The sequence below is a fragment of the Apium graveolens genome, chromosome 11 (assembly GCF_009905375.1).
Source record: "Apium graveolens cultivar Ventura chromosome 11, ASM990537v1, whole genome shotgun sequence".
Classification (NCBI taxonomy): Eukaryota; Viridiplantae; Streptophyta; class Magnoliopsida; order Apiales; family Apiaceae; genus Apium; species Apium graveolens.
In genome coordinates, this window is record NC_133657.1 from 26345 (window position 1) to 98433 (window position 72089).

The following is a 72089-nucleotide window of genomic DNA, read 5'->3' on the forward strand; positions in this document are numbered from 1 at the left end:
TCATGGTGAATCCTACTAGATCTAGAAATAACCTGTATTTCTTGGACAGGATTACTTTCAACATTTTGATGTACATCCTGATATTATTCCAACTCTGGTTCAATATTATCATGCGGTTCTCGATGTTCATCAATATGTATTATCCTCCCACTTATTTTCTTAGAAAGTAGTTCTCCCTCAAGAAATACAGCGGCCCGAGCAACAAAAACTTTGTTCTCGGAAGGATTATAAAAAACTATACCCTAGTCTCACTTGGGTATCCCACAAAATAACATCTATCTAATTTAGGTCCAAGCTTATCAGAGGCTAAACGTTTTACAAACATTTCACGTCCCCAAGTTTTCATAAATGACATGCTATGACATTTATCACTCTATATCGCATACGGAGTATTTTTGAACCGCTTTAGTCAGAACTTGGTTAAATGTATATGCAGCCGTTTCTAAAGCATAACCCCAGAAACAAAATGGAAGATCCGCTTGACCCATCATCGATCGCATTATTTCCAACAAGGTACGATTTCTCCTCTCAGAATCTCTATTCCATTGAGGTGTTTCAGAAGGAGTAAGTTATGATACAATATCACACTCCTTCAAGAAACTCTTGAAATTGAGGCTTAAGTACTCTCCTCCATGATCTGATCGTAGAACATTTATACTTTCCTCTGTTTGCTTTTCTACTTCAACCTTATATTCTTTGAACATATCAAAAGAATCAAATTTGTTCTTCATAAGAAATACATTTACATACCTACTGAAATCATCAGTAAATGTTATGAAGTAGTATAAGCCCCCCCCCCTTGACATCATACGCATTCGACCACATACATCATTATGTATAAGTCATAATCGTTCGGTGGCCCTTTCACCTGATCAGGTAAAAGAAGCTAGTCATTTTGCCAATGAGACAAAGTTTGCATCTTACGTATGATTCAAAATCAAACTTATCCAATTATTCATCTATATGTAACTCAGAAATACGTTTCTCATTAATATGGTTAAACGACAATGCTAGAGGTAATGTTTGATTTGAGTCAACTTAGAACATATAAATTGTTAACTAATTGTGCAACATTATAAGTCTTATCATTGAAAAAGAATAAACAACTATTGTTTATTTAATTAAAATGAAAACCTTTCTTGTCCTGAAAAGAAATTGACTTAATGTATCCGCTAAAGGCAGGCACGTAATAATAATTTATCAAGTTCTCAATCTCGCCTTATGGGCAAAATTAGGTATCGAGTTCCTTCAACTAGAGCAACGACTTTTGCTCCAATTCTAACCCTATACCTGAAGCTTGACCATTGCTAGTCTTCTTCTTTAGAACTTCCAAATAAGCTCGACAATTTAATTTCCAGTCATCCAATTATTTCCACAGAAATGATAATCATCTCCTTTAGCAACACCACTATTAGGCTTCAAAAGCCTTTTGGGATTGGACTTTGGTTTGGCACCGAATAAGATCAAATCTTCACCTTGCCTGTCCACTTTCCTTTCCTATTTGTATTCCATGTGTACATCATCAATATGGACGTAATGCATGCCTTTACCATGTTATTTTCAGCAGTTCTAAACATGCTTAACAACTCAGTGAGTGTTCTGTCTATCTCATTCCTTTTGTTCTTAACAAACTGAGAATAGAAGTTGTTCAAAGATCGATTGATCAAATCAAGTTGAGTCTCTAGACCGTTCTTGAAACCCAAAATATCAAGGTACATATGCCTATCACCTGTAAAACATGTGGTCCAACCGGATATGATTCTCCCATTAATGTAAAAGTATGGTGCCTTATTATTGTTAAAACTTTCTGACGAGCCTATCCTTCAAACATCTCTTGAAGGTGCTCAATCATATCATAAGCATCATTATGCTCTTATTGATTCTAAAGCTCAGCACTCATAATTACAAGCATGAGACATGAAACATCAGTTGTATAATTAATTTACTTTTGGTAAGCATTTTATTCTGCACATGTTTCATTCTCAGCTAGAAGAAATAAGGGGGGGTTTGAGTGACATCCTTGAACCCGAGGACAATCCTTAAGTTCCCATGTTAATCGAGAAAATTATTTCATGTCAGCTTGTCCTTCTCAAGGACTATTACATAGAGAAGCTATTTGTGTTATTTGTCATTTGATATCTACAATATTAAAGTGCATAAAAATGACTTAGTCTACAGATGATCATTGAATTATGTTCAAGTGATTATTTATATATATATATATTCACAATATATATCTCCCACTATTTTTATCAAATCAATAGCCCTAACTATTAATTCGGAAAAAATATCTTTTATATCCTTTCTAGTGAGCCAAGATCCATATTTTACCATGCGTTAGGTCAGCTTTGGCTTTTCTCCTAAAACATGATTATTTAGGTAGACAACATTTGTCAATTATATCAACTACATAACTCTTGGATAGCTTGGTGGAACAACATTTGTTCATATTTATCTAATAAATCTCGTCAAACTCTATGCCTCTAAGTTCATAATCCTATTGTGATAACTTAGTTAAGTCAAACCCAGTAGTCAAAAAGTATCAATATACTTCAACACATCTCCCACGATAGATAGGAGTACTTCGCTTTGGCGAACCCACTCCTGGTCGATCTAGGGGTTAACGCATTGGACTCATTGGAAGGCATCTGATCAACTTAATATTAAATTTAGGGTTTATTAATATTTAAAATGATCATGATCCCATCATAAAGAGATTCCCAATTTTTCCTTGAATAAAATACTTCAAATCAATATTCGTCAATGGTTTGATTTCCAGGTAGTGAGGGAGTCACAATGGTCTCGCTTAAAACCCACAATCTTACAAGTTCATAGAACTTGCTTTTGACAAAATCGCCCCATGTCAGAAACAAAGAAAATTTGTATTTTATTCCGTGTTTCATAAACACGAGAATCTCATAATCATTTGTTCATTTTAAAATCTTGAATCGTTACAGATTTTATCTTGTTTAGAAAGCATGGCATGGGTGTCGTATCTAATACATATCCTTAATCTAATTAAGCATGCATCTTTATAAACTACTCTACACATACATTCATCATATGCGCAAATATATGTAAAGTGCAATAAATAAACGTGGTTGGTTATGGCTTCATCCTATGTGATCTTTATCAAGCTAATGACAAAGATCTAGGTCAATCTGAGGTGGAAAATAAGTACAGGCTAACTATTACATGTCTTCTTTCTTGTACTGCTTCCTTGGATGGCCTCCATGTGGGATTACCCTTGATCTTCAAATCTTCATGTCTTCATGTACATTACAATAATGAAATATGAAAACTAATCTAATGAACTTATAAGAAGAACTCGAGTTACATTAGAGATTTAATAATTACAAGATTAAACGACATGCAAACCGTATTTGAAAAACCAAAACCATTAACCTAAGGTCATAAGCTATAACCATCCACCATGCTCAATTAACACAAAAGAACATGTTAAAACGCAGAATCTGATCTTAACATATCATACCCATCATGATCTAATCATAAAAACCAAATATTGAAAAAATCAAAAAATTCAAAATTAAATCTAATAACATTAAATCGCAGATTACAGGGCCTAAACGACGTCAAACGCCTTACAGATCAGTCGATGATAGCTTTAGATATCAGTTACATTTAGACGCTTTATTCCATATAAAATAGTGTATTCGTTCACCAAAATCGGACACCAGATACAGATTTCAGCAAATTCGCTGCATCCGATTCAGAATCGTATCAAATGCGATTCTTATAATAAGAACAAACATAAAACATGTATATATCAATATATATACATATTATATAATAATCATATGATTATACAACTCTCACGAATATCATATATTCAAAACATATATATACATGTGCATATATAAACATAACAACATGTAAAACATTATAAAATCGCATACATAACAGTCATGAAATATTGTATACATGTTATCATCATAAAACCGGTAAACACATAAACGAATTAAACACTTTTCACAAGTAGCTCTGATGTCATTGAAGGGTTTCGAGCACATAAACGCAATGGAAACAGTAATTAAAAATGTAAAAATCAGAGTTTTTCAAAACCCACCGCAGGATCTATGTGAAAAACAGATATTTAATTCGTAGATCAGATTCTTTACCTTAAGAAGCTTTACGATTATGGTTGTCAAAAGGAGATCCTAGCTTTAACCGAACACCACGTATCCCTCTTTAACGATCTATGTCGTAGAGGTATCTACACGAAAGCTGGTACGGAGGAGGCGTGTACTAGCACCAAGAACGGACCTGTTTTCCCCTCTCGCACTCTCTCACCTTTAGCAGCTAGGTTTTATGTTTTTATCTAATAAAAACATAACCCTAATTTTAGCCTTAAGGATGTTTATATAGAGAGGCCAAAAACAGTCCTAACCCTAATCCAAGTTAGAATTTATTAAAATCTGAAATTCTATATATTTAATAATTAAGTTTAACTCAATTACTAAATAACAACTGAATTTCGAATTTAATAACATACAAATTAGAAATTCATTTATCCCATTAATTAAGTCCAACTTAATTAATAATAAATAATTCAAATTTTCATTTTAATTCAAATCTGAATTTGAATTAAATATTCCTTCATGCTTTCTTTGTGCGACACTATAGGTTATTAGTACGTTGGCAATAATTTAAATATCTCATATTTAAATTATAAACAATGAGTGGCATCTAGTAATACATCATTGTGACCCAAGTAATAATAATTAAATCGGTGATCGATTAACCCTTTCGTGAATAATGTACAATGTAATATAATCCTTTTAACCAAATATTATAGATTAAACTAGAGGCATGTAATGTGTCATCCTCATCATAGTTTAATTCAAGTTTCCTTGATCAATGAGTAGACTATCATATCAAATCAACATTTGAGTGTGGCCACACATTTCATAGTCTAGCTCACACAAGAGGCCAATAATATCACTCCTAAAATAGGAGGGTTAAATCCCATTTAGATCATTCATATTTCTCATACAATTTATAATATACCCAGTGTCCACTTTTATCATTACCCGGTCAAGGATAACTTTTATTGGAATCAATGTATATTAATTCTCGTATAGAAATATAATGACTTCAGGTCTAAGGATCATTACATCATTATCACTGTGAGAATTACTTATGACACAACAGACATGTAGAATCTCACATCGGGTTTGTCCAGCACCATGTACATTTCCATATACCTGTGGTTTTGACTTTAGTATCACTATACCTATGATCAATGAGATGTGATTATCAGTCAACAAACACATCAGTCTTAATGCATTATTATTGTCCTTAATAATAATACTCGACTATGGACCTTTAGGAATATTGATACTATTCTCATAATCTCATTTCTAAGTCGCGTACTTAGAGATATAGAATTGCATATCATATTTCAAGGACATTTATTAATCTAACATTTATATCACAGTAAAGTAAGAATTAATAAATTATAAAGGGAATAATAGATAGAACATAAACATTAATAATCCTAATATCTTAAACTAAAATATCATAGTGTTTTCTCTAGGGCACAAACACTAACAATTTCATCATACAAATCACTAATCCCCCCTAATTTGGGATAACTACGCTTAATATACACTAATCGGCCCTAATCCGGGCTTAATTTCACTAATCGGTCCTAATCTGGGCTTAATCTTAAAATCCTGAATATTTAAAAAAAAATAAAAAAAATCTAATTCTTTTCCATTTTTTTCGAAATTTTTCAAAATTTTCGAAGGGGGGTCACCGGGGTCGAGTAGAACCTCCTGCCGCGGGAGGCTCTGCTCGGCCTCATGCCCCCAAATGAGGGATGGCCGGCCTCCTCCTGGTCGGCCTAGAGGAGGTTGCCCAAGGGTGCGTGCCCCCAAATTATTTTTTTTTGAATCTCCCACTCAGAGTCCAGGTCTTCTACATACCTTATCATGCCCTTGTTACTCTTGGTTGTCCATGGAATTAATTTCATGGTTGCCTTTGAGTTCCTCATGGCTCTGCTACGGCTGTTTCAGTGAACGTTCTGTACTCATCCTTGTGGACGTTATGTACTCGTTCTTGCTAAACGTTCTGTGTTCTATTGAACTTGTCCTTATAAGAAGTCTTTACACTTCATTGAACTTGTCCAAACTTCCTTTGTAGGATCTTATGCACTTCAACCAACTCATTCTCGTAGACGTTCTAGTCTTCACGAAACTTGGTTCTGCTGAGAGTTATCTTTTTCGTGAAATTTTCAAAGGGCCTCTCAAGAGGGTCTCCGGAACAACTTTTGAGGTCTCAGGGCTCTCCTTCAGGAGCTTCTGATAGGCTGAAAGGCCTCAATTTGTTGGCTGGTAGGCCAAGGCCACTACGGAGGCAAGTTGTGGCCGTCGTGGCTCTGCTACGGAGACTCCTGGTAGGCAAAAAGCCCCCAACTTGTGGGCTGGTCGCCCGGAGCTTCCCTGTATGCAAATTGTGGTCGTCATGGATCTGCTACAGAAGCTCCTGGTAGGCCAAAAGGCCCCAACTTATGGGTTGGTCGGCCGGGGCTTCCCCGCATGCAAGTTGTGGTCTTCATGGCTCTAACACGGAGGATCCTAGTAGGCTAAAAGACCTCAATTTGTTGGTTGGTCGGCCGAAGCTTCCCTGCATGCAAATTGTGGCCATCATGGCTCTAATACGGAGGCTCCTAGTAGACCAAAAGGCCTCAATTTGTTGGCTGGTCGGCCGGAGCTTCCCCACATGCAAATTGTAGCCGTCATTGGCTCTAATACGGAGGCTCCTGCTAGGCCAAAAGGCCTCAATTTGTTGGCAGGTCAGCCGGAGGTTCCCCGCATTTAAATTGTGGCCGTCATGGCTCTAACACCGAGGCTCCTCGTAAGCCAAAAGGCCTCAATTTGTTGGCTAGTCGGTCGGAGCTTCCCCCATGCAAATTGTGGATGTCATAGCTCTAATACGGAGGCTCTTGCTAGGCCAAAAGGCCTCAATTTGTTGGCTGGTCGGCCGGAGCTTCCTCGCATGCAAATTGTGGTCGTCATGGCTCTAATACGAAGGCTCTCGGTAGGCCAAAAAGCCTCAATTTGTTGGCTGGTTGGCCGGAGCTTCCCCGCATGCAAATTGTGGTCGTCATGGCTCTAACACGGAAGCTCTTGGTAGGCCAAAAGGCCTCAATTTGTTGGTTGGTCGGCTGGAGCTTCCTCGCATGCAAATTGTGGTCATCATTGCTCTAATACGGAGGCTCCTGGTAGGCCAAAAGGCCTCAATCAGTTTGTTGGTCGGCCGGAGCTTCCCCGCATGCAAATTGTGACCGTCATGGCTCTAATACGGAGGCTCCTGGTAGGCCAAAAGGCCTCAATTTGTTGGCAGGTCGCCCGGAGCTTCCCCGCATGCAAATTGTAGTCGTCATGGCTCTAATACGAAGGCTACTAGTCGGCCAAATGCCCCCATGTATGGGATGGTCGGTTGGGAGTGGTCTTAATGGACCTTGAGAGTCTCCTGCAGGATAGTCTGATCCGTCAGGAGGAGAACATTTTGTTCTCGTACTCGTGAGTTCAGCTGAAGAGCTAATCTTATCTTAATCTTTACCAGTTTGGCTAATCATAGTGATTAACATAATCATCCCTTAGTTAAGACTAATGACTTGTATTTAGTTTCAGCCAGGCTTTTTTCGGAAGACTAATACGATAAGCGATATCCTGCATCACTTTTCTCGTTTATTATATCGTCCTTTCTTGCCTTTTGATCGCTCTTCTCCACCATTTCCGGTGTTCTTTTAGCGAGGTACCTTCATTTCTCAACTTCTCAAATTATCAAACTCTCTCAAGCTTTTATCTTTCTTCAAGCTCTTCAAGAATGTCTGGCGGACAAGGTCCTAGCAAGTCCCCTTTTTCTCTGAAGAAAGCTCTGCATAAGTCGGCCACTCTCCGCTCCCTCGAAGGTATAGCTCTTGTCTCCCTTTTCTCAATTAATCATTGTTCGAACAGTCTGAAGAGTATGTTAGACGAGAGGGCGGACGAGTACCCTGGTACCGTCCATTTTGATGTGTTTCATCACAGAAGTATGCTCCGTGAGAAGGATGTCGAGGAGATTAAGTCGATTTACTCCTGGCCCAACTACTTAAAATTCGTAAAGCTAAGCCAAGTGAGGGGGCTTGTAACCTCTGCCATCAAAGACTATTTATGTTCAAGGCGGCCCTTAAGTCCGAACTACGGTTTCCCCTGTACCCTTTCATTTCGAGGCTTCTAGCTGAACTCAAAATTCATCAATGCTAGCTTTACCCTAACGGGTGGTCTTTCATCATTCTGTTCATAGTGAGATGTCATGACTTAGGCATCCCTTTGAGCATGACGATGTTTCGTAGTATTATCATGATGAAGGATTCTCCTTTGAATCAACCTGGTTGGGTCGTGTTATAGTACAGAGCTCATGTTCCTCACATGGTGAATACCAGTTCTCTTAACGACTCAAACCACAAGTGGAACAAGAAGTTTGTAGTCGTTGAGCGGAAGGATGGAGATTGGGGGGCATACTTCAGACGTGACTTTATCAGCCCAGTTGATAGTTCTCACTTCATTCACAACCTTTCGGATGCCGAGCTCCTAGCCCGAGATCTCCTCATTGATGACGACGGGAGAACCCCTTATTGGGAGTTCATGACATAAGTCAAGCTTGTCGAGGCTAGCCTGATCTGCCTCTCTATAAAGGGTATATATCTTTGTTTCCCCTTACTTTGTGCAAGTTTATTCTTATATTTGTTTACTTTCCTTCTTGTTCCAGCTGTTGAGGCTCTCGATCCCAAAGCCAAAGCGAGTGATGTTGTTACGGGCAGGATGGCCAGAGAAGCTGCTAAGAAGGCCAACCATTTTTCTAAGATTTCTGCCTTCCTTGAGGCATCGGGATCTGGCCAGAAGAGGACTAAAGATTTTGACGGGAGTGCTAGGACCCCTTTTGAGCTAGGATGGGGTATCTCTTCCAATGACTCCCTACTCAATAGCTTGGGCCTTGCCCTTGAGTGGTCGAAGAACTGCATCACTCCTCCTGACCTCTTATTCGTCTCTTCTGGTGAAAAGCTTCTCGAGGCCGAGATGCTAGGGGCTCAAGCCCTATATTCGGTATACATCTCCTTGTGTAAATTTTCAATTAAGTTCTCCTTTTCTTAGAACTTGGAAAATATTATAGGAATCACTAATTGGGGGCTCGGCCCTTCATACTTAAATTTTTTATAACTATACTCATGTTTCCTTTGTCAGGCCAATTCCTACTTCGCGGCGTCCTCCACTCAAGTTGTCAAGATGAGAGGCGACTATGCTGCATTGTAGACTTCCATGAACCAAATGACTATCCCCGCGGGGGAGTGGGAGTCCAAGGCCCATGAGGTAGAGGGTAAGCTCGCTATCATGGAAAGGAAATATTCTAGCTCGGAGGAGAAGAGGAAGAAGGAATGGAAAGACCTCGAGGGAGCTTATCACAGATCCTCTAGGTTCACCATAATGATGGACGAGCATGATGATGAGATGCGCCCTGTTAACCTGGCCATAGGTTGGAATAGGGGAATCAAAGACGCTCAGGGTGTATGGCCGGATGTGGTTGATCCAAGCCGTCTATCTTGCCCCTGGCAGCTACCTGTTATGGATCCATCCAGAAAAGCTTCTGGATCTATGCCCTCGACTCCTCGCATGAGGTCTCAATCGAGTTCCAGTCACGGGGGTTCCGGTTTTAAGGGCAAGGCCCCTTCGGGTAGCCCTAATTCCAGGGCGGCCCTTCATGGGAAGATTAGAGAGCCAATTCCAGGGAGCAGTGGCTCTTCTTCTGAGGAAGGCTCGGATGGCGAGGTGGAAGATTCTTCTGATGAGTGGAAGTATGGTCTCAACTTCCTCGAGGCTGTGATGAGAGAAAGCGCGAATTCTCCGTGATGGAGTAATTCAACTCTGCTTCATGGAGCACCTTTCTTACATAGTATACAGGCTTCTGGAGTTTTTGTTCTTCCTTGACGAGGAATGCACTCACGGCTTGTTCAGATACCGCGAGGTATAAATAAAGAGTGTCCTCCAGACTTGGTTTGGCCAACAAAGGGGATTCAGTCATGTACTTCTTTAGCTATTCAAAGGCCTCTTGGCTCTTAGCTGTCCATTCAAAATTCTTCACCTTCTTAAGGGTTTTGAAGAAGAGCGGGCATTTTTTCTCCAGACTTGGAGGTGAACCTCCCTAGAGTTGTGATTCTTCCTGTTAGCTTCTGAACGTCCTTGATGGAGCTTGGTGGCTCCATGTCTAGGATGGATTTGATCTTTTAGGGGTGGCCTCTACTCCCCTCTTAGAGACCATGTAACCTAAAAATTTTCCAGACCCAACGCCAAAAGCACACTTGGCAGGGTTTAACATCATCTTGTGGTGCCTCAGCACCTCAAATATCTTTCTGAGGTGGCTAATATGATCGGCCTTGCTTAGGCTCTTGAATAACATGTCATCAACATAGACCTCCATGGTTTTCCCAATTAGATGGGCAAATATCTTGTTTACCAATCTTTGGTAAGTAGCTCCTGCATTCTTAAGTCCAAAAACCATAACAAGATAATAAAATACACAAGTCAGTTATGAAAGATACCTTGGGGGTATCATCCCTATGCATTCTAATTTGATGGTAACCACTGAAGCCATCGATAAAGCTTAGCATCTCGTGTCCAGCAGTGGCATCGATCAGGGTATCAATCCTTAGGATTGTAGTGCCAGCTGTTGTAGGTCCTCCTGAGATTATATTGATTACAGGCCCTCGGGGCTGTGGGTTGCGATCTCTGTCATTACCTCTTCGATCGTCATCTCTTCTATCATTGTCTCTCTTTTGGCCTTAGGCCTCTTCACCCTTGGTCAAACGTCCAAACTTTCCCCTTCGGATCAGATCTCAATCTCATCCTTGAGTTGCCTACAATCGTCAGTATCATGACCAACATCTTTGTGAAACCTGCTGTACTGACTCTTGTCTCTCTTTTCGGGGTCCCCCCTTAGTGGCTTCGGCCGTTTGAACTCTTTTTCTTTCTCAATTTCCATACGGATTTGGCTCCTTGGAGCGTTCAAGCTCGCATACTCAGCGAACCTTGGTTACCGATTCTTCTTAGAAGAGGAGGAGTCAGAATTTTTCCAATTCGTAGATACTGTCCTTGGCGTCATACTCCTGCTCCGTCTTTCTCTTCTTGTTTCCTGTAGGTTCATTATTCACAGCCGTCTTCTTCATACTCTCCTCCACCTATACTTTCCTGCTCTATCCTGGAGCTGCAGCTTACTTTCGGGAGGGCGCTTAGCCAGGGACATCTTAAAGAACTCGTCTATAGTCCCTTGTTGTAGGGCTATCATAGCTACCTTATCATCAAGATTAAGGACCCTCAAAGCCTCCTTCGTAAATCGATACAGATATTCTCTCAGGGACTCCTTTGCTCCTTGGACTATGCCCATGAGAGAGGTTGAACTTTTCTCTTGCACTCTGCCACTTATGAACTGCTTGATAAAAGCTTGACTTAAGTCCTTAAAGGATCCAATAGAATTCAGGGGTAGACGACTATACCACCTTTGATCCATGCCCGATAGGGTTTGGGGGAAGGCCCGAGACTTAATAGCGTCGTTCACGGGCTGTAGCAACAAGGCGTTAGAGAACGTCCTAACATGTTTAGCGGGGTCTCCAGTACCATCGTATGCTTAGATGGTGGGCATCTTGAACTTCCTTGAGATGTGGGCATTCATTATCTCATCAGTGAATGGTGGGTTTGGATCATCAGGATCTCCTAGGGGCATAAAATCACTTGGATCAGCCCTTGGGGCAACTGCCCTTCTTGGTATTGGACCATCCAGGTCTATGATTGGGGGAGGATCTCTCAGCCTTGGAGCAAGTGGGGGTCTTGGAGTCAGATGCGTCTCCAGGTCACGCTTCATAATTTGGATCTCAGCTTCATGAGCCCCTGATCCTCTCTTGAACATCTTGGGGATTCATCCCTTAAGTGCTCCTGGAGCGTTGTTCAGTATCAGCCATCGGCTCTTTTCCAGCACGTCTCCTTCTTGGAGCAATATCATCCGATTATTCGGAGTCTCTTTCAATATAGGGTCCAGAGAATTCTTGATCCTCCGGAATAGGAGCGTCCGCCCTTGTGCTTCATTCTTATTAGAGTGTCCACTCCCTCCAATTTCGGGGTATAAATGCATCCCGTAAGGGGGGTTAGTGGTCACGATTATTGAGTACTCATACCCAACGGGTTGAGAGTTCCCAGGTGCATGTATTTGCTGAAATTGGGGATTCGTCCCTTGAGGAGATGGGGGATTCGTCCCTTGTGGCTGAGCCTCAGTTTCCCCTACCAGGGTTCCTCCTTGGGTGGAGGCATAAGTTGAGTGTGGTGGTACTTCCACCGCTGATGCAATTGTTCGCTTCGGAACAGAGTGTATGTTCCACTATTGTTTCTACTCCTTTTAGTCACCATGGTTGTTGTAGTCTTCCCACAGACGGCGCTAAAGGTTGTGAAATAAAAACCTGAGTGCGTTAGTATTTAATGCTAGGGTTTGTGAGCTTCAATTTTTAATGGTTGCTCTTGCGTTCGGGACTAACGGTCCTTGCAAGATGTCTACGTATCTCTGTGTTGTATAGAATCAAGTCAAAAATGTAGTTCTAGGTTGAGGGGTAGAACCCTTTATATAGAGGTGAGTTTAGGGTTAGACTTCTGTTGAGAGACTTGGTGGACAAGTCTCCAACTTAGATGGTGATTAGGAGTCCTATTGAGTAAGGAGCTCCAGAACCTTCTGTGTAGGACTTTGAGTCCGTTTAGAACACATGTCTCTGCTCTTCCAACCGTATTGGGCCTTGTCCGTGAACAGCTTGTGTTCGTGGACCTTGACGACCTCAACTAGTGGGCCTCATCTACATGAGTCGTCTTGAGTCTGCTATGAGTTCGGACCAGACAGGTCTGTACTGGACTTTTAGAAGCCCGGATGTAATTAATGTGACATTTAATGTGTTATTTAATGTGTTTTCTATCCATATCAAATATATACTTAACAATTGTTTAAGTTGTCTTCAAACATGCTGCGAGACATGATAAAATCGACAAAATTGATACAATTTTTAATAAGCGCAAGTTTGGATCATTCGTATTAGCTTTACTATAGGAAGATGTCACAAACAAGTTAGTTAAAATAATTCTTCTTTATTTTTGAAAAGATGCTCGGGATTCTCCAGGTAGAAGTGAGCAAAACAGAACCAATATCGAAAAACAGAATCAAGCCAGGTTAATTTTATCTGGCTCGGCCCTATTTTTTTAAAAATTGGTTAATTTCGTCCAAACCGAATAGATCGAATCCAAAAATATTTTCGTCTAGATTGAATAGACTATATATTATAATTTAATTCCTCAATAGACCGTAACTTATTCCAAATTTCATGTACTAACCCAAATTTGATATTGCATGTTCCACTATATGAATTATTGTTTTGTTGAGTAGCTTGCAAACAAATGTATTAGAATAAATTGATAATATTTTAATTTTTATGTAAGTGGTAATTATAATTAGCAACGGTTGAATAATTTTTCTTCTTTAATAAGCGCAAGTTTGGATCATTCGTATTAGCTTTACTATAGGAAGATGTCACAAACAAGTTAGTTAAAATAATTCTTCTTTATTTTTGAAAAGATGCTCGGGATTCTCCAGGTAGAAGTGAGCAAAACAGAACCAATATCGAAAAACAGAATCAAGCCAGGTTAATTTTATCTGGCTCGGTCCTATTTTTTTAAAAATTGGTTAATTTCGTCCAAACCGAATAGATCGAATCCAAAAATATTTTCGTCTAGATTGAATAGACTATATATTATAATTTAATTCCTCGATAGACCGTAACTTATTCCAAATTCGCTGTACTAACCCAAATTTGATATTGCATGTTCCACTATATGAATTATTGTTTTGTTGAGTAGCTTGCAAACAAATGTATTAGAATAAACTGATCATATTTTAATTTTTATGTAAGTGGTAATTATAATTAGCAACGGTTGAATAATTTTTATGCTAATATGGTTAACAGTAAACGTCTTCAATTTCAACAAACGAAATTAAAAAAAAAAAAAAATCGATCTATTCGATCGGGTCACAATGCTCAACCCTATTTGCAGGTGAACTTATACTTCGTTAATCTAAAACTAAATTGAAGAAAGCAACTCATTATAATCTCTTAAGAGAACGATTCAATCACAAAATGATTAGAAAATGTAAGAAAATAAGAGTGTTTATACATTATTCATCGTAGACCGATATGTTTCTAACATTAATGACTTTATTTAATATAAATATAAATAACTATAGGGATATTTTAATGATTACTTATGTAGAGATTAAATCATCGTATCAAATCATGTTTTTTCGGTTGGATACATTGTTTATGGAAATTTAAAGAGAGTCCATCTGGTCATTCAAAAATTACATTTAGTTGTAAAATAAGATGCCCATATTGTGATAAATGGCGAAAATTGATACCCTGCGGGGTCAATACTAATATCACAAAAGTAACCATGAAATCAACCAAAAGCACTGCAAAAATCGTCTAAAAGCAATAAAAATCAATCTTTAATCAAAAGCAGGAAGACACCACCGACCAGAGAAGGAGCGGTGGTGGTGACGGTGATTTCAGATAATACTGTCAAGGGATAAGAGGGAGGTTGTAAGGTGCGAGGGTGTGGCTATTGATTGGTGTTGTGCGTAATTGGTGTTGTGCGTGTGTTTGTGGTCGAGAGAGGGAGAGAGCTTGAGAGGGCAGGAGGAAGGGAGATTAAGAAGAGAGATGGGATGGGATGATGATGTGTGTATGTGTTTTGCAGAAGAGAGGCGGAGTCACCACCGTGGTGGTGGTAGCTATGATGACGACGACGATGACGATAGTCAAAGAGAAGAAGGGAGGGAAAGAAATTGAGAGAGAGGTGAGAAAAAGAAGGGAAAGCAATTTGTGGTTATGAAGGAAGAGGAGAGGGTCGAGGACTAGGTTGTGGTGGAGGAAGATGAGATGAGGAAGAATGAGGATGATAAAGAAGGTAAAGGAATGGTATTTTTGCAATTTAAGCAGTAAATTTGCAAGACTTTAAATAAGGTAGTATATTTGCAAATAAATATTTAAAAGTTGGTATATTTATCAAATTCCCTTTATCTAATACATTACAAGTAAAAGGGTATGCATCGTAGTTTTCTGATATTGATGAAACAATATTCTTCGAACTTTAAGAAACTCATTGGCATGGGAGCTGTACGAATAATTGTCCCCGGACAGTTTCCACTGGGCTGTTTTCCGATGTATTTGACAAATTTCCCAAGTAACAGCACAACAGCTTATGATACTCATCAATGTTTAAAAGCTCCAAACGATCTAGCAGCAACTCACAACAGCTTCTGACTAATGCTCCATTTATAGGTATACAATTCTTCTTGTAGCATGGCCTTATGTGCACAACATAGCATTTACTTAAAATTTTGCATCTTATTGAAATGTGATCTAGTCTAATTACAAAGATAGAACTGGCTAGCTCCCTTTATCCGGCCAGTGGATAAACAAACCTCTAAGCTCATTGAATTTCTGGGATCCTTATGGGTCTCCAGACTTATCGGTACAAGGTGTTCTTCGACACATTGTTACTCTAGATAGGGAAGATACATCTGCAAATTTTCATTTAATTTCACACACCTTTTATCAGTTGTTAAAAGGCTTCCCAAGGTATTGCAATAGACAGCCATTCATCATTTACTCCTTTTACTATCTGCGTAAATATGAACTCTATTTGTCAGTTGTGATCAGTAACATATTCCAACTGCTCTTGTTGTCTGAAATATCGATTTGATTATCAATTTTATTAATATTATTTGATTTACAATATTATACATTGCCAGGATTTGATACCAAATCTACTTTAAAAGCTTGTTGTGGAACAGGCGGTAGATATAATTTCAACTTTCGAGTACAGTGTGGGATCTCAAGTGTTCCGGTCTGTCCAGATCCTGATAAGTATATTAGCTGGGATGGAACTCATCTGACACAGAAGGCAAATCGCCTTGTTGCTACGTGGCTTGTAGCGGATTTTCTACCAAAGATCGATTGTAATATGTATTGGAATCTCTATGCAGGTATCTAGAAATTGGATTTGAGGAGGAATAATAAGAAAATTGAAATTGCACTGCATGAGAAAACTCCTTTGGTTAACCATATATCAACTCTTTCTGTTTTCCGATGTATACAAAAAGTACACAAGGAACTCTTTCTGTTTTCCGATGTATACAAAAAATATATCAACTTGTAATTATTAATAAAACCAATAAATATTTAACCGGAATCGCAAAAATTATTTTAGACAATTTGACTGTGATTGATAGCAATTAACTGAACTGAATCGCAAACATTGATTTGATAAACCATTCACTTTCCTATTGCAATCGGGTATTACTTAGATAACGAAAAAAATATACTCAATGATAGTAAACATTTGGAAAATGAAATTGTACAAAATTTTGTACTTAATGACATGTGATGTGTTTTAATTGAAATGGCTCTACATTTACATCAACAAAATCAATTAAAATACTTAACATCAAATGTCATGTCATTATGTACAAAATTTTGTACACCCAACACTACTCCAACCATTTTGATGGACCCCCTGGCCCCTCCTGTTTCTTTCTATATATAGACACACGCACGTGACAGATGAACACATTAACCGGCTTCTCCTTGGCAAAGTTGATCAATTTGCTAAGGGTGGGGAAGAACACAATTTTCTTCCCTTGCCCAGAAAAAAAAACAATATATAATTATGCGCGTATTTATAAATGAGTGCGAGATGTGCAGGAGGAGGCTTTTGAATAAGAGGGCTGGGCTGGTGCTCCGCCTAGAGATAGATTTAAAGGCCGAAGATTAATTGGATTAAAAGTAATATTAAAAAACAAATAGAAAATTAATTACTTGTTGCATGAATGATGAATATGGATGATAAAAGTAGGGATGTCACGTTGAAGGCCTTGCACCATCATCAGAGGGTGTTTTCTGATGTCACCTTCCATTTTCCCACGGCAGGGATTAGGTTAGGAGGGAACTCATGCCCTGATATTGTACAGCTAATTAATAGTTACCAGCTGGAAGAGATTGATGATACTAATATTGATGAAACGTCATCATCATGTATTTATGATAATGAGCTTGATTATGATGCTTTCTTTTCCCAATACATTGACGTTGATAATAATGAGGAGGAGGAGAAATGTGTGATTAACAATATTATTAATCTATGTGGTGATCAATTAAGTCAAGGGAAGGAGAAAGCTAAGGATAACGTACTGTTGCAGCAGCAGCAGCAGCTTGATAATGATACCCCAGACGGCCCTCCTTTGTCAAAACATTCATCTGTAGCTAGAAGCAGCAGCATCAGCATTCAGACCGTGGAGACAAAGAAGGCTATGTCTGCTGCTAAATTGGCTGAGCTTTGGATTGTGGATCCCAAGCGTGCCAAGAGGTACGTAATTCCATCTCTTGGGTTCGCCTTTTTACTAATCATATATAATTTCTGAATGTATATTAATCTTCTTCTTATTTTTATTATTATTGAAATTAAACTACTTAAATAAATCAGAATAATGGCAAATCGTCAGTCGGCTGCTCGTTCCAAGCAAAGAAAGGCTCGCTACATTTCAGAACTGGAGAGGAAAGTTAAGTCCCTTCAAACAGAGGCCACTGCTCTAGCTACACAACTCAACGTATACAAAGTATGTACAAATTAGTTTATATCATATGTCCCACGTACTTTATCGTTGCTACTTTACATCTACAATCCGGCGTGATGCTTGGGGTGCCTAGTTTTTCTATCTTCTTCATTTGCTAAATATCTATGGATCCTTTTTTGATGTCGAGACATAATTCGGCAAATTTTCTTGAAAAAATACTCAAATTGCATCGTTGTTTGTACTTCAACCTCCCAAAATATCCAGATACACGCTCAACTTTTCAAATTTAATAAAAAAATACGCATGATGTCTATTCATTTGTGCTTTTAAACATGTGTATTTCACAAAAAAAATAAAAAATGTCCGCAAGGGTTAGCTCAGTTGGTTAAATAGGGATAACTATTCTCTTGGTTACAGATTCGAATTATCCAGTGCGCACCTGAAGAGGGTCCGGCTACGAGTTACTTACAATGAAAAAAATAAATGAATAAAGTAAATTAAAAAATAAATACACAGGTTCAACATACATATATATCCTTTGTGAATTTTTTAAAAAGTATACGCATCTCCCACATGCGTGTTTCGTGGATATTTTGAACGCACGGTACCGTTAATTGACATTCTAGGCATTTCTCCCTGAATGGTTAGTATTTTGTTTTTCACCCAATTTTGTTCTGGAATAATTTATGTTATGAATGTATGGGTGCAATGTGCATTTTTATTCTTAGTAACTTAAATTTCGTGCGATACATGAGTTTCATTAATATTTAAATAAATTTTAAATATTATTTATTTAATTATACATTAATTTTAATATATATATATATAAATATATATAATTGTTATAGTTTTATAATAAAAATAAATAAAAGAATTATGAAGGAACAGTGATCGTAGTTTAGTAGGATAAGTTTTGATCGTAATTTAGCGGAATGAGAAGACTATATCAAATAATTTAACAATTTAGTAGTTTATGTTTATAACATTATTTAATTTTATTTTTAATAACTAAAATAAGGGGATAACCGTTGCACCAAAATATACTCCATACCTGTATTAGGGTTGTCAAATGGATAACTCGGATACGGATCTGCCTATATCGGAATCTGAATCCGAAAATTTGTATATGTATCCGTATCTGGAAATATTTAAAGAATAATATCTGAATCCGGATCAGACGGATAATATCCGGATACGGATAATATATCGATCTGATTCTGATTTTCAATCAAAAATTTATTTTTATATTAAAAAATGAAAAAAAAATGAAAAAAAATACAGTAAAAATTAAAATAAGAGTTAAAGCGATTTATACCTAATTTAATTTATTCAAAAATTAATTTTTGTTTATCTTTTAAATATATTTGTTATCTTTAAATTTTTAAACTCAAATGATTTGTTTTATATAAGTCAACACTGTTTTTACAATTATACAAAATTTGTATATATATTTAAATATAATATATATTTATTTGGATTTAGATATTATCAGATACGAATACGAATACGAATATGCCTATATCTGTATCTGTATCCGTAATCGCTGGATTCGAATACGGATAATATCCGATTTATTTCGAATACGGATAATATCCGTTTTATTTCATATACGAATACGGGTTTTTTGGACGAATATCAGATTTTTCGAATTTGTTTGTCCCCTGCCTTGCCAGAATGCAACTATAAAAATCGTTGGGAATTTTTTTAGAAAGGGTAGGGTTGATTTTGAAGAGTTTATATTCTTAAAATTAACACATGTTTCGAAGTATATAATTAGGCTTATTATAATTAAATCTTAAAGTATTTACGTATACATAATAATAAATCTTTAAAAAAGATATACACTTTGTATTAAATATTATTTTATGACCTTACTATCTCCAAAAATTTTGAATTATAAAATATCACATTTTTAGATAGAGTGATGGTACTGTGGAAACAAATTGTATTTTACATCCAAAATTGTACGTTCTTTCCAGCCAAAACATTAACCCCTCTATTATATATATTGAGCTAGTTTATTTTCTCAAGTTACCATCATCGATTCACAACTATTTTTTGGAGTAATTATCAGGTATACACATTTTGCACGTAGGAGCCATACAATTATTATAGGTCGGTTTCAGTGACAACCTTATACAATAATTTAGTGTCAATGTTGTACATTGTTGTTATATAATTTGTTCATATTTTCACCCAGGAAGATGTAGTTCATCTGGCCGCTGAAAACAAGGAGCTAAAGTTACGGCTGCAAACAATGGAGCATCAAGCCCAGTCACAAGACGGTAAATTTAAAAAAAAAATCATAATTAATAGATAATTGTATCGAACTAAATTGGTGCACAAGTATTGTCTATTACTTTCTAATCGAGTATGTTTGAAATTTACATTTTTTAACATATATATACTTGTACAACTACACGCAGATATAACAGAGGCAATGATGGGGGAATTGGAAAGGCTAAGATTTACTAGTGGGGAAATCGTACCATCGTCCTCACTGAAGTTGGGTATCCAATCACAAGTCCATTATCTGCTTCCTCTTCAATGTTCCGCGCCAGCTGCTGCTGACAGACAGTATTCATTTCAAGGATTACCGCCAAGGTTATCATGCCAGCCGATTATGAGTCACTACTGGCCTTCACTACATCAACAATAGACTATCACTATCATCTCACACTATCAGCACCAACTAGCATGGAGAATCTTGTAAATCACCATCTAAATAGTAGCACAACTCCCCCGATTCATTAGCAGCTAACTAACTTATTTCTTTTTATTACAGATTTACAGTCATGTATACTTCTAAGGCCGCCAGCATTGTATATACCAATTTTTCTACTCCTTGTCTGCATTCTTTTTTAACTACTAGTAGTCAATTTGCTAGAGGGTTTCACCTCCCAACAAACCAAAAAGGAATGAAAGGGGGGGTAATACACCATCTCAATTACACAAGTAAATACCAAGTTTTAAAATGAGTGCAATTGATATTCAAACACAGGGAAATAATCAAATGCATCCTTACGAAATCAAAAATTAGTGATCCAAAAGAAGATCCCAGTAATCAGATCAAACTACAGTACACCAACATTATCATAGCAAACTAAATCACCTTCATCATATAAGCACAACCAGCTTCATCCTAAAAGCTACTCCCGCCTCTTTAGGCTTTGGTATGAATTGTGATGCTAACTTCTCTATGTAGTGGTTGGCCGACAGGGTTATGGGCTATTCATCCTGATGCTTCCCTATTTTCACCCACACATGCTAGTAGGAGAACTCGCCCGCAGCCCGCTAGCATTCTTCTATCCTAGAACCATAGCTTTGTACTCTTCCTGAAACCATTCAGTAATCGTAAAAGCAATACCGATCATTAGAGTCATAGCACTAGTACATAAGAAACTGACAACGCAACTGAAAAAGCAAAATGACATGCTCATGCATTTATCATGCCTTAACAAGTTATTCAGTTCATTAAAGTAGTTGATTTATTCAACCAATTTATCAACCACTACACTTTGGCCTTGGATTTTACTGCATGTAATGTATACCTAATTAAAATATCTGAAATATTAATTTTTGAAACAAAAAAACTACAAAAATGATGGTAAAACACAAACAAAACAATGACAGACACTAAATTACATCATGGTCTTTACTTGGTTGTCTTAAAAAAAGCGACGACATAAACTTGCGTAATTAGGCAAGTTCACTATTGAAAAACAAAACTAGGCAAGTTTACAATAAAATTGCACAAGCAAAATCACTTCATTGGGTGTCAACGTTTTCTACAACCAAAAAAACTAGAGTTTTATATTTTTAGGATTAGCAGAGGACCCTACTGACTGCAACTAGGAGCAAGTATAATCATATATGGAGAAAAAACTAGAGTTTATCTCGTGCAACCTCAAACTAACAACTCTTGCAATAAAAGAAAAGTATCCTAAATCTCTTAACGTTCAAAAAAAAAGTTGGATTAAAAGACAAAGGTGGCATCACTTTATAGAAGAAAGATAGGACATTGGGACCTGATTTTGCAAAGACCTCTAAAGTGCATATATAAATAATGAAAAATCACGAGGTAATAATTTAATAGTATATCATATCACATAGGACACATGTACTATTTAATATTTATAGGAAAGAATTGATTTTTCATATATATTTCCCTAGTTCAGACTGACGGCAATTTATTTATAGAGTACTAATGTTTCAAGGTTATAACAACATACATTCCAGGACATAAAACTTGGCAATAAGAATTCCTTTTGACACAGAGCACTCAGAAGACCTTATCAAGACAAACAAAAAAAAGGAAAAGAAAAGACAAGGGCCTTATACATTGTCAGGTGAGTACCGTTATGTCTGCAAATGGCTATGTTGACATATAACTGGTTCTATGCTGAAAACTTTCCTTCCATATTTGCCAAGCATTTCTGACTTCATCCAACTGTGAATCTGGAATACCCGTGTTTGCATCCAGTAATGCTACCCAATCCCTCCAAGGAGATTTTGAAATATTTAAGAAGTTTGAAACTTCAGGGAGGACTAATGACACATAAAATTCATCAACCAACTTTAGAATTTCTTCAGACTCCACTAACATCTGCAATTCAGGTCTAGTCACATTGCCAGATTGGTTTCTCAAAACAAAGTTGTTCCCCCTTAATATCAAAGGTTCAGATGGAGCAAGGGGCAGGACAATCCGTGAGAACTTGTTCAGTGACAACCTAAGTATGTCGCGTGGGAGTAAATTGCGCTTTATCGCAACAGCTGTTCCGACCATTTTGCGAATCTAATGAAGCCAATACAGAATGAGGTACAAGAAAATTAAAAATTCCACTAAAAACAGCATGAACGGTTGTGATGCTGAGCATGGAACTAGAAGATCAAATTGTTAATATATTTATCTATACCCATTATGAATCAGATCTGAATATTATGAATTGATATTTTTTTATTAATATAAGAATTGATTTGTGTCTCTATCTATTATCTGCAGACCTATTTTCCAACTCTTCTTATTGTCAATCAACTATCACGTGCTATTAACCATCAAGTGGTATTGCACGGTTAGAGTGTTTGTATGCAAGATCGGTACTAAAAAACTAGGGAAATCATGTAGTGGCATGTCTGTTGGTTTACATATTGCAACAAGTTTACAGAAAGTATACTGTCTAAAAACTATGAATTTGCAGATCCAAATAAAGTAACTGAAAATAATTTGGAGACAAATTATAGAAGGAAAGTCTTCAAATTTGGAGTACAATTATAAAAACAATTTGGAGACTCAGCATGCCAATTTTTTAAAAAAAATAACTTTGAATCTCAGAAAGTCTCAAAATTCCTTACATGGAATATATACCCATAGGTAGTACACAGGTAACATTCCAATACATTTTAGTCCAAGGTTTCTGATTTTGACAAGTTTTTTCCAAAGGTCTGATGTGGAGCGAGAATCAAAAGACTAATTTATAAGTATATACTTAATATCTTGATCAGGAAAAAAATAAATCCTAATGGATTAATAATTTTAATCATATTAGATAAGTAGAGTGACAGGAACATTTAAGATCTATGATAACAGAGTCATAAAAGGAGTTGTTTTTTATTTAATTAGTAGCAGCTACAGATATGTATTAGTTTTCTTCTCATTAGGATTTTAAATAGCAAACAAGTCATAGGATTCCAATATAATTTCTTGTAATCTGAGAAGTAACCAGTAAGGATACTGGTGTGCGGTAGTCGGCGCCTGACCGTTTGGCAGATATTATAATAATTAATATGGGTGTAGCACGATGGTGGAAAAAGGTTATTGTACTTGAGTTAACATTTTCAATAAGAAAGAAGGCATGAGGGTTGCATCATGCCAATTTAATTACTGAAAAAAATAATCATATTTATACTATTTCTCAGTTCTCATTAGCACGGACAAGGCTGTTTCAGAACAGAAATCCACCACTTAGTTACCTCCTGACAAGGTCAGTTCTTGACTGGCTGGGATCAAACTGGCATCTACCGATCTAACAGAGCCATGAGTTAATAGAGTGGTTCTTTCGACCAGCCATGAGTTAATGAAGAAAGGAATACTAACATATATATTGTGGGTGAGGAGTATTCAAATTCCTCCTCAAGGACCTAACATGGTATCATTCTTTTTTTTTGGCTATATGGGTATTAACTTCCTTTTTCTTGGCTAAATGGATACAAGTTTTTACCTTCACAAAAATAACGCGCGCATCTTGCATTTATTATTTAAGGCCGTTGATGGGATAATATGTTATTCTTTAATCATGGTCAATCATGGTTAGTGGAGCTATGTGGCTCCACTGAGACTGGAATGAAATGATTACTGAGCATAAAATTAACAGAATAACACATTAATTCTTATATATATTAAAGCTCACATAGTTACAGTAGTTAATAAAAGATAATAATCACTTACAACCCAAAAAGACGTTACCTGATGCAACATGAATGATTCTCCACATATGGATATCTCCACATAGCTCATGCCAAGAAATTGCTCCAGCTTTCCACAAGAACAGTGAAAAATCTTTCTGAAATGAGAAGCACTAAGTTTGTCTTTCATGTCAGGTTCATATAGCCATCTTGCTTGACAGGCGGAAAGATGATTCTGATCTTGTGAATCATTTTTAGGTGAATCGCACATGCCCAATATATGTTTATCAGGTTTAATAAACCTAGAAAACTTGGAATTTATTCCTTCAACATCTGTTGCCAATGCATCACATTCTTCCGTAGTCTTTTCTTCACCATCCTCCTCAATATCAAAGTATGTTGCTTCTTCTTCATCATAATCTTCCATTCTGGGGTCAGATACCTCATCAGATAACTTCACTATCTTTGACTGACTACCGTTTTTAGGCGAATCTCTTCCAGAATTTTGTTTCCTGTACTTGGACCGTATTGTATAGTTATGAAAAGGATGATCTCCCTGCATGCAGTGTGCCATTTTCAGAAGCTAAACATAATATTAGTAAAAATGCAATTAAAAAATTTAGGTTGTAAAATCATATAAAAAACTGATACCTAGTGTTTTAAAAATGACAAAATAATCAGTGTTTTCATACTACAACAGGGTGGAGTAACAAGAGGGTGAAAATAGTAGCAGCTTTTGGGTGCCTACATGTTCCGGATACACATTTTGCTCATAATGTATAACTCGTCTTGAGAATAATTCAAAATTATTTGAATTGTTTTTGAAATTGTTGATTAGTTTGCTAAGTGTTTTTCAATAATTAGTAGATAAGATAGAAGCTAGGTTTTAGGAGTTTTAGTTTTATTTTAGTGTATAAAACCACACGTTAGTTATCAGAAAATATCAGTAATTTGCATCTCATTTTTATTTTCCTGTTCTCTATATTTTTCTCTCTTCTTTTATTAGTCTAAACACCAACAGTGGTATCAAAGCCTTATTGATCTTAAGGGCATGTGACATAATATGCCATTGCTTCAAACCAAACACTAAGTCTTTCTCCTCCAATTTTTAAACTCATCTAAGAGGTTTGGGTTTATGGGCAAGAGTTGAAACTGAGAGAGAGATACAACCTCTTACAAATAATCCTACTCTGAATCAAATCAAACTTCACGAAGATGAGTCGAGCAAGGGTACCAGGGCTTTATCAATTATTCATACGGCCGTGTCATAATCGATTTTCACAAGAATCATGACTTGCGAAACAGGAAAAGAGGCTTGGGATAAGCTAAAAAATTGTATGAAGTAGGGATGGCAATCGGGTCGGTCGAAACAGGTATTGCAAAACCAAACCCGAACCCGATTGTTTTTGCCAAACCCGAACCCGAAAAAACCCGAACCCGAACCGATCGGGTTTCATTCGAGTTCGGTTCGGGTCTGGGTATGTAGATCTCTACCAAATTGCACCTTAATTTTCACAAATTTTATTGAAGGATAAATAGAATCTCATTGGAGCATAGGTCTCATAAATCTAACGATATTGAAATTTTTATGTTGAATTAGAGGATTCAGAGTAGGCAATGGATCAGAATTATAAGGATGAAGTTGTTGGTTAAGAAATGCAACAGTCTTGGATTAGAGTATATTTGTATCGAACCTTACTGAAAACATGTTTAACGATAGTAGTTCACTAATGTTAGACTTTAATGCAATAGTTTGTACAAAGTATAATCTTTTTACTACTAATATTAGTAATATGATATCATATATTATATTAATACTTTTAAAATATAAAATATTATTTCTATATATAAAAACGGGTTCCGGTTCGGGTTGGGGTTCGGGTCGGAACGAAATGGGTTTCGGGTTTTCGGTTCTGGTTCAAAACGGTATGTCTTAAACCTAAACCCGACCCGAAAAGAGTTCGGGTTTAAAAATCATATCCAAACCCAAACCCGATCGGTACGGATCGGGTTTCCATCGGTTCGGTACAAATTGTCATCCCTATTATGAAAGGCAACACAAGAATAAGAGAATGCAATTTTTAAAATCTCAAATGGGATTTTGAGACTTTAGCCATGAAAGAAAAAAACACCATACAAGACTATTATAATAATTTGATGGGTGTGGTGAATAATGCGGCTAATGGGAGATGATGTACCTGATAGCAAAGCTGTAGAGAAGCTGTTTGTGAGTTTGCCTAAAAGGTTTGATACAAAACTTTCATATCTTGAAGATTCAAGAGATATAACTGAACTATCTTTGTCCAAGTTAATTAATTCTCTGAAAGTCCAAGAACAAAGAAGAGCGATGAAAAATAAGGAAACTGAAAATGCGGTTGAAGGGCCTTTTTTGGCCAAAATTCCAAAGGAGTACATAAGATTTACACGCTGTGGCCATTGTAAGAAGAACGGGCATGAAGAAAAAGATTGTTGGAACAAGGGAAAGCTTCAATGCTTTAAATGCAAGAGGTTTGGACATGTGCAAAAGTATTGTAGAAACAAGACCGAAGAAAGTGTCAATAAGACACAAGTATTTGATGAAGAACTATTTTGATATTGGAGAGAAGTGCTCCAATGTGTAAGTTGGTGAGAAGTGCACCAACATGAAATTGTGGAGAGAAGGGCTCCCGAAAAAATTGTGAAGAGAGGTGCTCCAACAACAATGGTGATGGTAGGAAGTACATCATCTTCAAATTAATTTTAGAATTTTGAATCTAGAATTAAGAGGAAGTGTTAAGAATAATTCAAACTTGTTTGAAGTATTTTGAAATTTGTTGATTAGTTTGTTAGGTGTTATTCAAATAAATTAGTAGATAAGTAGGTTTTAAAAGTTTTAGTTTTATTTTAGTGTATAAAACCAGACGTTGGTTATCAGAAATAATGAGTAGTATGCATCACATTTTTATTCTCCCGTTCTCTATGTTTTCCCCCTTCTTTTACTAGTCTAAACACCAACTAGAACAAGTATTACTGAACAAATAAATACACTTGAATCTTTAATAATGAGTTAAACAGTTATTGCGGTCGTTAACAACTGGTTAAGGATGGTTGTACAAGATAGCACTTGTTGACGGCAAGATGGCATATTGCCGCCTTGTGGGATTTTAGGGAACACTGATTTATCAAAACTTTATGCAAGGAGGAGAAATAAATGATTAACTCAGAGGACTAAACAAGATCCATTTGATTATTACTATACAAGTTTGGATAATTTCATACCAACTATGATGTAAAAATGTAATAATACTCGTGATGCAGGACAAAGTACTAAAAACAATTAAAAAGAATAGATAATGTGAATTAACCGCGAAAAACCCACGCCTAAGGTGATTCAACCGAAAAAGAATCACTACCCCTAGGATTCTCAACCGCATAAGAGAGGTTTGTTAGAAGCGTAACACATAATAAGAGAACAATTCTCAGTTCGATAATAATCAATCAATTCTATTTCATAATGAAAGATTATAATTCTTTATATAAACTCTTAAAACTTGACCACCAAGTAAAATCTTCCTAATAAAGGAAACAAAACATTTTCTTATTCTCTACCATAATATAGATTCCTACTAATACATATATATATCATACTATATATTAAATTACAATTAAATCTATTTCTAACTAATAATATAAAATAAATATAAATCAATATTCTAATATTTCGTTCCGCATCGACTCGGAGAAAATTTCAAAACAAATAAAATGTTGTCGTGAATAATAGATGTCCTTCAAATGCAATTATGCAACTTTGAAGATGCATCTTACATTGTCTTGAACTAGATGCATCTTACATTGTCCAGCAGAGGAGTTTTGCTATTGTAAAATCTTCCCCTCATTATGATTCATTTATGAATACTAATTCTTCCAATAGTGTCTTGTTCACTCTACATTTAGATAAATTCTTTCATTTGATTTAACTGTTACTATAACATGTCTTACATAGCAAAACTATAGAAACTAGTAACTTACTGGTCTCTCTATCCCCGGAATAAAACAAACTTAATATATTATATTACTTGAAATGATAATCAATACTTAAATTTATATGTTATAATCTAAATTTATTTGTTTAAATAATTATTATGTGATTTTCGTTGCTTTTTGTTAAATATCAGCTAGGAAATGACATAAGTGAGATGATGTTACTATGGTAACATCATAATTACTGTAGCAAGAGTACCCACCAAGTAAGCTACTGTAGCAAGCTTTAGTTGGAAGCTAGGTTTATCTTTAAAAAGTGGCTTAGTCTTCCTTCTTGTAATAACACAACATAACGTAAAATGCAGCAGATGTAGTATAGACAATACACATATATATATGTATTCATCATCTCTCTGCATCTTCTCTCTTTATTCACTCATATATATGTATAATTGTGACACTTTTCTAGATAAGTGTGTCAATAACACAATGCTATTTTAGGTCATACGCACATGCATGCATGCATAAACACACAACACATAAATGGGAGATGATGCAGAGCAAGGAATTAATAATTGTGATTAATGAGAGTTCTCTTGGCCATTGTTACATGTGCAACAAAAATATAAGCCTTATATAGGAATTCTTTCGAGCAGAATTTCAGATGGATTATACGCAGACACAAAAACGCCTCTTACTATATACATGACACTTTATTAATCTAAACATAATTTTTTTTTAAAAAAAATAACCAAACATATAATAATGCACAAGAGATTTCCAGCCTGTCAAACACAAATAAGAGCTACTAAAACTACATAAGTTGCAAGAAACAAGTGCGCCATATCAAATCATAAAATTATTCCAATAATATTAAAGTATTTTCCTTTCAAGATTGAAAACACTTAAATGTGGAGAAACTGCCTAGCATTAAGATAACTACCTAAATACGGGTTTAACCACAAAAGCAGAATGGAAAATAGGTCTACTGCCGAATGAGAATTAGATTTTTTAGACAAGGCATACCTCAAAAGAGCTCAATATGTTGTTAAAGTCAGACAAGTGACAATCTATTTCAGCTGCACTTAAGGTATCTTTAATTCCAATTATTTCAGCAGGAAGGAGATAAGAATATTTGCGGATATTACATTCCCTTCTGGCATCAAAGCTCCTGAAATTTTTATCAAAAGAAACTATCACGAACAAAATACAGGGGATAGCAAGAAAATAGGATGTGTCTGCAACCCATCACACCGACACTTCTCCCTTGATTAAATAATGTTAAAAATATTTCATATAAGTGGTCATGATACTCCTTAAATAATTTATTTCAAAACAAAGTATCTAAAAACTCAAAAAATCACGAAAAAACAAGTTGCACCAAGTGCACGAGGCTTCCCCAGTAGTTTGGGAAGGTTGTAATGTACACAAACTAATCCTCTGTATTCACAAATAGGCATTTCCAGGTTTTGAAACTTTAACCCAGCACAGAGCAATTGGACGCTTAACCACCACAACACTAATCATGGCCAAAAAATATTTAAGTTCATACACTCCCTCTAGAATAAACTTCCTCGTCAGCACAGAGATAACATGGCAATCATCACCATCCTTGTCTTATCCTTTGTCTTTGGGAAACAATAACAAGAGTTTAATGTGAAGTCCTGGACCTGGTATTGCACTAGGACTTCACATTACAGATGTTATATATGCAGATTTCTAACATTTTGATATGATAATTTCTAAGAATATTCGACCTCCCATAAATAAAAATATCTATTATTATGTTATATATGAATTGACAAAAAAATGCAAAATTCTAATCCAGTTGCATGTTACCTATTCTTAAGGAAAAAAAATCAACTTATATTACTATTTCACCTTTGTGAAGGTAAAACACTGAAAACTTTAATACTGCAAGGAAGATAAGAATTAATGTGATTTGCAAGAGAGATGCCATGGGGGTCTTCCTTCCATGCATATGCAGGAATTTCCATTTTAAGTGATATCATGGTTGCCAAGGAATGAACCTGAAAAGGACATTAAACTTAAGATTATTACATGATGACAGTTCTGTAAAGTCTTGAGTAACTTGTGCATAATGGTTGCTCGGTCAGTTCACCAGTGAGCATAAATTATAGTGGAAAATTTAATTAAGTAGCTCTCTAGCAAGATGAGTTCTGTCTTCTTTGTTATTAAGAGTTAAACAAAAAAACATTATCATGCACTTGACTACCTCTTATCTAGTCCTTTCCTAAATTATTTAAATTGCTTATTTGTTTTACCACACTTTGGTAAAGAATTAATGTATCCTTTCATACTTCAGCATCTTCGTCAACAAGAAATGTAAAACTCAGAAAATATAAGTATATCCAGAATTATATTATAATCCATAACAAAAATAGGAGCTGAGGATTTCCACCTCAATGAAGCTGACCAAGATATAAACAACAAATATCACAAATTTATATTAGTGTTGTCACTCATAGGCTAATTTGATTTTTTGTCACCCAAGTATCAGCTTCTAGTCACATAAACCCAACAACTTGTACAGTTCAACCCTTTTACTAATTTTTTCTTCTGATTAGTCATCACAATTGACACAGCACAGTAACAAGAATAAGATTATAATGAAAAATATTATGATAACACAACAAGAACAGTGATTATAAGCCCACGGGAGACTGAATCGCATAACAATCTCTACCCCCAAGCCATCCCCAAATTTGATACATAATTAATTTTAGAAAAAAAAATTATATATGATAAATGTCTGCCTCCATAAGAAGCAAATACAGGCATATAAATAGGCTATTTCAAACCCAAACACCTGGGTAAAAATGATAGTTCAGCTCCCAAGTAAATAATAAAGATATCGAGCTGCAGCCTGCAGCTAATAAAAACTAGATAGCAGAAAGTCAAAAACACAATTCCAATAAACACTTCTAATAATAACTCCCAACTACATAAGTCAAGATAAAACCTAAACAGGATACACACTACTAGTATCAACAATGATCACATATTTTTCTCTATTCTAAAAAGTTGAGGATTTCAAATATATGTATTTCATCCCAAATACCTTCAAAAATTATAATATGAATCCTATAACACACAGAGGTTTTAATAAGTTATTGCTTACTAGAAAAGAGATCACATTTCACTCTTGCTCCTAGCCCATAGGATAATGCTTAGAGAATTTAGCCAGAAGTCTCAATACCAAACAGATGCTCATTCATGGAGCTACGATTCAAGGTCATGCTAGTCATCTTAATTTACTAGCTTTAACCCATGCGATGCACGGATTACTTTTAAATACGAATAGATTCTAAAAATATGTTTATCTTAATAGGATACATATTATAATATATACTCCCTCCGTCCCAGCTAATTCTTTACGTTTGATTTGGGCACGGAGGTTAAGAAATATGTATAAAATAGTGAAAAGGAGAAAGAAAAGTAGTTGGAGTGGTGGGAGTTGGGACCCATTGATTTTTAATGTATAAAAGGGAAATAGTGGAGTAAAAGTAGTGTGAAAAGGGAGGAATAGTGGGAAAGTGGTGGGACTCATTTGACTATTTTTGATAAGTTTTGAAATGTAAAGAATTGGATGGGACTTCCCAAAAGGGAACGGCAAAGAATTGGTTATATACACTTTTTCAATAGTTGAAAAATAAATTAAAGAAGATAATTAGTTATAATAAATATGTTTTATGGTATTTCGAGTCCTAACTGGAAATAGATAATATAAATATGAAGTCTAAAGATAGTATGTATTTGAAGAGACTCAAACCTTTAACCTATAGAAATTGTTAAAAATTATAGAATATACAAGTTTAAAAATGATACTCCCTCAGTCTCACTGGATTGTTTACGTTACTTTTCGGCACGCTTTTCAATGCTCGTTTAAAGTATAATTCCATAATTTTTTTAAAAAAAATCCCTTAATAAAAGTTTTATGTTTAAACTTTTATTCACAAAAAAAAAATTAAAAAACATTATGAAACTACACTTTATAGAAGCCTTGAAATGCGTGCAAATACTAAACTTCCCAGCGGGACGGAAGGAGTATGTTTTTGACGAGATTCAAACTCTATACCTATGAGGGTATTTTACATATTAATATAAAAATATAATATTATTATTACATAACGGCTCTCATCTATCTAGTATAAGATCTTTGATATTTAATGTACCAAACAATAATGCCGAACAACGGCCAACAACCACCAAATATGCTTCTAATAGAATAGTATAGATAGATTATCATATTTCTAAGTCGCTAAACACGAATAAAAAGGACTACATATAATTATTTTAGTATAACATATACTATCACAGCACTCAAGTTGACCCGTAATCTTGCAGTAAATCAAAATTTAAAGCAAGAAAAAACTTACTCCTTTATCTGTTCGGCTACTTCTAGCCCATCCAATTTTGTGCAAATTACCAAAGTTACTATCTCGAATTCCACCAGCTTTATAGATAGCAATTTCTAGTTCTCCTTCTATAGCTACATTGGAAAACTGAAATGCTTTAGTAAACGTGTCAATAAGCAGGTCTGAATTTCGTGAATATATCGTAGTAGTAATACTTACTTGATAGAGAGTGTTGATCCAATTGCTTCTGCAAACCTACAACGCAGGTAATTAGAAATAGGCATAAGGGAGATATTAATAATAAAAATGATAATAACAATAATAATAAGTTGAATAAAGAGAAATACATGACATGGTAAGGCATACGATACCTCTATAGTCTGTACCAATGTAGCCGACACGCATTACAACCTTTTTCTTACGAAAAGGGTCCCATTTAGTATTAGGGAGATAGTATGGAGTTTCCGAAAAACAGCGGCACGGAAGGTTTCTAAATCGCAAGTGCGTTGGGGTTGGAAACAAAGCAATACGTAATGAAGAAGAAGATACCGCAACAATAGCAGCAGCCATCACTTCTTTTCCGTTTCCTCTTCTAGTTAGGAACCCACCTTTTTCACACAATACACGGTCCCAATTTAAACAAAACTTACCCCTTACCTTCCGGCTTAAATTGGTGTTCGGGTCACTTAAATTATCCAAAACTTGCACTTTTACTTCTAAATTTTTTATTATGGTTGCATATCGTTATATTTTGTCAAAAATTATATGAAATGTTGACTAAATTTGATGACTCGATTTAAATAAATTTATCGTGATATGTACCGTCAGATAAAACAGTATTTTAGTTAAAAAAATTGATCGAAGAGATTTCCCACAATCCCTATTTTCTATGTTTAAAAATTCTAAACCATATAAATAAATGTTACAAATACAAAAACATAATATCAGTAGTTTCATAAACAAAAATTTAATTCTTATTAATTTCCTTTTATTTTATATATCTTTAAGCGAAAATAGAGTGATGAGGATGAAGTTTCTATCACATAGGTTGGCGAAACCGTCGGGCCGGTCGGCTGGCACGGTCGGCTCAAACTCAACAATCAGATTTAACTTGACTCGTGAAATTAAATGAATAAAATTCGGACAAAAATTTAGGTTCGATTAAAAGTAAAATTAAACAAGTTGACTTATCTGATCATTAAAATTAAACGAGGTAACTTGTCCGACTCGCAAAAACTAGCTCGTTTATCTAAATAAACCGGCTACACTCGACTCAGAAAATTAAACGAGTCGAATTTAGACAGAAGTTTAAATTCAATTAATAAAACAAGTCGGCTCGACTCGAAACTCTGCTCACTCAACTCGAATGATAACCTTTTTTTCAACCTTATTTTGACGTAAATAAACAACTAGTAAATTTTGAATTGAAGTTTAATATTTACTTTTTTCTCAAAACACTTATCTCTTTTATAAATTTTTTTATTTATCTTTATATGAATAAAATTAAGGATAGGTAAGCATTATACATAAACTTTATCATCATTAATATCATATTCCCGTAATTCAAAGCTATGTTTCTCTCATCTCTCTATTGATATATATCGATGCACGTTTACTTTTATTATTATATATTAAAAATTATAATTTTAATATATTATTATCGGGATTCAAACATTACATCCCTCGTATAATAATTTTAAAAATTTTATAACGGTTCTCCAGTTTTATCCGAAATATTTAACAAATTTGTATTAAGTGACCGAAAATCTAATAACTAAATTTTTAATATTCCATTTTCAATATAATATTATAGATTTACATACCATCCCATCCCATTCAGTCGTTGGTAGTTAGATCAGAAAACTATACTAATGTTCAGTTTGTTACTTTTTAAAGTTCTACTCAGACCTGCTGTTGTGGAACATATATTTATAGCTGGAGCATTGACATATATTTTTGTTAATAACCTCCCAACAGAGTGATTGTTGACATTAATTCAAAACTTTTACAAGTGAGTTAGATTATAGGATTCTACCAAAGGATTTATTTTGTTTTGTAGAAGTAGTGTTCTAAAATAGAAAGTTTAACATGCACTGGCAAGTTTCGAGATGAAATGGACAGGCCATAGTGTCCAAAGCAACGGCCAGCAGCCTAGCACTGCGTCTACACGCAAGAAAATTATATAATACTGAATATTTTTTTTACAAGAAACCTAGTTATTACCAGAATTTACATTGCTCAATCTATGTTTAATTTACTGAACCATCACTCTGTTCATCAGAATATTAATTCGAACTTTCAGTGGGGTAAAAGCACTGATATAATATATCCCCGTTGTATATATTGCAAACCTCAACCGACAATAAATAAAGGATTATGCCTCCAGTTTAACAGCTATATCAGCAGTTCCATCAACGGTATTGTTCTGTTGTGCCCAAAGCTGTGCGTATCTCCCTGCCCTCGCCAATAGAATGTCATGGTGCCCCTGTTCCACTACCTTCCCATTTTCCAGAACTATAATCTGATAAACAATATACCAAAGTTCAAATTCTAAATTATAATTATACAGCAAAACTATTATTGACATGATTAGAGTAGTAAACTTTAAGTTAATTGAAATGGGGAAAAAAGAGTTTCCAATGAGGAAAAAAGTCGTGCTTCTCACCCTAGGTACAAATTACTTTTTCACAGTTTGAAATCAATCTGCAATCTTTAAACTGATGAGCAATGCTAGGTTCCCCAAATGTTTTCCCCAAATTTTTCCCAAATGATGTGGTATGACATGTGTCGGATATTGATTTGGGGCGCATATTTACACACACTTGGTCCCATCTTATTAGTAAAGAAAGTTACTATTATACATGACACATCATCATTTTGGGAAAACTTTGGGGAAAAAATTAGGGGTCCCTAGCATTTCACCGGGTGGTCCAGTTCTCCTGGTTATTACAATTATTTATTTATTTTGCTAAGCGTTTTCAATTCTAACATCTTCTACCAGTGCTGGTTCAAAAGTGATATACAGTCTTGTATAGGGTAAATCATGGGCAAAGAATATCATAGGATGGGACATCTCAGCCAACAAACATTCTGACACTCAAGACCATGCTTACCTCATCACATTGCATTGCAGTGGTCAGTCTATGAGCAATAAATATTGAAGTTCGGTTATTCGAGAGGAACTTCAGTGCACTTAAAATCTCAGCTTCCGTTGAACTATCGAGAGCACTCGTTGCTTCATCACAGAGCCTGAGGAAACAAAAAGAATTAATCTTTCAGACGGTTTTTAAGGACAAAGGTGGTAGTTCAACAGAGTAACAGGGATAAGGATAAATATACGTATGATTTTGACATGAAGAATTACGTGTATATGATTTATCGGTAGCACACACATACAGATGTGTGCCAATTCTGACTCCATACCCAAGTATCCTATTTTTTTAGTAAAAATAATCTGTACCTATGTCCAACAGCCATAACTGAGTTCACATAAATCATGAGTATTAAGGATCTCACTATATTTAAAATATTCTATTGCTACTATATTTATAACTTTACATACGGTATTACATAAATTTGTAACTTCGATATATATAACAAGTAAACACCACAGGCGCCATCTGGCCTATGTCTTGTAGACACATATATGTTGAAGTCCTCAGGCTCCTTGTGGTGATAGTTTAGTTTCCATATTACTTCTCCACAGATTGAACACAATCCAGAATGCATAAAAGTTTTATAGTTATGTGACATATTAAACAGGGGGAAAAAAAATTTAGATCCAAGCAAATAGGAAGGCTTACAGAATTGCAGGTGCTTTCAGGAATGCACGAGCTAGTGCCACTCGTTGCTTCTCACCGCCACTTAACTGTGGAAGAAACAAAGAATTGTCAAATAGAAAATTATTACAGTAACTGCCATCTAGTAAAGATAAACATAAGCACCGTCCTCCAACTGAAAATCATGAAAACAAACATTTACGAAACAGAGAAATTCCATACCAAATTACAATACTGAACAAAAGAACAACTGATAAAAACTTATTATACGCTAAAAGAAGGCTCCTACTACTACAGCTCCAAGTGAGGAAAAGTGTACCTGTTGAAATATAATATGAAGATCCATTTGGGCCTGTCGGCCGAAGTCTCAAGTCGACTCCGTGTCACCCCCAATATTCTCATTACTTATTATGGACTCGAAGACAATTTATAGCCCAAATATGGGCGCCCGTGATCCAATCTTCGACCCATAAATGGACTTTCAAATGAGGAGGAGTGTTAGAAAATTCTATAAAAAACTAGTTGGGCCTTCCCTTAACATCTTAAGGTTTTAGAGTGATTAGTTATTCAACATGGTATCAGGGTGAAAAGGACCTCAGGTTCAACCTCCCAACATCCTCACGCTTTATTATGGACACGCTTTATTATGGACATGAAGGCAAATTAATGGCCCAAAGATGAGCGCCCGTGAACCACTCTTTGACCCAAACAATGGGCTTTCGAGTGAGGGGAGGAGGAGTGTTTAAATATTATATAAAGATCCATTTGGGTGTTCCTCTTCCTCTAACACCTTGAGGTTTTAGAGCGACTAGGTACTCAATTGTACTGTCTAAATATATTCATTCATATTTGAAAATATTTAGATATGGTGTATGAACCTCTGTTTTCCCTCCCGTAATTTCCTTTTCCATTGACAGGGACAGAAATTTATCATAACAATGCGTGCTCTAATATCCCATACCTTCAGCCCTCTCTCGCCTACCACTGTAGCATATTTTTCAGGGAAGTTCATTATTGTTTCATGGATAGCAGCACGCCTAGCAGCATCATATACCTAACAAGTTTTATAAAAGAAATGTTAATAATCCCTCTGTGGAACATAAGAGCATAATCGACAACAGTTTAATATCAACCTCCTCATGTGTTGCTGAAAGACGACCATAATGAATATTGTGAAATATTGTATCATTAAACAGTACCTGTACATCATGTTCAAGTAAGCTCTTGTATTATTAAAAATATAGGACAAAAAACATTGTTAAAAATATTACAGGGAAGTAGTGAACAGAACTTCAGTATTGACAACTATAGTCTACTCACAGTGTCCTGAGGAACAACACCAACAGATTTGCGGAGACTTTCCAGTGTAACCCCACGTATATCTTGGCCATCTATTCTTATCTGCCAATTAAAATAAATTGTTGTGGCTGGAAATTAGAAAATGAAGGTCAGGGAGAAAGCGGCATAAAGAAAATGGAAAAGTCTGCCGAGCAGTTTTAGTGATTTATTATCATCTGTGCTGTAAATTAAATATTTACAGAAGAAATGTACTTCAAGACACTAGTTTTTGTATGCGAAAAAAAAAACTAAATGGGGACCAACCCGGTAAACAATGACAATGAACATAAAATGAAGTACAAAGATGTGTACAGAAATATACAGGACGGCGTGATTAAAAAATTGTCTATAAAAATATTGGTCCTTTTTGCTGTCAGCTGGTTGGTCAAGAGAAACTGCTATTTTAATTTACTTTCTTTCTCGACATCATTTCAAGACTTGGCACCTTACATAATAGATTGCATCAAATTCATATATTTCATAAGTAATATTTATGTAGGTTTCCTTAATCCGTTCTCAGTTTGATCTACTGACTTTAATGACATCGACATGATGTGGAAGATTGCTAATCATTTACTCATGCTTATGCATCAACATCACAACATGCTACTACGTGCATGTTTGGAAGAGCTATATTTGAGCTTAAACGAGCATAATGTCCATTTTGGATTTCACGTGAGTGTTTGGGTGATTAAAATGAATGATCATTTATGTGCATAAAAAGTTAAAATGAGAAAGTTGGATCAAAGATACATTTTCATTTCATATATTCATACAACTCTCTAGTCTGATTTATAACTTAGTTCATGTACTATTGTTTATAATTTTCTATCTTTACTTATATTGTGGGGTATCTACAAAAATAACTTTAAATATTTTTGTAAATATTTCTGGGCAAAATTCGAGTTAAAAAAAATCACAATTTTTAAGATATGAAATTGTTTATTTAAAATTTTTAAATGATAGTTTGTTATCTTTTAAATTTTAATTTTGCTTTAGCCCGTTGTAATGGTTGTAATTTTGTTTTAACCTGAGATCATTATACGGGCCAAACTAAATCTAATTATATTCAGTTCTTATTTTTTAGCCCGGGTCAATAGTATAATTTTATTTTGTTTGAGATGAATGGTGGATACCCCATTCGTATCTTTTTAGTTGTAACATTTCTTTTTATATAAGTCAAATTAACCAATTTTTTATCAAAGATTAAATATTACTCTTATATTATTTTAAAAAACTGAAAATTATATATTAAAGTAGGTTAAATATACTTTCCAGTGATGTAATTTTTTTATTTTGTTCAATTATAAAAAATTACTACCTCCGTACCCTCATTTCTTTATATTTTTTTCACATGCTTGACACGCATTTTAAGGAAATTATAAATTATAGTTCCTGAATCATTTTTAAAATTTCTTTTTTGTATAAAAATTTGAACATTATATTTTTATTTAGAAAAATTATGCAATTACATTTAATAAGAGTATTAAAGTGTGTGTCGAGCCCCCGTTCCCCAAATGTAAAGAATTGAGGGGGACGGAGGGAGTAATAAACTTCGGTCAAATTTTATTTAATTTGACCATATCAAAGTCAAATATGAACTCTAAAACGGGATGAGGGGAGTACTATATGTTTTAGCATGATGTCATTATCCTTATTTTTTTATTTTTTATTTTATATTCATATAATAAATTTATTAATTCATATAATATGTAATTTACATTTTATTTCAAACAAATTATAACTTATAAGTTATTTTTTACCAAACACATTATCAACTTATAAATAAATTACAAGTTAAATTTATCCAAACACCTAAATAACTTATAAGTTACGATGTTCATGTAACTTATATGACACTTTTCAACTTCAAGTCATAAGTTACATTTTTTAAGAAACCCCAAACGGTGCCTACATTTCTATAAATAAAAAGCCATTCATCAAATAAAACTCAACTTCACTAATCATAAAAATTCATAAATTAAATCCCAAAAAAAAGTCTGGTTGAATTAATTTCACCATATGCCACTTCAATATTATAAATTTACAAATCAAACACCTTATATAAAACCCAACTATAGATATCTTTAATTATAAGAATAGAGATATATAAAGGCCAAAAATAACCATTTCCTGCGGAAAAATTACAAAAATAAAGCTTTTTTAATTGGGTTGACAAAGATAGTCAATGAGATATTCCATTGTCAAATAAGTATTTAGATATGCATTTGCTAATCATTTACTCATGCTATCATATACATATCCCATGTATCGGATAGTGAATACACAATTGCTAGTCGGAATATCCAATTTATTTTAGGATATACACATTTACAACTATACAATTGAGATAGCCGGTTTGTAAATTTGTATCCCGAAGGTAAAAGTTGGCCGTCACCTTCTAAAAAACAGTTGTTTTTGTCAATTATAAAATTATTGACTATTTTTTAATACATATATGTCTACGCATTCTCTTTCCTTCTACATATACATCTCATTTGATTGTACTTATGATATGAATCATATTTATATTATTTTTATTACATGCCTCACGTAATTTCCGTGAGTCAAGCTCAGAAACTTTATTCTCCAACTTTTAATTGCACCATTAATATTGTTTTGCCAAAACTCATTTTGTTTTTGCTTAGCTCCAGATAGTTTTAGTTTTATGCACTCTACTCGAGGCATATAAATGTAAAATTAACATATATTATTACTTATATTTATTAACATAAGTAGGTATTAGCGAATAGCGAGCATATAATAAAAATATAAAATTTAATAACAACATATTTAAATTATATAACTAGTAAAAAACATAATGTTTTTTAATACATATATGTCTACGCATTCTCTTTCCTTCTACATATACATCTCATTTGATTGTACTTATGATATGAATCATATTTATATTATTTTTATTACATGCCTCACGTAATTTCCGTGAGTCAAGCTCAGAAACTTTATTCTCCAACTTTTAATTGCACCATTAATATTGTTTTGCCAAAACTCATTTTGTTTTTGCTTAGCTCCAGATAGTTTTAGTTTTATGCACTCTACTCGAGGCATATAAATGTAAAATTAACATATATTATTACTTATATTTATTATATTTATTAACATAAGTAGGTATTAGCGAATAGCGAGCATATAATAAAAATACAAAATTTAATAACAACATATTTAAATTATATAACTAGTAAAAAACATAATGTTTGGTAAATTTAGAAAACAATTAACAATATTAAAACTGAATAAAGTGAAAAATATATAAGATCGTTTGTATTAAAATCTTAATTGAATTAACAAGACTGGGAATGAATATTTGTATTTTCATACCAAAATTCATTTATATTTCCACTGGCATAAACAAAATCTAATGATGATAAAGTTTTTATATTAAATATTATATTTATAGAATTTAAATATATTACACTCTTAAAATTGTGAAATAGAACCTCACAAAAAACATTGTAAGTACCCACTCTTTTGTTGTACATTTGTTTAGATTTAGATTTTTACAATTGTAAATCCAAGGATTTGAAAATTATAGAAGTAAAAAAACACAAATTAACAAAATAATAAAAATTTAAGTTTAATGTTTTCAAAAAATAAAATAGGTTGGAAGTACGTAAAAAACTAAGATTAAAATACGGATGCCATATACATATTAAATGAAGGATCAACAAAAGACTTGAGGGTGGTTTAGAAATAATATTAATTAGAATGTGCATATAAAAATTGTTATTTTTGTCATTTTTCAATATTTTACAAAATGCCATTATATGGCCATATACATAAATATTAGAATAAGTAAAAAAAAATTATAAATTTGGAAGTAAAAAGATTTTTTTAAAAAAAACTTAACTTTGAGACACTATAAACGACAACAATATTACTATAAAATTTATGAGCACCGAGCAAGGTCATAGAATCTTACTGATCCAGAATGAGTGTTGAAAAATCTAAACAGCATTCTCAAAATGGTTGATTTACCTGCACATAGTACGATATTCATAACTTCTAATGGACAGAGATATGAATAGTACAAGGCCTCAATAAGAACATATCCACGAAACAATAGTAAAAAGGAAATCAAGAGATTTTTATCAAGTAATACTTCAGATTTGGTGAGAGTCAGTCATAACTAAATCTTACCGCTGCCACTAGTCCCAACAATAGCCACACTATTCCCGGCTGGAACGGAAAAAGATATCCCGTCAAGAATCTTTCGTTCCGGAAGATAACTACGTTTAGTCGAACAAAGAACGTATTAGCATATATAAAAATAATTACAACGCTGAATACTAATTCTAATACATATTATATTATTGAAGTCGAAACGTGAAAAGTTTATCAGTCTGCCGTTCATTCAATACTCCGGTCGGATAAAAACAATAATTTTTTTCTTCATAATTTGATGATTGAATTAAGAGTTATAAAAGACATCAACGTGTTGAATAAGGTCTTAATATACAATTGGATTAAGGCCATATAATAATAATAATAATAATAATAAATATGGCCTTTTTAATAGGATTTTGATATATATATATATATATATAAAAAAAGAGCTTGATACCTTAAATCATGTTATAGCTTTGTATCTATATATGATAAATCATTTATACTGTATTATACAGATATTTTTTTTTTGCCAGTTAAACACACTCACACAACCGTTTTTGACAAGTTTCGATTACTCGACATCCCGTAAAGGGAGCGAGGGAGTCGGGGAGATATCGCTACTCCAAGCAGTGGTGGAGTATATTATGTTGTCAAATCCTATTTAAGATTTACACATTTTAAATATTTTTAAATGTTCAACGTTACATAAAATTTAATTCTTAACTATAGTCTATATATATATATATATATATATGCCTATATTTCATATATTTATTCTTAAATTTGTACTTATGTTTGATAAATATGAGAAATATATATATAGCGGTTCTCTATTGGGCTCTAGAGTGCTAGATTGTATATTTTATATAGTATGTACCACTTATAGAATTAATGACTTTAAATAGCGTGTGATCCTAAATCTTGCAACTGAATACAACAATAACAATAATTATATATTTGTTTACAAATGTAGTTCCAACTTCCAAGTGACTCTTGAGCCTCTCGTCTACCCCCTAAATTATTGAATACTCTCTTTTCTCTTTTAGCTTCATAGTCTATATTTATTATTTGAAGGTACTTTTTTAAATAAAAATTAAATAAGGGGTTTTGTTGGGGATATCAATTTACCAAATGACTAATATCCAAATTAGACATATTATTTCCAAATGTCTCTTAAAGAAACTCTAATAACTATATATAGAAAGAAGAGACAGTAGCTGGGTAGGACAGGATGAGTAGCAAAGCTTGGTCAATAAACACTTAAAATGGAAATATGTGAACTATAACATGACTAAGGGAACATTAGCTCATTCATCTAGTCACAAATATAAAAAAACAATTTAAAAGGTAAAAATCCTTCTATTTTAATGACTTCATGTGCAAAAAATTTACAAGTACAAGTGAGAGTATATAAGTGAGACGGAAGAAGAGACGTAAAGCAGCACAACTGGATGTTAGCACTCTTCAAGTCTATATTATGACCAAATGTAAGTATTTCAGGAACTAGGTTTTACAAGATACGATGTAAAATATGAGACACTTGTGTAAATTCAAATAACAAAGATGTGGCTTACCTGAAATGCACATTATCAAATTCTATGCATCCTCCATCTAACTTAAGAGGCTTAACAGCATTTTCATCTCTTATGTCAGCCCTCTCCTGCAAACAATAGCAAGAAGAAATATATATTTGTATAATCTGTACAAAAGATCGCTGTATCTTTTCCTCTTTTTAACTAAGCAACATACAGGTAGAATGCCAAAAAACTTATAACCAACATGTTTATAACTTGAAGCTCAAAAACGGCTGATTTCTTTAAATAATTGTTTTGGACAAGAAATAACTAAAAATTTTATAATTACCTCTAGCAATTGAAACATGGATTTCATGTCGACAAGACTTTGTACAGTTTCACGATACACACTGCCAAGGAAATTGAGAGGAAGAGATAACTGGAATAGAAGCCCATTTACCATAACCTACAGAAGACAAGTTAATTCGTGCGATCACACTGAAAACCCAATCCTTATAGTGGTATATAATTCGCTAACCCTACCAAATCTCCAACTGTCATCTCCCCTCTGAGAATCCCGTTTGAGCACAACACCATGGCTGCTGAAAGAGCTGTACTAAATATAACACTTTGTCCAAAGTTTAATGAAGCAAGACTACGTTGGGTTTTCAAGGCAGCATCTTCGTATCCTTGAAGATGGCACAAATATGAGCAATCGAGAATTAGAGAACTTGAATTGTTTAAACACCACCCATCACCCTAAGAACTATATGTGTTACGGAAATCTAGAAAGAAAAGACAAGGAAAATATCCTGTAAAACACTAAAAAAAACTACACCAATGGTTGGGTGCAGTTCGCTAAAAAAAGTCAGTAACAGAATTAAAAATTATATTTTCTAAATTTATATAACATAGGTATCAGTAAGATGTGCGCTAAACCTCCTAAAGAAACCAAAATGTGGCCAACTCACTACAAAGTCTGAAGACCTCGAATTGTGTACATGAAAAAAGTTCAGTAGTCTTGCAAAACCAAGAAACCAACAACAATGACCTAAGGAACAAACAACAAAGTCATGGATTCATGTCAATTATGCAAAGACAGTTTTCCAGCCATAGTACATGCAAATAAACACACTTCATTTAGCAGAGTTCCATTTAATAAGATTCGCATTTAGTAGGATTTAGATGAGAATCCCAGCAAAAAAACTTACTCTGTAGAAATTCATCATATTTCTCTACTTCAAATTTCTCATTGTTAAAATACTTGACAGTCTGAAAAAACAGAAAAAAATTAAAAATTAAGAAAAACATATGAGTAAAAAAAACAAATCAGTAAAAAAACATCACTTTCACATTTAACATTAGAAGTAGAAAGCATTAATGAATGCACTAGTGCATACCTCATAATTAATAAGTGAATCAATTGCCCTCGTACTAGCATCATTGTCAGCTTTGTTCATTATCTTCCTAAATTTAGTCCTCCACTGTAGAGGGAAGAAACAAGAGGCATTAGGAAAAAAGGCTAATCTTTTACCAGGAAAAAAAAGGTAAGATTCTGTGCACACTGCGTATAAGTGGAGATGAGTGTGTGTGCAGGCGTGGTCAGTTCAAAGAAAAGCAAAATATGCAAAAACATACAGTGTAAATAGAATCTTTTTAATCTTTACCGCATATCACGGTAGAGAACAGACACTAAGCAAGAGCATAAAACCAAGAGCTTTAAACAGCTGTCATATAACTTGAAATTTTTTACTGAAAAATAAAAACTGGGCCTTTGTAACAGAGAACTAGCCTGAGTTACAGTCAACGTGAATATGACATATGTTGCAACTGATAGGGAAGTGATCCATGCAAATGGTGCTCCAAAGTTGTATGCCAGAATACCTGATACCATGGAGATCTGAAAGAACATGCATCAAATCAGTCATAATTGTAATACGTGACGTAATATATCTAAAAAATAAATTTTAAAAGATAATTATAGTATAATAGCATACAATCATGACTGAAAATTGTGACAGAATGCATTTACTAGTATCACATTTGTTTTAACTCTTTCACGCCTAGTTAAAGAAGGAAATGAAAACATTTTGGACACAAAATTATACCTCTAAGATGGTCGGTACAACATTGAATACCATGGACGAAAGAATAAAATTAATAGCACGGCTACCACGATCTATGATTCGATTTAAAGCGCCTGTTTCTCGGCTACATACAAAACAACAAATAAGAAAGAGAAGTTTAGATATAAGATTAAACTTTTCAACAGAAAGTACACAAAGTGAGATGGAAGTTTCAAGAATTTGGTCAAATGAAAATTGCACTAGATGCTAGTCTACTACACAATCAAGAATGGTTAAATGCTCTTAAACAAAAAAAAATGCAGTATTTGGTACTTATCATTATATCAATCATTACTCTTTATTAAAAGCCTAAACTCACTTTCAATAGTACGTGAAGATAGTAGCAATATTGGTCATGAATCATAATAGTACCAAATTTGGTTATTAATATTATTTATATCATAATTTTTTCATCATTATATATATGTTATAATTATATTGAAATATTAATACTCTTTAATTAATTTAAAAACCTGAGGTAACTATGCTTTGATTATAATGCCCTAATTGTCATCTAATATGTGACAAAACAAAACTATAATATTATATATTTATTAGAAAAAAAAAATCGAATTTTTTGTAGTAACATTCTAACATTGCAAATTAAATTCTACATCTGTTACTACGCCTATCATCATCTATCATCTGCTTCACATATATACAATCTATTACTTAATATTTACGTGTATCCTAATGTGTATAAATTCAAATAAATCCCTAAAATTTATGTTGTCACTTGTCATATAGTTATATAAATATGTCATATTCAAAAAATGTAATAAAAATTATAATTTCTCTATAAATTATCTATATTCAAAATATTAATGGTAATAATAATTATTTAATTATCATTTGATAAAAACTTTAACAGTTCTAACTTTTGTAACAAGTAATTATACAGCTAAAAAATTTCAGCACAAATAAAGTAATTTTATATTGAAGTTTATAATATTATTAATCATGAACATTTCTAATACAATTATAGTTTTTTCAAATGAATTTCAAACTTTAGAGGCTTGGCAAATCACCAAGAGATAAAGCGCCGTTTTCATGGGTCAAGAGAGTGGTACCAGATTGTTAAGCTTGATGTAACATAACCTAACATGCAGTAGTTTATATTATATATACGAAAAATAATTGGTCCGTGAATGGCACTGGTTGCCTGATATTTATGCCTACACACACACTCGAAAAAGTGATTCAAGTAGTATGAGTTACGAGAGCTTGAATTGGAACTCTAGTATATTCTGTACTTAACATATATATGCTCTAGTAAAAATTGTACATAAAACTTATCTGCTGTAAATTTTTCTTTCAATATTTTTTCCTTCAAATATGCATTAATTTTTCTTATAATTGTGTCTTTATTAACATAACATATGCATTTTTGATAAAAGATCTAATGATTTTTATAAAATAAGAAGTGTTATCCAAGTTCTCCATGGAACCTAATGTAACAGCCCACTCTTCCGGACTATTAGTTCTAAATCGAAAACTAAAAATAAAATATATTATTACTCGATAATTCTAATAGATCACGAAATTCAAAGCAACGGTCAAACTCAATAATCAAAATCATAAAAATAGAGACGCAGCTCCACAAATCCGATAATAATTGTCTAACAGATAATTAAATTTATTCTCTAAAAACAAAATCTTTATTCTAATTCAAATAGCACAAAACGAAGCAGCACAGATCTCCACATAGTTCTCATTCCTTAATTTTAATATGCTCCAAATTCCGAACCTGAAATGTTAAAAGGGGTGAGCTACACAGCTCAGCAAGTACAAATTGACTATCTCTTAAACAGAAAAACAATGGGTGTTTTAATAAAATGATTTTTCTCAAACAATAATAATTTTGTAAAACAATTTGTTAAGTAGATCCAACCCAAGTTTTATATTTTAAAATTCAGAATTTAAAACAGAACAGAGCAGATTTTATAACAGATCAGAACAAAATAAAATAGAACAAAACGATAATTCTAATAAATACCACAGTCTTGATCTACGGCCACACTTTGCCAGTAGCCGGCATCTAATTCTTATTCTTATTCTTTATACCACACTTTGCCAGTGGTCGGCATCTAAAGTTCAATAATTACGCGCCCTTAATAGGTATCTAAAGTTGCACACTTGTGCGCCTACTAAGGGTATCTAAGGCTAGTTCCGGAACTATAGCGTAAATTACGAACGGGTTCGAAAACGTAGAGACTGGGTTCTAAAATTCACAAATACTTATATCTTATAATTTCGAAATCAAAATTCTTATATCTTATACGAAATTAAAAACAGAACTGAAATATATTTTCCGAAAAATAAAAGTAAGTCAAAAGTACTTACCTCAAAGCCTGACCAGATCTGAATTTACTCTTTTTGACCCTCTAAACGATATTTTCTTGAAAAACACGAAACACGAAATCTGAAGATAACGAAAAGACCTTTCTGAAAAGTCCAGAATCACTGAATTCTGACTTACGATGAATTTTCTACGAATTTTACAAGACAGCTGATTTTTGCTGAGAAAGTCCTACGAATTTTAATGATAAAAACAAGGAATACGAATATGGTGTATTTATAACGATACAAAACCCTATATCTCAACTAGGAAATAATAATATTTCCTCCTAAAGATTTACAACCTCTCCAAGTAAATTCCATAAATAAAATATTTGATACACACAATTACCTAAACTAAAAAAATTTCGATTTTCTAAATTATTCTTACACTTATTTCCACAAATAACAAATCTTTTCACAAATCAACTACCTTGCACAAAATGTTTTCAGAATATTCTAATTTTAAAATATTTATCTAGACAAATTAATATCTAATTTCTAATAAATAAATTAAAAATAAAATTACGAATTTTACACCTAACTTGTTTAAGCACGTGATTTATAACACATGAAACCAACAATACTCAACATCTCAAACATGAAAACACTGCTGGGAAGACCTTGATAATTTTCTTGAAGTTCAATAAATAGAAAATCTGTTTAACAAATTTTGTTGACTTAATTCTTCACAACTTCTGTATAACATAATACCTTCTAAACCCACGCTGTTTGAAGATAAAATGAGTACACTGACATTGCATTTAAAACTTTTAAACTTTCACGAGGTCAACATTAGAAACAGTTTTCCCCACAGAAAGTAATCAGACATAATAGATCGACATAATTACCTTAGATGGTAGCTGAGGTCAAGTTCGTGCAAACGTGAAAATACCTGCAAACGTAGAAATTTGAAATATAGGAGTCAAGCTTATATCTACTAGATGTAAATCAGCAACCAATATGCCAAAAAAAATGCACATAAACACACAAAAGAAAATTAGGAAGCTAAAAAATATAGATAAAACAAATGAACTATGCATGCAATTATTATGTAGTACAAGTTTGATGTAAAATGGAGGTTGAACTACATCAGTTCTTTTTTTTAAACATCAAACTTGACACGGGTTTGAAAAGTCAGTGGTTGGATAAACACTGAACAGTTTAAATATACTCTTCTCCCTTATGAAAAACCAATTATAAGGATCACTGAATGCTGATTAAGAGCTACTTACTCAGATGAAAAAGGGTGTATTCCAAGGCAATTCTCATGCATAAGAAGTAGGTTAACAAAACAAACTAGCACACACCTTTCTTGAAACAGAGCGGATTGTGCGCAATGCGACCTTTGAAAACACAGCAGTTCTAAGTTCTGAAATAATTAAAGGGCAAAGGAAGGATTAGCATGACAATAAAAAGACAGGTTAGTAAAGGAGAAGCATAAGGAGGGGGCATTAGATAATTGAAGGGTACCGTTGAAAGCAGAAGCCCCAATGCGGGCAATTCCGTAACCTATCAAAACAGCAGCAGGAGTAGCAAAAACAGCAACAGAAGTAGAATTGGAAGTGGTGAAGGCAGCAAGAGAAGTAGCATTCCCAGATGTGGTCAACCAGTCAACAGCAAGTTTGAAAAGAAAGGGGACTTGAACATTCAATACCTGAAAGAGAGGGAGGGAGAGAGTGAGGAATATAAAAGGGAACAAGACAGGGTATGCAAAGTTTGTTTACCTTGGCTCCGACTAAAAAGGCCAAGGCAGCAAAAACCCGGAAGCGAAACTCGAAATTATCTTTCATCCACAAGGACTTGGCAAGGGTGGTAAGGATTTGAGTGTTATTGATATCCTTGACATTTGCATTTGAATTTGAAATTGAATTATTATGATTACTAGTTGCAGTGGAGAAGTGTGCTGAAGACGAGGAGGCATTAGGAGGGAAAAAAGGAGGCGGCTGCGGAAAGAGACAAAACGTCAAACAAGTGGAATGCATACAAAAAAAAAGAGGGAGGGGGTGAGCATACTGGTACTTACATGTGCTGGGGAATGGATGCTGCTGCTGCGATAGGCAGAGGAGGAGGAAAATTGATGTTGGCGAGGAGAAGAAACAGAATGAAGATGGTTATTATTAATAATAATATTCTTCTGGTTGTGGTGGATGACATTGACGAGTCTAAAATACCTCCAACCAATCCTTGATGTTTGCATCGTAACCCCCCACAATTATTATTAACTAACAATATACCACTGAATGAGGACTAACCGACCAAGGAGGAGGAGGAGTCGACTCACCCTGCCCACAATTTAACATCAAACCAAATTTCTCCCCACACCCGCCTATTTACGAAGCCAAAAAAAAAAAGTGTTAGGCCCCAAATATCACTAAAAAAAAGTGTTAGGCCCCAAATATCACTATTTTGGTTCAAATGACCCTCGATGTCACTTTTTGAATTATTGGCCCCAAATGTCACTTGAAAACCGTGTTTCGGTTTAAATTTTTAAAAATAAACGAAAAACGCAGTCTCGTGTTGAGTTTTTTCATAACAAATTTTTTTTTTAAATAAAAGGAAAACGCAGTTTCGTTTCGTGTTTTTCTTGAAAAACGTGGTTTCAAACCAAGTTTTTGCTGAAAAGGCAATTTCAGAAATTGTTTCGGTAAAAAACGCAGTCTCGTCTTGAGTTTATGGATATAAAAACGGCGTTTCAAAATGAGTTTTTCATAAAAACACAGTTTCAAACCGAGTTTTTCTCATGATGCAAAAAAAAATATTCAAATCGCAGATCCAAAATGAGTTAATATGAAAAACTCATTCTGAAATTGCGTTTTGCCCCCATAAACACGAATTGAAATTGCGTTTTCAAATTTATATTTTTTAAAAAAAATGAAAACAGAACACGAAATTGCGTTTTTCATTAATAACAAAAATTTCACCCGAAACTCCGTTTTTGAGTGACATTTGGGGCCAATTATTCAGAAAATGACAGTGAGGGTCATTTGCCCCCCAAAAGTGACATTTGGGGCTTTTTTTCCTTTTTTGAGGCAAATGTTCGTAATATTATTTTACTAAAAACTCCGTGCTTCGCCCGGGTCGAGATCAAAATATCAATATTTAATAATGATTATAAAAATTTATTTTAATTTTTTTATTAAAATATATATTAAATAAAATTGTACGATTATTGTAATTTTCATTTTTAAATTATATGTAGATTTCATTAATTCAAATCTTATTATAACAATAAACTCAACGTTATTATGTGCCCGTTTGGGAAATCTTAAAATAAGTAACTTATGACTTAAAATGATTAAGTGCGAAATAAGTGATAAGTTGATAAATACTTATAAGTTTTATAAGTGTTTGGATAAATTTACTTATAAGTCAGATTTTTTTTTACTTAAATGAATTAAAACAAATAATTATTAAATATAATTATCTTAGTTCATGAATCTTAAATTAGAAAATATTTAAAAATTTATATTTTAAAATCAAAACTTTAGAAAAAAATGAAAATAAGTTGGAAAAAAGTACGTCACTGCCAACTTTCAACTTATCAGCTTATAAGTTGTAAATTCAGCTTATAAGTTGGGTCGACAAACACTCTTCGATAAGTTGTTAAGGGCTTATAAGCCACAAGTGGCTTATAAGTAGCGTGCCAAACAGGCCCTATGTATCTATTGTGCAAAAAGGCATAACTAATATTTTACATCAAAATTTTAGTCGCAACACGATTGATGAATAATTTAACAAAAAATTAAATCAATAGCACTAAGTAATTGCATATTAAATTTTATTATTTTTAGCTGAATTTGTGTTTTTATATAGTTTGTGATTGCATAATTTTTTCTGATAAAATATTCATTATGTATGTATAAATTTGCACTTGGTGCTCAAATATCATTATGTAGGTACGAATCTAGAAATTACAATGTATATACGATTTTGTTTATATAAAAATAATATAAATATTTGGTATATAAGAATTAAAAAACGGGTAAAGTATTACATATAGAATTATAAGTCATATATGAATAAAAAAAATGGTATATTTAGAGTTATAGCAAGATTTAAAAAAGGGTGAAACTAAAAGATCGAAAAACCGAAAAGAGGTGAAACCAAAGTATCCATTAAAAGATGATTTCCTTGGTAATTAATAATTAATAATAACATTGTTTAAATGATTCCATTTTATTATTTTAATAAAATAATAAAAAAGAATTCTACGAAAAATAGAAATATCGTAATTTTAATATGATTCAAATCTATATTTTGTTAAAAAACAAAATATAATTCTACACTATATGGGTGAAACTAAAATACAGCGTAACCGTATTAAGATGAAACCAAGTAACCTATCAATAAATAATTTGGAATTATACGAAAATAGAATTGTAATTATATTACGGTTTGAACAATTTTATTATTTTATAGTTGTGAAACCAAAATACAATTTTTTATAATATTCATACCATTTCTTTAAAATGGAATTCTACCAACAAATTAAAAAATTCTAAATTAAAAAATTTCAATTTAAACACATGACCTATTTACTTGGTCGGAGTTTATATTTCTCAGAACCTATTTAGTTGAGCCAATTTATGAACTTATTTATTTTAAAATATAATTAAAAATAGGATTCAAACCTATAAAAATAATAAAAAATTATGGCTTATAAAAAATTTAAAAATGAGTAAAAATAATACACATACAATTATAAGTCATATAGGAATAAAAGGGGATAAAAATAATACACTTAGAGTTATAAAAGGTTAAACCAAAAGGTGGTGGAACTAAAAAATAAGTGAATATGTTTCGTTTATTAATAAAAAAACGGGTAAAATAATACATGTAGAATTATAAGTCATATAGGAATAAAAAATGATAAAAATATTACACCTAGAATTACACCATGAATCATAAAAACAAAAAAAAACAAACTGTGACAGAACCAAAAAATAAGTGAAAACAAAGTATCACTTAAAAAATTTATTAATAAAGAAAAACGGGTAAAAATAATATATATATATATATATAATTATGTGTCATATAATTAGAGTTAGAGTTATAACATGAATCATGAAAAGTGAAATTAAAGGGTGGTTGTACCAAAAAATAAGTGAAACCAAGTGTCACTTGAAAGGATGTTTCACTTATTAATAAAGGTTATTAATTGGTCTCAAATATCATATTAAAATGGGATTTCGGTTGAAATTTTTCAAAATGAACAAATTTTGTGTTAAATTTTTCTATAACAAAACGTGTCTTGAAGTCATATTTTTTTAAAACAATCAGTAAACTCTCTTTTTTTCTTTCTTTTTTTTAAGTAAAAGGAAAACCCAATTTCGTTTTATATTTCTGTTTAAAAACATGATTTTAAACTGTACTTTTTATCAAAATACAATTTCAAAAACTGTTTTCGTCAAAAACGCAGCTTCATCATCCTTAATTTAAGGATATAAAAACGGGGTTTTTAATTTAATTTTTCGTAAAAACGCAATTTTTAACTGAGTTTTTCCCCGAATATAGATAGAAAAAGAAACCAAAACCAAAACGTAAATTCAAAATAAATTAATATCAATAACACTCATATATGCAACTCAAACATATGCTTTCTAGTATATTACAATAATCTAAATATTTTTTCTTACATACGCTTTTTCATATTTAACTTAAATTTTATTTCTTTTTAAAATGTGAAATACGCTTTCTGATAACGCCTGGTTTATTCGCTTACAAGTACATTAATACAAAAACAAACAGAGTTTGCGTTTGTTTGGCAAAGGGGGCAGCTTAAGTTTTAACATGGGCACTGATATTGCTACCTGTCCTCCGGAACACTATCACTTGGGAACAAAACCAGATCAGGAGAGTAGCTGTCCCTCAATTTTCACAAAGTAACTCTATTTTGTATTTTTAAATTATTTCTTACAGATATTCCTTGTTCTAAGTTGCGTTGGTGCTAAAATGTTTCATTTTGTTTCCTTTTTCCTGTAGATTATAGCCTGTGGCAATTGCAATTGGGGTGAGAATTCATGCTATGGCACACACTTAACTTGTGACTTTCCCCGGACAAGTATCAACTAATGGAGCCTTTCTTTGGGGAAGACCAGCCTCCGAACTACTGGGTGGTTTGTCAAGGGACTACAAGGGATAACTGGGATTATTATGCTAGTGCTTCATGGCAATACCCTATGAGTCCTTGGTAAATTTACCAAGAACTAGTAAATTTACCTAAATTTGCTTAGATGGCGTTTGGAATGGGTGATTTAAATTACATTGATTTGCACTCCTAAAAACAGACAAATGACATTGATTTGCACTCCTGTCAACAAAAAAACAAAAGAAAAACAAACCAAGCCCAAGTAAAATTGACATAATTGTAAGCCCGATAACATGTACGCATAAATATAGTCGCCAATCCATCCTAAACATATAGAAACGGGCTGCTTAAACTAAGATCACGATATACAGAAACAGGCTGCTTCCATAAAATGCTTATAGTTACTTTCACAAGAAAGAACTAAAGTTTTCTTTTTCCCCTGGTTCCAATGTCTATATCCATCAACCGTGATGACCGCCTCGTTGATGGTGACAGACCCACCGACTCTGGAATATCAAGATTATTTACTTCCACGGAAGCACCTGCAGTCCCTGGCTTCATATCAATATCATTCATTTTGTTAACTTCAATCTTTACTTTCTCAGCCTGCCCAGTAAACAACAAATGAAAGTGAGTGTTTGTGCATCGAATATCTTCCACAAAAGAGTGGGATGTACATGAGTACACCAGCAATTCTTTTACCAGTTCACTATGATGTATGGAACCATGCGCATCGGCAATTCTCTTCTCCAAATCAATTTCTTTCTTCCTCTGATATTCAGAATTTTCTGTTTCATTACCCTTTTCATCTAATTGCTGGTACAAAGCTGCAGTCAAGGAAAAAGGTATGAACTAGTAAAGTGAAAAGATAGTAGAGTAGCTATAGGGAACATGTAAAAAGAAAAATAAAAACCCAACACATGGTTGTCAACAAACTAAGGGAGTTAAGTTTATGCTGGAAAAGTGAGTCAGATTCAAAACCCTCAAAGAAAAAACAAAATAGTATTTACCAGTCATGTTTGATAGAACCCAGATCTGAGTAGGGATATCATAAAGCTTCTTCGCTAATGTAAGGGAGGACCTCAAGATCTCCCTTGCTTGTCCAGTATCATGAAGAGAAAGTGCCAAGTTCCCAAGGACTGTCAAATATTGTGCAACAAGTTGAAGATTCCCCAGAGTAACGTGGGTCGTCTGCAAGCCATTAGCTAACCGAAGTCTACACATTAAATAAGAAACTATAATTCAATTACGTCACCGCTAAGTTATTCATACTATACGTGGATTCTATTCCTGTTCTTTTTGTGCTCAAAATCCGACAAAAGCAATTCAAGATAGAAAGGCTGAAGTATTTATTAACTGTAGCAAAGGTAAGTTACAGAATCTGACATTGACAACAAAGTCATTTTGTCCCAGTTAATGGTTAACATATTTTACCTTGCTTCTTGTAGATTCTGCTGTTTCATCAATAAGAACCCATAAGCAAATAGGACAGAGGTTTTTTCCCGAACTCCAACAAAAGAATCAACCATGCTGTAAACTGGTCCAATCAAATCAAGTGCCTGCGCTTGTAACACTAGTCAGAAACAACATGCACACGGAGATGCGACCACTGAGTATTTTAACACAATATGGAAGAAAATTGGTGTACCTGGGAAGAAGATTCAGCATCACCAATGCAAATATAAGAAACTGCTGCATAAACATGGCACATGGCTTGCAGTGATTTGCTCTCCGTTAACTACAAAGTCACCAAAACACACATGATTAAATAGCTACAAAAAACTTGCAGTCAAATACTTAAAAAGTAAAAACAATTCAATTGGTGAGAGGCGCTAAACATATTAATGGAGTATACAGATATCTTATGTGAAAAGTAATATGTGAAGCATTAATACACTAATCCAACCCAATTTACTATCCTATTGACCTATCCATTTTTTGGCACCGGTTTCTACTTCCTCCTCCGTCTTCATCAACCCCTCATACACTTCAATACATTCTCTCATCTACATCTTCACATTTCTGCAATCCGTACAAGAAAATACACTTCTTTCACGTGTGCATATATATGTGTGTGTGTGCATCATCTGCACTCATCAATGGCAACTCCAATGCTATTCTAAAAATCTCACCATCACAAAATCAAGTACTAACATTATTTTTAACACTTCCCTCTCACCCTACACTTTCAATGATTGTATATATATTAAAATATTAAACTTTCACATCTAACCTAAACCTAAAATCAAATACATTCATTCAATTTATACAAGATATTATCTCAAACATTAAAGGCTACATATTACAACAAACGTATACGTAAGTTTATATGTAACATCTATGCATATAAAACAAGTATAGCATGTGGGTCAATTTACCCAACAATGGAAAGGGTCTCCATCCCAATTTTTCTTTGTACTCAAACTATTGTATCATTATTTTCAAACCCTTCCAATCCCGACATACTTGCGTCAACAATACATATTCAATGAAAAGGATTAATCAATCCATACACACACACACACACACATATATATATATATATATATGTATACATAGAAGAGTATTATGGATTGTTTGATGTATTTATTGATCTTTCTTATTTGAATATCAAAGTGGAGATTTCCAAGAGAAGTAATTTAAGACGAATGGTGAGAGATGTGACTAGCTGGACCTTGAAAACAAATAAGACTAAATGCAGTCAATTTAGGAAAACATATAACGCCTTTTTGATGAACTTAATACAAAAAATGAGATGGCTGGGTCGGATTTTTGTTTTAATTTAGGTTTTATTTCTTAATTAGAGTGAGTGAGGTGGAATTGATGTGGCAGCTGAGCTGGATTCAATGTTGCACTATTCAACGAAAACCGCTTAAAGTTAACTTAACGTAACGATCCTGAAAATTTCGTTCAAATTAAATGCCTCAATTGCAAGCTCATTAACGTTTAATCACTCATATGAAGTTTTTTTAGTTTGATGACCCAGCTTCAAGCAGAAACCAAGTAAATGTCCAAATATCCATTTAACCCAAACTTCCACAAGAATAACTATTCTTTGTGACCCTAGCTTGAGAGTTAGCTTCCAGCTTAAAAGAGAAAGATGGAACACATGTACACACTAATAGGTACACAATCACAAGAATATATAGGCCATCAGATATAGGTATATTAAAACCTCCAAAACCATATCCACTCCTAATTTTCAGTCGTTCACACATAATTACTTCAATCAAAACTGGTAAAGTTCTGTGACTGTCGAGTATTTTCTTGATTAGTAGTACTGTAATGTATCATTTTTTTTTATTTTCTTTTTTGCTAAATGTAATGTATCATTTTTAAATGTGCAGGTATATAAATTTATATTGGACACTGTTATCAGCTTCTAATTGACAAAAAAATTACAATGTTCACAAATACACAAATAAAAAACCCATCAATTTAGTAATTTCTAAATAATTGAGTAATGCCTGATCAGAGCTCCATCTGACCATCACAGATAAGAAAATTAATTTATAATACATTGATAAATATAGTGACCACGACAGAACAGCTTAGTGATTTGTTGATGACAGATATATTCACTTAATAAATAAGTTGATGCTAGAGATACCCCAGATAATAATAACATTATGAGAGACAAAAACCTTTGATGCCTCAATGAAATGGAAAGCAGCTTCACTATAACAGCCAACAGAATGGGAATACTGCCCTCTGAGCATCTCAATAATGCTCCCACAAGCTTGTAAGATTGTTGGAAAACGAACGTACCAACTTTTCATCAGCACCAACGCCTGCAAGCAGGAAACAAAATATAATTAATTAGTTAAATCAATTTAATAAGCCTCTTTAATTTATGCAAAATATAATTGGCGGGGATGCACTACCACAGAGCGCAACACGAAACATTAACAGCTTTTAGTTTTGATTTTCAATCACTTGCTGATATCAGCTAACAATCATATGCCACAAGTTTGAAATTTAATGTCCAGTCTCTCAATAGTCATGCACTCATAGCCTGTCATTATTAGACTCAAATATACTTTGGAACACTGTATATTACTAAGTACTACAATGTCAAAGATGCAGTACCAACCTTTTGGGCCTCGACAAACTCAGAGCGTGTTAGCTCCACTGCAACTTTGTTTTCCAGAAATTGCATTAAGAGCATCAAATATACCCCAGCCATCCATATCGCTGAATGTTGTATATCCACTTCTACAAGTCAAGCATTTCAAACATGAAATGTAATGAGCATAACACGGTGCTGAATAAAATGTTTACAAATCATACATAAAATTGGAATTAAGTAAATGAAAGGTACAAGATATACATAACTAGCTAATGATCTCAATATAAAAATGATTGAATGCAGAATGTTGCACTGAAAAATGAAAAAAATTACTATCGGGCAGTATACTGCAGCATTTTAAGAAATGGGATTGTGAAAATTGCGGCTCACCTCTCATAGTATCATTGACTCCAAGCCTTGATAGCTCTCCTACATGTAACAGAATAAAAATTAAAGCTGGAAGGTGGGCAGGCATATGCCGTTATAATTGCAATTCTATCTGTCGAAAGGAAACGCCATAGTCTATGTTCATTATCTACGCTTCACACGAGAACTTTAAGATTAATTAGGCGAAATCGAAATGTCATCTTCGTCACGGATTTTTTATTTGTTATCTTGCATATATGCTAAGAAACGGGTAATCATATAATCAAATTTTCGAATAAAGAGTACAAAAATTAATAGTGCAACATCAAGTCCATATACAAGTTTGAATGGAGTTATAGATTTGCACGTGAAGGTGGGAGATTCAAACTTAAAGCAGAAGTGAGAAGTCGCAGCTAGGATAATATATAAAAAGGTGTTATGTGGTAAGTTGGGTATCGGTATGAGCATATAGCACATAAGGCACTTCTAAGAAGGTCGTTCGAGGCATTGGAGCATCATGTGCTTTTCAATGTGTGCCACTACCATGTTAAGCAAATTACATACTTGTACCTGCTTAATTGAAATTTTACATGCATTCTTTCACATATTTTAAGGATTCCGACAGGTTTGTTGCATATCAATTATACACGAGTATTCTTAAAAGAAAAGTATTACGATAGAATTGAAAAAGTCCTATGGGTCTTTCTCCTAAGATATTAGTTGCCTCGAGATTTTAAAAGGCCTTAAAATTCTATTTTAAATTGGACTACTAGACACTGATATGTCCGGTTGCAACAGGAAGAATCAGATTCAGATTCAAATCCAATACCCCACACCAATATCATGTCATGACATTTCCAACTTGGTTTGAATTAAAATTTTGAAGAGCCTAGGTAACAGAGGATATTCGTAAATCGGTATTAAAAAGAACAGGTAGCAGAAAGACAGAACTGAAAGGATACAGAGTATAAAAGATACGAACCTTCAATTGTTTGTACCCCAGATTGTATCCGCTTCCCACACTCCTTAAAAAGTCCTTTTGGGCGACTAAAAACAACAACCATTAGATCCACTAGTGCATATACCGCACTCTTCGGTAGCCACTCTCCCTCAATAGGATGTTGTGCCAACTGAAGTTTATCTCCCCATTCCCGCCTCACATTTCCAAAATAAGCTGGCTCCAAAGCATCTTTGGCAAATGAAGTATGTCCGGTAAGAGCACTTAGTTGTTGTTCAACCTGAGCTTGTTTTGTATTAAGTGCTAATCTATCTCTGTAGGGTAGATTACGATCGGAGCAAGAGAGATCTCGATTGATTACATGAAGCTCTTTGTTTAGTGCCTGAATCTGTTTCGTATTTTGTAAATCCGCCTTCATGGCAGCATCTAATTTATCAACATGTTGAGTAGCATTCTTATAGTCACATATCCGGAGCAAATAGAAAATGTGGAGCAGCTCATTATAGAAGAGTAACCCATGGCAATGTAATCTTTTATCGAGGGGGATAGAGTCCCATACCACATTACATCGATTGACAGCTTGCTCAACTAAAGTAACGTCATCCCATAGCATGAGGTGGACGTGCAAAATGGAAGTAGCGAAAAACATCTGTAACTCGGGATAATGCAATTGAGTAGCAGAGATATAAGCGTGTTCCAAAGAGGAGAGGGAAGCTTGGTAATCTCCTTGAATAATGAGGGCATTTGCAAGCTGGGAGTTGAAGTTGCAAGACCATAATTTGGAAGAAAAGCTGAAATTAGGGGAAATCAGGGGAAATAGGGGAAATTTGAATTAATAATTGTTGTTATAATAATAATAAGTAAGTGAAATGAATGAATGAATGAATGAATTGTGTTACTACTACTTACCCTTGAGGCTGGGAGGAAAGAGTCAAAGCCTTGTTGAGAATTTGCTTCTGAGAAGGAATAGCACCAACAAGATGGTAACACTGGCTCAATAAGCTGTAACAACGAAACTTCAAATCAAAGCAAGAGGGAATTGAATTCAAAAGCAATTGAGATCGCTCCAGATGAGACTTGGCGTGATTGACGTTGTGTGAATGTTTAAGAAGAAGAGTAGCTATACGAAGTCTAGTCTTTACAATTACAATTGGGAGAAATGAAACGCTACTAGCCTGACAAATTGCTTCTAAGCATTTCACGGCTTTACTTATTTCTCCTTTCTTCTCTGCTATATCTGCTAATTCCCACAACCCTTCCGCTACTCCTTCCATCATCCTATCCCCCCTCATCCCCCCCGACTATTTTTATGACTTCAAACCATGCTTATTATTTGCAATTTATTCTTACATGTCTAATTATATATTTAGTGCTGTAAAAAGCGCACGATTAATAAAGTGCTGAGGCTACTTTTAGCGCTTAAATATTAAAACGGACGCTTAAGCAGTTTTTAAAACGGATCATTAATCGGATAATATATATATATTATGGATAAAAAAACTAGTATATATTAATTGTTGTATTTATAGGGTTCAGGAGTTTAAAACATTTAATGACTGTTCTCGTAATTTGTAACTTAACTCTACTTTTACAATATGCCTACGTATATCTGAGAATTAGAAAATCAAATCAAAAAACGTAATTCTGATGGATGGGATGAGTTCCTTTAAATAGATGTTGAGAGTACTTGAATTGGACTAGGGTTAGGAGATTTGTTGAACAAATTCTCAGACTTTGAATAGACTTTGAAGTACTAGAATAAAGGAATCAGACTCCTAGTTGGTGTAAGTGTTCTTGAGGCTATCTTTTATAGGATTGTATCATTGATAAGACTCGTTTAATGAGCTAGTAATCCTCCCTATTTATTAATTATGAAATTAATAAATAATCAGGGTTTTGGGCCTCATTAATTGAACTTTGTTATTGGACCGTATCAGGTCTAATTAATTCAACATTAATTATATTTCTAGGCTAATTTTAAGCCCATATCATTTGCCCCCAACTTTTGCGAAACCTTGCGAAGGTTTTGCAGAAGTTGAAATTTTTACCTTTCTTGGTTATCATTTTTACTGTAAAGTGTGGAGCGACCTGCACATTTACGACGATTTTTCCCTTTGGAATCCTAATTTTCTGGGATTTTCTGTGTACCTCCTGGTATTTTTCAATGATTTTTCCTTAATTTTTAGGAATATTCTGATACTCACAGGTATTTTTCTTTAATTTTTCAAGAATATTTTTATCAAAAATAATTTTTAAAATTTATTTTTTAATTTTCCTGATTTTTGGGATTTTTTGCTTATTTTTCCTTATTTCTAGGGAATTTTTAGCATTTTCCCTGACTTTAGCTCATTTTCTGATTAATTAAATAATTCAGAAAATGGGTTTCTAAGGTGTCATGCATCCTAGGCGTGGGTCACCCCATTCTAGGAGACATGTTACCAACAACGCTGAGGAATGTTGTCTCCAAGGCGTTGTTGGTTTCCCCATACTTCCTAGACGTGGGTCACCCCCATCTAAGAGACACGTTATGTACCACGCCTAGGAATTGTGTTACTTGGGCGGGGTTAAGTGTCATTTCTCCATACTTCCTAGGCGTGAGTAACCCCCGCCTAGGAGACAAGTTTTGTACCACGCCTAGGAATTGTGTCTCCAATACGTGGTTAAGTGTAATTCCTCTCATACTTTCTAGGCGTGGGTAACCCCCGCCTAGGAGACGAGTTTTGTACCACGCCTAGGAATTGTGTCTCCTGGGCGTATTTCGGTTTCATCCTTGTCAAAATTCTAGGCGTGGGTTATCCCCACCTAGGAAGCACCTTATGAACCACGCCTAGGAATCAAGTCTCCTAGACGTGGTTTGGCTTTCAAGCCTCAATACATTCTAGGTGTGGGTCACCCCCGCCTAGGAGACACCTTATGAACCACGCCTAGGAATCATGTCTCCTAGACGTGGTTTGGCTTTCAAGCCTCAATACATTTCAGATTTATGAAATATCCTAAGATAGTAGACTTATGTTTTTTATTTTTTAGTAAAGAATGTTCTAGAATTCGAATTTTCAGAATTCAAAACGACTGGGCTTCCCGCCATTGGTGACTTGACAGGCCCATTTCTCTTAGGCCCATTTGTCGGTTGAGTTATCTAGATGTCACTGTGGCTGTGGCTGAGCTTTGACCTTTCTCATTGTGACTTGGATTGTACTTGGATTATATGTATTATGTAAGAGCAATGAAATATCATCAATGTAATGTTTAATATTCGAATTGTGCAAATATAAGCTTTTCTGTTATGAATTGTGTATTGTGTAAGAGCAATGAAGTATGAATGTGTAGTTTCTGTATTGTGAATTGATCACTATAAAATGGAGAAAATAAGAACATTAAACAATGTTATGGTTCAAACAAAAGATAGATTAACCAACATTAAACAAAACTCATGGTTCAAACACATAGATAAATTGGTTCAGGTGGTTCAAACAAAAGATAGACATTTATTCCCATACATGTACAATAACTTTAATTCTTCTTCATGTTTCCCTAAGATACTTTCTTTTGCCTTTTTGAGAGCTCTATAAATCATGGAATATGAAACATTGCATTTCAAGTCATTCACCACTTTGGAGTGAAATGCTTCAGCTGTCCAGGTAGGATTCATTCTTATCTGGTCTTCATATGCTTCTGCAATTCATGTGGATGTCACATGCTTCTGCTCCCAAACAGGATTACATGTGTGCGGTGTGAACAATGTCTTACTTGTTGATCTTTGCATCTTGATACCATAACATTTCCAATTACAGACTTCAGTGCATATCCACTTTATCTTATCAGCCAAATTCTTCTTCAAATATACTCCTCTTTGATGCACAATAGCATGCTTTCTAACAGCAGCTCTAAAAACAACACCACAACTAAACACCATTCCAAGTTTGAACTAAGGATCTTCCATATCAGTTACTTCATTAAACTCCGGATATACAATGTCTTGTTCATCACAAGAACTAATTGTCATCCTCTCTTCATCACTATCAAATGGACTTTCAGAGCTTTCACTGTCATAATCTTCTTCTTTGTCATTTTATTCTAAATCAGCTTGTTCATCATTTAATCCACCTACTTTCTCATGAACACCATCTTTATCCTCATGAACACCATCATCAGTTAACTCCTCAACTTTCTCATGATCTTCCTTTATCACATCAGTGTCACTTGGTTGACTTGGTTGAGGTGGAGGTGGCATGTCAGCATCATCATCTACTACAAGTGGTGTATCGTCAGTGTTTTTAAACAGCCCCTGTTACACTAAACACATATAATATCACATTACACATAAATTCACATAACAAGATACAAAATAATAGTGCATAAATAAAAAAACTTACTCTGAGTATTGAGTATCTTCCCCTTTTTCTAGTTTTAAAAGGTGGGTTTGGAGAAGGTACTCTCATTCTCCTCCTTGGTGCAGGTGCTTCAGTTTCAATAGAATCTATATTTGAGGTATTAGCCTCAAATGGTATGTCAGCAGCAACATGTTTTTCTTCTTCCCCTTCAGTTTGATTTTTCACTTCGCTTTTGTTACACTCCTCTATCATTTCAGATACTCTTTGTTCCCTTTCATCCAACACAAAATGAGTAAAGGAGAAATAATAGTCCTTAAAACCATCACTGATAGGGATAAATAAATCCTGATAAAATAAAGGCGATCCTGGACATGGAACCACCAAAAACTGTTAAGGATGTTCAGAAGCTTACAGGAAGGGTTGCTGCGCTAGGACGATTCATCTCCAAGTCGGGGGACAAATGTTTGTCATTCTTCAAGTCGCTAAAGAGCATCAAAGATTTTGTATGGAGTGAGGAAAACCAGAAGGCATTTGAAGAGTTAAAGAAGTATATGGCCCAGGCCCCGTTGTTGGCCAAGCCAGTTCTGAGTGAAATTTTATTCTTGTACTTAGCTGTTTCAGAGAGCGCCTTGAGCGCGGTGTTGGTTAAGGAGGAACTGAAAGTCCAGAAACCCGTATACTATGTTAGCAAAATTTTGCATGGTGCTGAGTTGAATTATTCAACTATTGAGAAATTCGCTTTAGCTTTGGTAATGGCTTCAAGAAAGCTGCGTCCTTATTTTCAAGCTCATCAAATTGAAGTGCTAACAAATCAGCCACTGAGAAATATCATTCACAGTCCCAAGGCAAGTGGGAGACTGATTAAGTGGGCAATAGAGTTGGGAGAGTTCGATCTCAAGTATAAGCCACGTACGGCCATAAAAGCCCAGGCACTAGCTGACTTCGTGGTGGAATGTACCATACCCAACCAAGAAGTCGGGGGGCAGGAAGATACCATACCTCAAGACAAGGGAGTCGACAATGGGGACAAGGAGAAAGAATATTGGGTTCTCTATTTTGATGGAGCATCAAAAACAAATTCCAGTGGAGCAGGGTTGGTTTTGCAAAGCCCTGATGGATTCTTAATTGAGTATGCTATGAAGCTAGACTTCCCAACCACAAACAATGAGGCAGAGTATGAAGCCCTGATTGCTGGCCTTGGTCTAGCTGGGACACTTAGAGTCAAAAACTTAAAGGTCCGTGGAGACTCGAAGCTGATCATATCCCAGGTAAAGGGAGAATTTGAGGCAAGGGATGATACGATGGCTAAGTATGTTCGCCTAGTAAGGGCTGTGATGACCCAATTTAATGAATGTCATGTTGAACACATTCCAAGGGAAGAAAATGCTAAAGCAGATGCGCTATCAAAGTTTGCTTCATCTGAGATTGAAGAAAGTTCAGGAAGTGTGTACTTCCGTGTTTTGAAGACACGAAGCATAGATGTTAAGCTTGTGGCTCCCATAGGCTTGGGGACGTCATGGATTGATCCCATCAAGGCTCACATTCAGACCGGTTGGTTGCCAAGCGATGCAACTGAGGCACGGAAGTTAACTGTTCGAGCACTAAGGTACTCTTTGATAGATGGGATTCTGTATAAAAGATCTTTCGTGGTTCCTTACTCGAGGTGTCTCAGGCCCGATGAGGCACGCTTAGCTCTTGAGGAAGTGCATGAAGGTATTTGTGGGCAACACTTGGGGGGCAGGGCCTTGGCTCATAAGATAACCCGTTTAGGCTTCTATTGGCCAGAAATGATGGCTGATGCCAAAGAATATGTAAAGAAATGTGATCGCTGTCAGAAGCATGCACCAGTCGCCAGACAACCCCCCGAGATGCTGACTTCTATCAACTCACCTATTCCCTTTGCTATGTGGGGGATGGATATTCTAGGGCCTTTTCCTATGGCCACGGCACAAAGGAAGTTTCTGATTGTAGCCATTGATTATTTCACCAAGTGGATCGAAGCCAAACCTTTGGCCAAAATCACAACTAAGCAGGTTGCACAATTCCTGTGGGAAAACATTATGTGCCGATATGGAATTCCCCGTATCCTCGTCACTGACAATGGAACACAATTCAACAACGAGGAATTCAAGAAGTATTGCGAAGAAAATGAGATTGAGTTACGGTTCACCTCTGTGGCTCACCCGCAAGCCAATGGGCAAGCGGAGGTAGCAAATCGGATAATCCCGGATGGACTAAAGAAGAGGATCGAAAAGTCAAGAAATAATTGGGTGGATGAGATACTTCCCATATTATGGGCCTATAGGACTACCTGTAGAGTCACGACAGGTGCAACTCCTTTCATGTTGGCATATGGGGCAGAAGCAGTAGTTCCCGTGGAAATATCACACTCCTCTCCAAGGATTCAGGCTTTTGATGAGAAAGAAAATGAGGAAGGGCAGAGGTTAGCCCTGGATTTAATCGATGAAGTGCGAGATAAAGCACATGCAAAGATAGTAGAATATCAGAAAAAAGCTTCATTCTACTACAACTTAAGGGTTAAAGAGAGGTTTTTCAAACAAGGTGATCTAGTTTTGAGAAAAATAGAGGCTTCTGGTGTCGGACAGAAAGGAAAGCTCGCCCCAAATTGGGAAGGGCCGTACAGAGTCAAGAGCGTTCAGGGTAGAGGTACCTACAAGCTGGAAACTATGGATGGTTTTGAAGTCCCGAGGACCTGGCACGCACAAAACCTGAAGGTTTTCTAAGTGTAAGATCGGCTAAGTACGATTCTCACTTGTCATTGTGACAAGTAGGTTTAAAAGCACCTGGAAGCTTTGCTTGCGTAGGATTTTATATTCCAGTAGAATTTACAATGTCTAATTATTATTGATTAGGGTCGAACCCATGCTGTGTAAGGTTTTGAAAAACCAGACTTCATATTAAAGAGCTTGAAATTATTTCAATCCAAGGATGTTTAAGGTTCAAATGCATATTAAGATTGTAAAGTTAAAACAGAAAGATGCAAGAAAAGCAACATATAAAATATAACCCCGAAGGGTAACAAGTTCTGATATAAATAAAGTTCAAAAAGAAGATATACAAAAAGTTAGGCCTTGGAAGGCTGAGATTCCTCAGAACCACTATCCGAAGTCTCCTCGGAAGTTTCAGTCGTTCCTTCGGACGTCTCGGTCGTCCCCTCCGAAGTCCCTGTAGAAGTTCCCTCTGCAGGAGATGCTGGCTGTTGAGGCGCTGCTTTTGGAGGTTCTTCCACCCTGGCCTTCTTAGCGACAGGCTCGAATTCCTCCTCGGAAGAATCTTCCTCCTCTCCATCCTTGATCATGTCAGCAAGCTTCTCAGTAACACCTCCAAGCTCTGGAACCCGCACTGGGCAAGGAAAGGGCGACTGCTCAAGGACCTCGGGAAACTCATCCTGGATGGCCTCCACAACAGCGTCCCAGCCCTCCTTATAGCTAACAGGGTGAAGAAGGGCGTCATGCTCCACCATCAAGTCTTTGAATTCTTGAGTGTCCATCCAGCCATCAAAGGCTTTTTCCTTCTGCGCCTTCAAAATGACATTTTCAGCCCGGACCGTCTCCAGGTCAGAAGTGGAAGAGGCCAATTGAGCTTCAAGGGCCTCAATTTTTTGGTTGGCCTCCTCCAACTTCTTGTTGGCATCTTCCAGGCCAACCTTCCAAGCCTTAGCTTGGTGAATTGCCCCTTGAAAATGGGCGTTAGCCTGCAAGAGAAAATAGCAAAAGTTTAGAAAAGAAGCATGAAAAGAGAAGTGTAAAAGGCATAAGTAAAGTACGTACCGTCGCCAGAGCTTGGGCTCCAAACAGCTCATTCCCCTCTAAGTCCTGTTGAAGGACAAAATCTTGATAATCCACCGGGGATGGAATGCTTAGACCATTCCTTGGATAGCGCCGTGCTGCCCACAATTGAGTCCTTGCTACGGATCCCCCAAGCAGGTTGAAAATAGGCACCTGGCCTCTGCTTGGTGCGCAGAACTTGGCTGGGGCCTTCCTCATCTGGCTCCGTTGCCTGAAGAAGGAACTCGGGGAAGCGGTCACCCAGTCGAGGGTCCTTAAAGATCTTCCCGGCCCTCTTCATCCTGGTTGTCTCCAGGTCCTTCGGCTTGGTAGCCTCCTCAATCTTCTCAGCCACTGCAACAAACAAAGTCAGTTGAAAACCAATGAAATAAAAGTGCAGGAAATAAAGGAAGGGAACTTACTTTTCTTATGAACGGGCGAAAGGCCGCGTTCTACCAGGACGGTCTCCCGGATAAGGTCCCAAGAATGGGAAGTACCGTTGTCTTGCGTAAGGAGGTTGAAACCTCTAGCCTCCTCCTCAGACAAAGTTATGTCATTTGGGCTCCCATCCACGGCCAACCCAAAGGATGATCGAAACAGGGAGCCCCAATCTCCACCTTCCCAAATAACAAACAAAAAATCTTTCTTCCACCCCAAGTTGTTGTCAGGGATGGACTTCCCATTCACGATATGGGGGATAGTGGGGCGCTGGTTGATAGAAACCCAACCCAGACTTTTATCAGGGCTGTTTTTGAACTGAAAAATCTTCCTGAAGACAGCAACAGATGTGGGGACGTTATGCTTGGCGCATTGCGACAGATAACACAGAATTAACCTCCAGGAATTAGGGGGAAGTTGGCAAGGGCTGATGCCCACATCAGCCAGTAGCAAAGGAATGAATGGATGAAAAGGGAGTCTAATACCTGCCCTTAGAGTATCCCTATAGACGCACAACGCGTCCTTCTTCCACTGACAGGCCCTGTCGGCCGGACCTGCAAGAACCAGCTTAAAAGGTTCCTTGATTCTGAAGCAGCTGCTCAACTTTTCCAGCTCCTTGGGATCCCGTAAGGCGCTGATATGATCGTGCGCGTCCAGATGCGCATCAGACGGGTACTCGTCCCCTTGAGTGTTGATCATGTCGATTAAGGAAATATACCTCGATCGAATAGGAAAATCGTTGGACTTTCTAGCCACGTTCATCTTGGCCAAACGAGTCATTCTTTTGTCAGCCATCTGAAAAAAGTATGAGGCACGTAAATAGGCTATCTTAAAATGGCACACAATGGAAAATTGACACGAAAAACAAAGGGAGGAATCTTACCTGAAGAAGCACTCCTGAAAAAGGCTTTGAGCTCCGACTTGCTGTTATTGCTCTGAGAATCTTAGCAGGAGGATAAAGAAGAAAACTAAGAAATGAGAAAGTGAGGAGTAATAGCCTTTCCTCATTCCTTTATATAGGAGGAAAAAGAAGTTGAAGGGACGAAAAGCCCATTAAGAACAAAGGCCCATAAGAAAAGGCCCAGAAAAAAGAATATTCCAGAATATTCCTAGGAATTCTAGGGCATTCTAAACAGGGTGTGTTAAGCCCAACAATATTTGATAAAGCCCAATAAGAAGGCCCAGTAATATTTAATAAAGCCCAATAAAGAGGCCCATCAATATTTGATAAAGCCCAATAAAGAGGCCCATCATTATTTGATAAAGTCCAATAAGAAGGCCCAGTAATATTTGAAAAGCCCAATAGAGAAAGCCAGACCCAAATCCAATTAGGATTTGGAAAATTCAATTTTAGCCCTAAAAGATGTGAGGCCCAATGAAGAGGTCTAGAAAAAGACCAGAATCCAGGTCGAGGTCCAGGTCGTGAATTCTGCTCGAAAACTTTCGAGCAGACACCCGAAAATAACGGACAAAAAAGACCAGGATTCAGGTCGAAATCCAGGTCGTGATCCCTGCCCGAAATTTTTCGACTAGGCTCACGAAAACAGCGGAAAAAATAGGATTAAATTGAAGTCGAAACTTCGACCAGGAATGAGGTCGAATGAGCCAAGCATCTTTCAGGAATGAGGATTAAAAACCCAGGTCGAATTTCGACTAGGATCCTGGTCGAAATCCAGGTCGTGGATCCTAGTCGAAATCCTTCGACCAGGAATCAAGAAAATCAAAGAATTTTCGACCAGGATTCAGGTCGAAATTTCGACTAGGATCCTGGTCGAAATCCTAGTCGAAGGGCTCAAAATCAGAAGCTAAAAGTAGGGAATTGACGACCTAGATCCAGGTCGAAATTTCGACTAGGATCCACGACTAGGATCCTGGTCGAAATCCAGGTCGTGGATCCTAGTCGAAATCCTTCGACCAGGATGACAAGGCTGACCCCTATTTTCGACTAGGATCCAGGTCGAAATTTCGACTAGGATCCTGGTCGAAAAAAGGGCTGGAAATTTGAAAAATCCAGAAAATAGGGAAAATTCCAGAAAATAAGGAAAAATCCCAGAAAAATTAGGGAAAATTCCAGAAAATAAGGAAAAATCCCAGAAAATTCCAAAAAATTAGGGAAAAATCCAGAAATTAAGGATAAATCCCAGAAAATTAAGGATAAATCCCAGAAAATTAGGGAAAAATCCAGAAATAAAGGAAAAATCGTTGTAAATGTGTAGGTCGCTCCACACTTTACACAAAAACGAAACTCTGTAAGGGAATGAATAGACTTAACTTTTGCGAAACCTAATTAATGTTTCCCAAAAGTTGGGGGGCAAATGATAGGGATAAATAAATCCTGATTATATAATTAAAGGGCTGCTAGGCCCAAATAAAAAGATATATGGCCTTCAGACCCGAAAAGGTTGAGCCTGATGGACCAAATCAGGCCTGATGGAATAAAGAAGGCCCAAAAGCCCTGATTATTAATTAATTTCGTAATTAATTAATAAGGGAAAAATCAGCTATTGAGAAGAGTCCCGATAAGGATATAAATCCTTACAGATTAGCCTCAAGGGGACCTAAAAGGATAAGGAATCAGTTTCCTACTATCTAGGACTCCAAAGTCCATTATAATTATGAGACTTGTCCACCAAGTCTCCTATACCAAGTCCAATTCAAGGACTCCCAACATCTATATAAGGGATCTCACCCCACAAATCAGAACTACATTTTTTGGTTTGATTCTCTAATTCACAGAGATACGTAGGCATCTCGTAAAGGCAGAATTAAGTTACGATACACGAGAGCAGCCATTAAAGGCCTTGAGCTCCCGAATCTTAGTAATAAATATAGCAAATAATAACCTTAGTTTTTTATCCATAACAATCACTATCTCTTATTGGTTTTGTTGTGGCTACTGTAGTATACAATGTAACAGAACTACAATATCCAACTTCAATAAGATCCGTAAAGATATCCACATCATTATCATTTATAACTGGTTGTAGTACTCCTATTTCTAACAAATGGTCTGAAGCAATAACCAGGTGTTGTAGGTACCTATTTCTAACCCCAAAGCTCCAAACAATGCATCCAAGTCACACATTTTAAATTTATTGCTATTACAATAGTCGAAGTACGCTATTTTACCACCAGAGTAATCCTTAAAATGCTCAGTAAATTCTCCATCATAATTTACTTTGATGGTAAAGAAAACAGAGCTAACTGAAACAAAAAAATAATCAATTACTATAACCTAGAATGGAGTAAAATATAATAACATGCAAATGACCCACCATACATGTGATTACAGTAAACAATTTTAAAGCAACAAAAACATAAAGGACCACTACATTCTTTAATCGAACTCATATTTACATTTACTACAACACAAAGGGACCACCAACAACAGCAACAACCTTCTTTAATGCAAAGTATAGCATCCATAATCAGATTAAACACATAATAAATGCATAAAACGAATTGTCGAAACATATATATACACATATTGCGCAAAATTTAAGTTCAAACTACTAACCTTCATCTTCAGTTACTTCACCTTCAGGTACTACACTGTAATCGGGAGTTTCATCGTCAACAAATCTTACTCTTCCCCTCATTTTACGCTTTCAATTGATGCCAATTTCGATAACGGGTAATTAGGGTTTCAATCGGTAGGTAATTGGAGGTAAAAATGTCGGGTAAATGAGAGTGAAATTAGATGTTAATATGTTTTAGTTGTGCAAGTACTAAAATACCCTAACGTTAACAGTCAATTTTCACGGAAAATGACGCAAGGGATGTAATGTAAAACGGGTTTTTAAATTAGAGGATGCAATTTGCAATTTCTTAAAACACGTATATAATTTTGAATTTCAGCCAAAGTTACGGGGTGCAATCTGCAATTCTCTCTCTATATTATAATAATAATCTAAAAAAGTGATATTTTTGTAGTTTTTTAATTTTATAATGATAAATAATTTTTAAATACACTTGTACTATTGTGTAGTGTATTTTTTTTTCAATTAAGTCTAAAGAATATATTTTCGACATAAACTAGTATATCTAGTGTCTTAAAAAAGAGCGTAACTATTTAAAATTTATTCTACTTTTTATTCCGTCCTTCTATTTAGTTGTTACATTTTTAGTGATTAAATTAATTAATTCTGGATTAAAAATTATATTTATATAATTAAAAACTGAAAATTATATATTTCGAAAAAATGCTTAAATGTCTGTACTACATTTAAGAGTAGAAAAGGTTGGTAAACTTTGAGTACAGGAGAGGGGAAGACCAGAATTATTCTGCAAGGATTACATAACATGCCACATATATAACTAGATAATAAATCAACAAAGGTATGGCTACCAGCCTACCACAACTGAAT

The 72089-nt window shown here is 34.9% G+C and overlaps 5 protein-coding genes across 7 annotated transcripts; 2 read left to right on the top strand and 3 right to left on the bottom strand.

The window, feature by feature from the left end:
* Positions 1–14460: 14460 nt before the first annotated feature.
* Positions 14461–16186, top strand: LOC141697491 (GDSL esterase/lipase At5g03980-like). The gene is made up of 3 exons (XM_074501895.1): positions 14461–15401; positions 15796–15804; positions 15898–16186. Exons 1-3 carry the CDS (start codon positions 15188–15190, stop codon positions 16137–16139), a joined length of 465 nt encoding a protein of 154 aa, XP_074357996.1. The 5' UTR covers positions 14461–15187; the 3' UTR covers positions 16140–16186.
* Positions 16187–16955: 769 nt separating this feature from the next.
* On the top strand, positions 16956–20564 carry LOC141697262 (uncharacterized). Its single transcript, XM_074501550.1, has 4 exons — positions 16956–17510; positions 17628–17760; positions 19919–20003; positions 20145–20564. The coding sequence occupies exons 1-4, from the start codon at positions 16975–16977 to the stop codon at positions 20375–20377; spliced, it is 987 nt and encodes a 328-aa protein (XP_074357651.1). The 5' UTR covers positions 16956–16974; the 3' UTR covers positions 20378–20564.
* A 69-nt stretch (positions 20565–20633) lies between these two features.
* Positions 20634–33122, bottom strand: LOC141697260 (putative tRNA pseudouridine synthase). Of its 3 annotated transcripts, none has more exons than XM_074501548.1 (8): positions 32831–33122; positions 32679–32714; positions 32481–32593; positions 29962–30110; positions 29107–29251; positions 24182–24703; positions 22060–22513; positions 20634–21053 (listed from the first exon to the last, which is right to left on the bottom strand). In XM_074501548.1, the coding sequence occupies exons 1-7, from the start codon at positions 33027–33029 to the stop codon at positions 22094–22096; spliced, it is 1584 nt and encodes a 527-aa protein (XP_074357649.1). In that variant the 5' UTR covers positions 33030–33122; the 3' UTR covers positions 20634–21053; positions 22060–22093. The 3 variants fall into 3 exon arrangements, with proteins under 3 accessions (XP_074357649.1, XP_074357648.1, XP_074357650.1); XM_074501547.1 differs by having other exon boundaries at positions 22076–22513; positions 32831–33121; XM_074501549.1 differs by having other exon boundaries at positions 22076–22513; positions 24182–24676; positions 32831–33118.
* A 1465-nt stretch (positions 33123–34587) lies between these two features.
* On the bottom strand, positions 34588–49987 carry LOC141697235 (ABC transporter B family member 25, mitochondrial-like). The gene is made up of 20 exons (XM_074501514.1): positions 49708–49987; positions 49409–49627; positions 49155–49338; positions 48992–49053; positions 48533–48576; positions 45327–45429; positions 45011–45118; positions 44619–44702; positions 44430–44490; positions 43762–43907; positions 43568–43684; positions 43279–43364; positions 41735–41823; positions 41517–41572; positions 37559–37639; positions 37372–37437; positions 37200–37292; positions 36263–36327; positions 35573–35708; positions 34588–34980 (listed from the first exon to the last, which is right to left on the bottom strand). The coding sequence occupies exons 1-20, from the start codon at positions 49879–49881 to the stop codon at positions 34834–34836; spliced, it is 2121 nt and encodes a 706-aa protein (XP_074357615.1). The 5' UTR covers positions 49882–49987; the 3' UTR covers positions 34588–34833.
* Positions 49988–53952: 3965 nt separating this feature from the next.
* LOC141696962 (sister chromatid cohesion protein SCC4) lies at positions 53953–60477 on the bottom strand. The gene is made up of 10 exons (XM_074501124.1): positions 60075–60477; positions 59190–59956; positions 58232–58270; positions 57866–57987; positions 57417–57563; positions 55421–55510; positions 55207–55331; positions 54783–54988; positions 54475–54599; positions 53953–54378 (listed from the first exon to the last, which is right to left on the bottom strand). The coding sequence occupies exons 1-10, from the start codon at positions 60455–60457 to the stop codon at positions 54193–54195; spliced, it is 2190 nt and encodes a 729-aa protein (XP_074357225.1). The 5' UTR covers positions 60458–60477; the 3' UTR covers positions 53953–54192.
* Positions 60478–72089: the final 11612 nt, after the last annotated feature.

Coding starts and splice junctions, on each gene's coding strand:
- LOC141697491 (XM_074501895.1), top strand. CDS start 15,188: ATGCATCGTAGTTTTCTGATATTGATGAAACAATATTCTTCGAACTTT.
- LOC141697262 (XM_074501550.1), top strand. CDS start 16,975: ATGATGAATATGGATGATAAAAGTAGGGATGTCACGTTGAAGGCCTTG. Junction 17,511..17,627: donor GATCCCAAGCGTGCCAAGAG/GTACGTAATTCC, acceptor TAAATAAATCAG/AATAATGGCAAATCGTCAGT. Junction 20,004..20,144: donor TCAAGCCCAGTCACAAGACG/GTAAATTTAAAA, acceptor AACTACACGCAG/ATATAACAGAGGCAATGATG.
- LOC141697235 (XM_074501514.1), bottom strand. CDS start 49,881: ATGCAAACATCAAGGATTGGTTGGAGGTATTTTAGACTCGTCAATGTC. Junction 49,054..49,154: donor TGGGGCTTCTGCTTTCAACG/GTACCCTTCAAT, acceptor TAATTATTTCAG/AACTTAGAACTGCTGTGTTT. Junction 43,365..43,567: donor CCATGTTTCAATTGCTAGAG/GTAATTATAAAA, acceptor TATTGTTTGCAG/GAGAGGGCTGACATAAGAGA.
- LOC141696962 (XM_074501124.1), bottom strand. CDS start 60,457: ATGAGGGGGGATAGGATGATGGAAGGAGTAGCGGAAGGGTTGTGGGAA. Junction 55,332..55,420: donor ATGCTGAATCTTCTTCCCAG/GTACACCAATTT, acceptor TTACAAGCGCAG/GCACTTGATTTGATTGGACC. Junction 54,600..54,782: donor GGTTCTATCAAACATGACTG/GTAAATACTATT, acceptor CCTTGACTGCAG/CTTTGTACCAGCAATTAGAT.
- LOC141697260 (XM_074501548.1), bottom strand. CDS start 33,029: ATGGCTGCTGCTATTGTTGCGGTATCTTCTTCTTCATTACGTATTGCT. Junction 32,594..32,678: donor GGATCAACACTCTCTATCAA/GTAAGTATTACT, acceptor TTTCCAATGTAG/CTATAGAAGGAGAACTAGAA. Junction 30,111..32,480: donor GTAGCCGAACAGATAAAGGA/GTAAGTTTTTTC, acceptor TGTCCTTTTCAG/GTTCATTCCTTGGCAACCAT.